This window comes from Natator depressus, chromosome 11 (assembly GCF_965152275.1).
Source record: "Natator depressus isolate rNatDep1 chromosome 11, rNatDep2.hap1, whole genome shotgun sequence".
NCBI classification, from domain to species: domain Eukaryota; kingdom Metazoa; phylum Chordata; order Testudines; family Cheloniidae; genus Natator; species Natator depressus.
In genome coordinates, this window is record NC_134244.1 from 73,521,365 (window position 1) to 73,592,435 (window position 71,071).

A 71,071-nucleotide genomic window follows, 5' to 3' on the forward strand; every position below is an offset into this window, starting at 1 on the left:
GCAGAGTGCCACAGGGCAGCCTGGGAATGGCAAGGTCCATGTTTCCCCTCACAGTGAAAAGAGAACCTGGTCCGTACTTGTTTGATCCCACCCCCAAAATAAATCAGGCGATACAATACCCTCCTTGTAGAAAGGGAAATTTTAAAAAATGATTTATTTACAATCAGGGAAACTGAGACCTAATTCACCTGGACAATGAGCTTTGCCTGTTTGTGTGAATTTTAGTGGCTATGCCTCAGCTGGTCCTCTCAACATCATTGTTGCCTGGGGGTTTCAGAACCCGCAGCGATGGTAACTTCACTGTTTCACTCCAGGCAGTGTCGGGAATAAATCAATGGGAACACAGTGATTCCGTCTGATAAATGATTAATACAAGTACGTATGCGCTTTCTAAAACTGCAGTTTATTACATTTAAGCCCACACAGACCTAAGGAATAGATTTAGAACATCCCGGGTATTTTCCTAAAATGTGAGACAGTATTGGGTAATTAATGGTAGGTCAGCGGTGGCCAAACACTTCCCTCCTGGGGGAAAAGGTGTCAGAAAAACATCTCTCTTAGGAAAAAGAAAAGGACTAACTCTAAGGTGTCACAAGTCCTCCTTTTCTTTTTGCGAATACAGACGAACACGGCTGTTCCTCTGGAACATCTCTCTGAGGATGGCTGCAGAGGACTGCTCCAAAGAACATTCTATATCTAACCCTTTTTATAATTAACTTCTACAAAACACATAGGTCATAGTGACCCCTACTACGTCATCACTTTTCCTAACCATTTTAGTCATAATAAACTTCTATATCAAAGGTGCCCAAACTCCAAGCTTTCTGTCCACTTGTTTACTTTCAGTCTCAAATGTTGACTTGTCTTTTCCCTCCTCCCATTCTGATTAGCAGAAACTGCAGCTAGTTTTGATCTTGCCTCTAAAAGCCTGCTTTCAAATTAACCCTTCAATATATGGTGTTCTATTTCATTAATTCATGGTGACTGAGTGCAGATAATATGGCTGCAGTTAGCTTGATCACATACTGGGTTACACAAACACACCTCAAATCCAGGGGAACACCATGACCACAGAGAGTGAGACCGTCTGGCGTTAGCATCTAGCTGCTCTGTCACACACGCAGCAGAAACTGTGCCCACAGGCTGTGCTCGCTGGATCCTTGGAAAGCTCCAGGCAGACGGAGCAGGTCCGTTGAATTTGGAGAGGTTTTGCTGGATTCTCATCAGCCCCAATGCAGGGAAGAGAGGAGCTGAGTTTCATTTTCCTCTTTCCACAAACGGGCTGCACCTGAACCTTGCTCAGCAGCATTTGGGGATTTCTGTGTGAAGGAGGCAGAAAGGTCCCGATTCACAAAGGGGACCCAGACTCAGCACTTGCCACCCAGTGGAACCCAGAGCCTTGAGTTAGGCACCTAGGCTCCCTGTACAAGGGATGGGGAGAGTTAAGGGCCTAAGAATGGGATCAACAAAAGCCAGCGCTCCGAGTGGGAAGCTGCCTCAGCCAGACAGTTGGTTTCAGGGAGGTGTGGGATGGAATCTCTCACCATCAGTTTACAGCAGGGGTTCTCAAACTGGGGGTTGTGACCCCTCAGGGGGTCATGCAATTATTATCTGGGGGGTTGTGAGCTGTCAGCCTCCACCCAAAACCCTGCTTCACCTCCAGCATTTATTATAATGTTAAATATTTTTAAAAGTTTCAGAGTAACAGCCGTGTTAGTCTGTATTCGCAAAAAGAAAAGGAGGACTTGTGGCACCTTAGAGACTAACCAATTTATTTGAGCATAAGCTTTCGTGAGCTACAGCTCACTTCTTCGTATGCATAAAGTGGAAAATGCAGTGAGGATATTTTTATATACACAGACCATGAAAAAATGGGTGTTTAACACTACAAAAGGTTTTCTCTCCCCCCACCCCACTCTCCTGCTGGTAATAGCTTATCTAAAGTGATCACTCTCCTTACAATGTGTATGATAATCAAGGTGGGCCATTTCCAGCACAAATCCAGGGTTTAACAAGAACGTCTGAGGAACTGGGGGGAGAGGGGGTAAGAAAAAACAAGGGGAAATAGGTTACCTTGCATAATGACTTAGCCACTCCCAGTCTCTATTCAAGCCTAAGTTAACTGTATCCAATTTGCAAATGAATTCCAATTCAACAGTCTCTCGCTGGAGTCTGGTTTTGAAGTTTTTCTGTTGTAATATCGCAACTTTCATGTCTGTAATCGCGTGACCAGAGAGATTGAAGTGTTCTCCGACTGGTTTATGAATGTTCTAATTCTTGACATCTGATGTTATTAGGCCCTGTGATGGTGTCCCCTGAATAGATATGTGGAGCAAGAGGGAGGGATCACTTGGGTGGGGGGCCTGTCTCCCAGCAATAAACAGGTTTCCCTGAGCCCCCACCTACAGAAGCACCTCCCTCCACATCTCCTGAGAGAGAAATCAAACCTATGTGGGAGGGGTGTAAAGTTCTGTTCCGGACACCCAGAACTGTAAACCGAAGTGTTACCCCTCTGTTTTAGAAAGAATGAGCTTTACGGGAGATTAGACTGTGTCCGCTCCCTGCCACATCTTCCCGTTCAATTCACCAGCAAACTCCTCGAGACTCTGCCAGTCTTTACCATAGCTTGCAGGTAACAAATCAATGATCTCCACTTCCCGAGTTCCCCAGAGACATTTCTCTGCAGCGTCCAGTCGCTCTCACAGGACACTGGAAAACGTTATTAAGTTTTCTGTCTCTAAAGAGACACACAGCACACACCAGCCTGTGAGCTGAGCTGAGGACTCAGTCTACACTCCAGTATAACAGCACTGATATGTAGGAAAAATAAGACTGAGTTTATTAACAAAGAACAGCCATTTAAGTGATGCTAAGCAAGAGAAGAAGAGAACAGATTGGTTCCAAACAAAACTAAACAAAGCAGACTTTCTAGTGACTACAACTCAGTTTTAGCACGTTACAATCGTTACCTAAGAAGTTGACATCACTAGCCACCCAGGCCAGGGGACCCAGCTTCCACGGCTCGGAGGGGGCCGTTCTCTTTCTTCCCTAACTAACAGTATGTCCTGGAAGTCGACTGCATTTTTTCAGGAGCCAGGAAGACTTCCTGGGGGTGCGGACTCTGTCCCCAGCGTGCTCACTAAGCCCTTTCCTGCCGGCCGCATTGCTTCGTTTACCTTATCTGTAAATGTACTTTCGTTGTTCTCTGCCTGTCCCCAAGCCAGTCAGACGTTCCTCTGGCTAGGGCTGGCTGGCTTTACGCACTGCCTCCCAAACACATTCAGAACATATTTCCAGCACTCACGTATCACTCTTTTGTACACAGCCCACACAGATATCACACAATGATTTTGGGGGCCAGCCTATCACCAGTTTATATATGACACCGTCTGGATACCTATGAGGAGAACCGCGTGGGGGGGGGTAATGAGTGTGTCAGACCTGATTTGAGTTACTGTACAGTGGGTGCTCTGCCAGTTGGCATTGAAGGGCTCATGCAGCACCTCAGGAATATTTTGGCCCTGGCGTTGCTGTACAGCGCCGTCCACTGTCACTCCCTGCTCTCTGTCCCATTTTCTCTCTCTGCCAGATGTCTCCCTGCTCCCCTGGCAGCTGCCTTTTCACCATCAGTCCCAGAAACTGTTTTCCATCCAACGCCCCACTTATCCCCCCTCCCCCTCTATGCAGCTATCTCCTCTCCAGCAAACCCCCTGTCTTGGAATCTAGTCACGGCACAGATCTGCCCCGTCCTGGCTAGCGCTGGGTGGGTTTGCAATGGAACATGGTTCTGATCTATGTTCACCTTCCCCTGAGCCATGCAGGGCCCTGCAGGTGCCTCCCGGGCCAGCGCAGCTCAGGGCACAGACGAGACCAAGGTTAGTCCTGTCTACACTGCAGCGCCCGGCCGCGCTCTGAGGGTGTTGGCAGCCACCGTGCGCTCAATGGCTCCTGCAGGAACAAGAAACGGAGAGTGCAGACAGGGCCAATCCCTCCTCACGCATCCCTCCCTCCTCTGACTCCAGCCTTCCCCGCTCCTGGATCCCTCCCTTCTGCCAACTCTTACCCTGCCCAAGATCCTCCTGCTCCTCACACTGGGGTCTTCTCCCCTTTGTCATTTCTGCCATGGTTCTCTTCCTCCTTGTGGTCTCTCTCCCCTCCCCTCCCCTCTCCTCTCCCCTCCCCTCTCATTACATCCCCCAACCCCCTCCCCAGAGTCTCTCTCATGATCTGGGCTCTTCCCTTCCTGCTGCTGCAGCCCCCTCCCCACTCCACCCCACCCTTGGCCACAGCATCCACCCCTGACATTGCACCCCCACACCGCCCTCTGTCCCTGCACCCCCACAGCCCAGCAGCCTGCTCCCCGCACCCCCTTCTCTGCCCCCTCCTCTCCCCCAGCTCACAGGCCTGGGACTGGGAACTGAGGGAGGGGGCAGGCAGGTGATACCCTTTGTACCATCCCCATGGGAACAGGGCTGGGGGCTGGTCAGCGCTGGGAGGGGATAGTCTCTGCCACGGCTGTCACTCTCAGGGACAAAGATTCCCTTTGGCCTGAGCTGGGACAGGACAGATTATTAGGGGAGCAGTGTTTTTACCCTCCTCTTTGTAACCAACATAAAAATAAGGACGGAGCGTCCCGGAGAAGGTGTCAGTGAAAGGGAAGAGATGGGACCTGTCAGTCACACTGTAAAATGAGACCTCGCCTGCTTCATAGTCCAGGAAAACCCCCACCCGGCTGGGCCTGATGCCTGTGGGGAGGGGGATCTTGGGGGGGGAGGTGCAGGCCTCGTATTTTCCATCCCTCAGCCACACAGCCCAGTATCCATTCCCAGGAGTGAGTCTGACCTTCCCTGTCCTGATCACAGATTCCCTACAAACCCCCACAGTCCAGTTTATTTTGTCTCCCACCTCCACCTCCCAGTAAAACCTCCCGCCTGTGAATCCATTTGTGCCCAGGACAATCGGATAAGTATTGAATCTCTCAGGATTGTCAGGTCGATCCTGTCGTCTCTCATCGTATGTCACAGTTTTCTGATCCTCAGACAGGACGAGGCTGGGATGAGCCGTGTTTGGATCCAGAGTCACATCCACTGGGGAGAGAATCAGAGTCAGTGCTGGGGGCAGGGGCTGGTCACTGGGATCAAAGGGCAATTCACCCACGTGCCCATTAATCACTGTGATATGGGGTTCCTCACCCTTAAGGGGAGTCGGAGCTCAGCTAATGCCGGGGGACAGGGGCAGGGGGAGGGGGTGGGGAGCAGGAGTGGAAGGGAAGGAAGGGGGAGATCTCCAGGGGCAATAGGGGGGCATGAGGCAGACACCAAGGAATCAGAGGGGGACGAAAGGGTGGGGGCCAGGGATGGAGCAGGCACCAGGGAGGGCACGTACCGGGGTGCAGAGGGTGAAGGGAGGAGTGGGTGCCAGGGTGATGGGGAAGGGGAGGGGTGGGCACCAAAGGGGGGAGGGGAGGGGCAGGTGCCAGGGGGTCGGGTCAAGGGGAAGGACATGGGGGGAGGGGAGACAGGGACGGAGGGGAGTCGGGGGAGGGTGTGTTGAGGGGGCTGAGGGTGGGTTGCACGAGGGGAGCAGAGAGGAGTGGCAGGTGCCATGGGGCTGGGAGGAGGGAAGTAATGGGGGCAGAGGAGTGGCGGGGGTAGGACTGGCACAGGCAGAGGGGGAAGGGTTAGGGGAGCGGGAAGGGCAGGCTTGGGCGGTGGAGAACACCCCTGGCACAGCCGCTGCCACCAGGTGAGGGAGCCCCTCCCCACTTCCCCCCCTTCCGCTCCCGAGGTCCCTGCCGCCCACCACCTCCCTCCTCTCCTCCCCCCTCCCCATGAGCCCCCCCCGCCCCTCACTGTGTCCCTCCTCACCCCCCGCCCACTGCTCGCCATCCCGAGGACGAGATGCGGTGAGCGGTGGGCGGGGGTCTCACGGGGGCAGGGGGTGAGGTGGGATGCATCGAGTGACGGCCAAGTGGGGGAGGGAGGTGGGGAGAGAGGCCTGGGGCGAGTGGGGGTGGAGTGTGGGCAGGGCAGCGGGTGGAAGAGGTGAGACGGGGGGCTAGCCTCCCCCAAGGGAAGCTGCGCCCACTGCTCATGACGGCAGGTGCCGGGGGCAGAGGAAGGTGCTCAGGGCTGGGGCAGGAGGCAGACATGGGGGGGCAGCAAAGGAAGGGGAGGGGCAGGTACTGTGGGAGCTGCTGGGGCTCTGAGGCCACTCAAGCCGGTTCCCCGTTGTGCTGGTTGCTACACGGGCGGAGGGGGATCTTCACCTGGATCTGAATGACTGAGGGCACAGATCCCAGGGGCTGTCAACAGGACAGTCCACGGGCTCCGGGGTCACCTAGGGCGGCACAAAAGGAGCTCGGGGCCTAAGTCCCTGGTTTCAGCTCCACGGTGAGGCACAAACCTCCTGCTGACCCCAGAGCTGCCAAAACTCACTCGCAGTCGAAGTTTGTGCAGTAAAAGTTCCCTCGGTGCCTGTGTTTCTCCCTCCAGCCATGACCACGGCTGCCTCCCTCCAGGCGCGTGGACGCCTATTCCCCGGCCTGAGCCCCAGCGTGATCCACAGGCTGGGGGAAGATCGGGGTCCAGCCGTCCCAGCTAGTTTGGTAGGCGAGCTCAGGGACGCTCTCAGACCGGGTCCCTCAGGCGAGGCCACGCAGCAGCTGGCTGGGGAGGGCTTCCCTCATACATTTTAACCCAGGGGCCAGAGCATTCCCCTAGGATGGGGGGACTCCCAGTCCCTGCTCCCCTCGGGCAGAGGGGGAGCTTAAACTGAAACAGGGCTCCGCCAGTCTCAGGAGAGCGCTTTGACCACGAGGCGAGGCAGAGGTGGGGGGCTCCCGCACTCTCTCCTGCTGAGGATTTTCCATGGTGGATAAATAAAGGGCCATTGGTGCAGGGACGGACCCTGGCTTCCCCCCTCGCCGGGGGGTGCTCTAACCCCCCAGCTGTAGAGTCAGACGCATACTTGCGCTCTCTGACCCAATCACAGGTGCCGACTCCGTGGGTGCTCCGGGGCTAGAGCACCCTCAGAAACAAAACAGTGGGTGCCCATCAGCCACCCTCCAATCAGCTGTTTGGTGGGCCCAGCTGTTTGGCAGTGGGCGGGAGGTGCTGGTGTGGGGCAGAGCGGGGGCAGGAAGAGATGGAGCAAGGGCAGGGCCTTGGGGGAAGGGGCAGAGTGTGGGCAGGGCCTTGGGGTGGGGGTGGAGCACCCACCCAGAAAGAAGAAAGTCGGCACCTGTGCCCAATGATCTTTAATTATTCAGTCCGTCGTGGAACAGCTTCCAGAGAGAGGAGGTCTCAGAACAGACTAACTCATACCCCAGGGGTTAGGGCCCTACCCCGAGAGCTAGAAGGCCCCTGTTCAAATCCTTCCCTGCCTTGGGCAGAAGCGGGAATTGAAGCAGGGTCTCCCAGGTGATGGCTTTAACCAAGGGGCTACAAGTCATTGCCAGCTCCTCCACCCCGGCCGGTTTGTGTGGTGTGAGGAAGGCGTCCAATTCATTCCCACAAGATCTGCCGTAGGTGCTAAGCAGCCTGACTCCAAGAAAGGGGTTCCCTTTGTGGATCACTGAGCAGAGATAGGTGCCCATCTCCACGAGAGAGGCAGGGCTTAGCACACACCCCTTTCATCCGCATCTCCTACTGTCTAGCGTAGGCATCTCCTCACCTCATGTCTTGGCGTTTGTGAATCACAGTCTAAGGGCAGGTCTTCGCTTAAAATCCTGCACCGATGCAGCTGTGCCGCCGTAGCACTTTCACGGAGATGCTCTAAACTGAGAGGAAGGAGCTTTTCCCATCAGTTTAGTTCATCCAGCCCTGCCCCCCCCCGGCTCAGTGCATTAGGATACCCTGGCGTGCGAGGAGCCCGGGGCTCCCGGTGCTACAATGTGCGTGCACATCCTCTCGACTCTCTCATCCCTGCTGGAGCTGCCAGACTCTCCCAGCCTGCTCGAGTACACACACATGGTCAGGCTGCGAGCCAGGTGAAAACACGCACATAGCCACAGGTGTGAGGCAGAAAAGCTGCCGTATGGCACAATTTGTGGCAACTGGGTCAGGGGAGTGTCACAAGCTGGTTATAAAAACCTGTCTGCCCTTGCAGTGGGGACAGGGCCTGCCTCACCCCAGAGCCAGGGGGATGCTGAACAGCTCTTGTCTTGTCCTGTTACACGAGAAGAACATTGTGGGTAGAGATCCGTCTGAGCATGGAAATCCTGCCGTTGGGAAGAGAGAGCTGAGCCGTTCAGTGCCAGTGATGGGCAGATAAGAATGCCCATCCTGCAGAACCCAGGTACGGCCCTGGGAAGGGGACACTAGGGGACATATTTCATCACTAATCAGCCCTTTCCCAAAGGGAGTGTGTCCCTGTGCTCAGCAATAAATCTGCGTTTCGTCTGCCCCCAGTGACATTGCTATTTCCAGCCGACTGAATGTCACAGGGAAACACTCTGTGCAGGGAAAGGAGCAGAGAGCTCCCAGGGGAAGGTGGGTCTCACCATGGATACAATACCAGCGGTATGTACAGTACCTGTGTAGAGCCGGGCGCTTCTCCACCCTGCAACCAAGCACAGAGAGAGGGGTAAGAACGCCCCTGGACACAGACACACTGAGCAGGAGACAATGTCACCCAAGGGTCGTACTGGGGGGAATGGAACTTACTGAGCTCAGCCTGGAGTTTGTCTGAAAATAAAACAGAGAGAAATGAGTCAGTATCACATTACCTTGCAGAAGGGAAGTGAGTGAAAAAGACCTTAAAGCAAGGAAGCCTCCTGGGCAGCAAAGGAAAAGGAAAGGAAGAAATACAGTACAGTAACCGCATCTGGCCACCTGGTCAGGAGCAAGAGGTTGTTAGAGCTAAAGAGGGATCCTTCAGCAAATGAAAAGTATTAACCCTGTGAAGCCAGTAGAAAGCCACATTAAGTACACTGGGTGAAGCGAATGATAGGAATTAGGGGGTTAAAATGGAATTAGAAGAGGGAATAGCCAAAAATATAAAACAAATAAAGGGAACAATTGAGGAGGGTAATGACAATGCTGAGAGACTGATTTCTTTGCAACAGTTTTTACCACACTGAGTGTGGTGGGAAGAGACCAGCCCTGGAGCTGCTCTTTTCAAGAAATGAACATCAGGGCTTGAGGTGTGAAGCAGAGATAATAGAACAGACTGATTAATGAAAGAGCCAGACGTCACCAAGACCAGAGGAGATCCTTGCCAGGTTGCAAATGCCCAAGAGTTGTGAAATGACCTAAGAGCGCTATGGCGGAGCTGTTAACAATAATATGCATCTCATTAAAATCAGCTACTCTTCTGGAGAATCGGAATGTTGTAACCAGCTTTTCAAATTTTGGTAGGACTTGTCCTGAGAATGACAGCTCAGTGAGCCTTGGGGAAGGGGTTGGAATAGGGGCAGGGAGGAGGCAGAGTTGGGGTGGGGCCTTGGGGTAAGGGGTTGGCATGGGGGGTGGGGCTAGGGTGGGAAGAGGTGGGGTGGGGCGGGGCCGTATGGAAGGGGTGGAGTGGGGTCAGGGCCAGGGGTAGAGGGAGGTCGAGCACACAGGGGAAACGGGGAAGTCAGCGCCTATGGTGGTATTAGTTAAGTTTTTCCTCGGTGATGCCCTCATCAGGGACAAACATTGTCGTTCATGTCCCCAGCAGTGATCCTCACACATGGTGCTTGCCGTGCCTGTGTGAGGCCCACGTTAAAGAAGCGTTGCTCAGTCATGAAATGGACTCAAGTGGCTCGAGACCTTTGCCTAAAGCAGCACCTGCTTGACCAGGCTATGTGACCTGCTTTCGTTGTGAGGTCCTTGTCTGACTGGAAGTGGCCCTCGGGCTCTGAGAGCACTGCTGCTTCGCAGTCCAGAGCAGGTGCCTCTCTCAAGAAACGGGGGAGCTGTTCCCCATTGCATGCACCAAGGAAAGGATCTCATAAGACCAACTGAGACTCCAGGAGACTCTTTCACTTTGCACAGGGTTGGTGCTCGTGTGCAATATGGCATGGGTGCCTCTAACCTTTCCCTGGTACCATGTGGAGAGATTAGAGACCTGGTATTATGGGCTCTGGTTCCGGCCCCAGGGCATCTGTGGAGTCTGGCACCAAAGAGGATGATGGTGGCACTGACTGTCTCCGTGTCGGTGGCATTCCAGGCAGCCACAGACCTCCTTTGCCTTTCACCCCAACCTCTCCTTTGGCCCAGGGCTATGCCATCTATCGCCCCATTGGCTGAACAGGCTGTTGAATCAGGGCCAGTATCGAGGTTGGTGTGGGAGATCTCAACAGCTTTCACCGTCCTTGACTTCGGCACTGTCAACCAGTCCAGTACAACTGATGACTTTGGGACTGATACTGCTTCCAGCCTTGGCATACTCAGTGCAGGTGGAGCTGCTTCCATTATCAGCGCTGGTCCCTGCCTTGTTATGGGTCACAGATGAGTCAGGCCAGGTACTTGCTCCCTCTGGTCTGGCTCTGACTTTATTCCTGGAATCCCAAGGCTTCTCAGTTTCAAGGTTGGGATCTTCCTTCTCCTGGTCTCCATCGCCAAACCAGCATCGGGGACTGTTTACAGAGCATTATAGGCATCAGGACTGGTGCTTCTCTCATGGTCAAGATGGGGGTCTCGGGCCACAATGCCTTATCCTTACCAGAGGCCTCCATGGAATCTGTGGGACCTTCCTCGGTGATGGAGGTCATACTGCTTCGCTCAAGCAAAGGTGACATTGCTGGTCAGATCAGCAGTAGGAAATATAGGCCCACCACAGGTTCCAGCACTGGTGAGCTTTACCCATGGAGTATTTCGAGGCCTATCAGGACCTCTTGTCCCCTGCTTCACTGGGGATTCAGGCAGAGTTCCTTCAATGAATGTCCATCAGTTAGTGGATGCCCTGCAGCCATCTGCTCCTGGTAGCGTAGCCCTCCCGATCAATGATGCACCACTGGAGTCTGCAAAGTTTTTCTGGAGCCTGCTGACTTCCATACTGCCCACCACACTGCATTGATTCGGCCTTAACTGGAGTATTGTGTCCTGCTCTGGGCGCCACATTTCAGGAAAGATGTGGACAAATTGGAGAGAGTTCAGAGAAGAGCAACAAGGATGATTAGGGGTCTGGAAAACATGACCTATGAGGGAAGATTGAAAGAACTGAGTTTGTTTAGTCTGGAAAAGAGAAGACTGAGAGGGGACATGATAACAGTTTTCAAATGCCTAAAAGGTTGTTACAAGCAGGAGAGAGAAAAATTGGTCTCCTTAACCTCTGATGATAGGACAAGAATCAATGGACTTAAATTGCAGCCAGGAAGGTTTACGTTGGACATTAGGAAAAACTTCCTACCTGCCAGGGTGGTTAAGCATGGGAATAAATTGCCTAGGGAGGTTGTGGAGTCTCCATCACTGGAGATTTTTAAGAGCACGTTAGACAAACACCTGTCAGGGATGTTCTAGATGGTGCTGGTCCTGCCATGAGTGCAGGAGACTGGACTTAATGACCTCTCGAGGTCCCTTCCAGTTCTATGATTCTATGAAAGTGCACAGAAAGGGCTTCTTCTCTCACTTGGCATAAACTCCCTCGTCATGACTGCTGTGAATGATAGAGCCCAGCAGGGCAGGTTTAAGTCCATTCTGAAGGACAAATTCTCCAACAGGATGGATTAAATGGGCAGGAAGATTTACACTTGCTCCTCCCTGCAAATGGGAATTTATGCCAGCAGGCATTGGTGTCCAGTTATGACTTCGTAAATTGGACAGTGATGCCTAAGTTTGCAAACCAGCTGCATGTAGCCACTAGAGAGGAATTTCAGGAATCTGATTTTCGACAAAATCTACAGGGTTCTGACCAGAGTGCGGGCTGAGGGGCTCAGCCTACATAAGCAATGAAGTATGCAACCTTCTAGTTGAAAAAAAGCCACATAATTTTGCTCCATGATCTAAATTTTCACCGTGAGATTCTGTGCTCGGAACCTGCAGCATCGGTGCAGGGAAGAGCTAAGGTGACCGTGACGGGTTGAATCACAGAAACCCCCTGGGGGCTGCCAACTGATGTGCCAAGACTACGTCTGCCCCTGCTTACCCTGCCAGCTTGGGACTCCAGCACCCTGTCTTGTGGAGACAGACACGCCAGTCTGCTCCAACACAGACCCAGGGTCTGAGCCACATGCCCCAAAGCTGCAGGCTTATCTGAAAGCAACTTAAGAAGCGTTCCTCTCTTTAACACTCAGATGCCCAACTCCCAATGGGGTCCAAACCCCAAATAAATCCGTTTTACCCTGTATAAAGCTTACACAGGGTAAACTCAGAAATTGTTTGCCCTCTATAGCACTGATAGAGAGATATGCACAGCTGTTAGCCACCCCCCCCCCGCAGGTATTAATACATACTCTGGGTTAATTAATAAGTAAAAAGTGATTTTATTAAATATAGAAAGTAGGATTTAAGTGGTTCCAAGTAATAACAGACAGAAAAAAGTGAATTACCAAGCAAAATAAAATAAAACATGCAAATCTAAGCCTAGTACAGTAATAAAACTGAATACAGATAAAATCTCACCCTCCGAGATGTTTCAATAAGTTTATTTCACAGACTGGTCCCTTCCCAGTCTGGGCACAATCCTTTCCCCTGGTTCAGCCCTTGTTCCAGCCCAGGTGGTAGCGAGGGGATTTCTCATGATGGCCGCCCCCTGTGTTCTGTTCCACCCCCTTATATGGCGTTGGCATAAGGTGGGAATCTTTTGTCTCTCTGGGTCCCCACCCCCACTTCTAAATGGAAAAGCACCAAGTTTAAGATGGAGTCCGGTACCAGGTGACATGGTCACCTGTCACTGTGAGACCCCCCCAAGCCTTCATTGCTCCCAGCTTGGCTCACAGGAAGGCCTGCCTGCAAACAGAGCCATCCACCGTCAACTGTCCTGGTTGATGGGAGCCATCAAGATTCCAAACCACCATTAATGGCCCACACTTTGCATAATTACAATCGGCCCTCAGAGTTATATTTCCTGTTTCTAGTTTCAGATACAAGAGTGATACATTTATACAAATAGGATGACCACACTCAGTAGATTATAAGCTTTGGAATGATACCTTACAAGAGACCTTTTGCATGAAGCATATTCCAGTTACATTATATTCATACTCATTAGCATATTTTCATAAAATCATACAGCGTGCAACGTCACTGTGACTTTTAACATTCCTGGCATCCGCCGGATCCTGGGCTGCTCTGGTGCCAAAGCAGCCCCTGAGGTAAGTCAGGGCTAGTCCACATGGGTGCTGCAGTGATGTCATCTCCAGAGCACCGTCTTCTAGCATACGGTGACTTGCACGCACACCACCGTCATTTCTATCCTGGGGCTCCCTATGGTTTTTCATACGCCAAAGCACATAAAATAAATTTCCCCTTCTGCGGGGTTCTGATACATTATAAATTAATTCATTTATTTATTTTCTCCCCTCTTGTCACTTTACCTTTCTCTCTGTGTTGCCTCCAGAAGCAGTAACTGGCCAGGGCAATGAGAACCACCAGGAGAGCCAGGATCACCCCCAGAACCACAGTCCAGGCATCGACTCTTGGGAAAAACAGCTCTGCAAGAGAAAGTGTTATTGACTTGGGAACAAATACGTACATAAGAATATTAGAACAGCCAGACTGGGTCAAACAAATGTTCCGTGGAGCCCAGTATCCTGTCTTCTGACAGTGGCCAAAGCCAGATGCTGCAGAGGGAATGAACAGAACAGGGCAATAATCAAGTGATCCATCCCCTGTCACCCACACCCAGCTTCTGGCAGTCAGAGGTTTAAGGACACCCAGAGCAAGGGGCCACATCCCTGCCCATCTTGGCTAGTAGCCATTGGTGGACCCGTCCTCCATGAACACACCTGCTTCTTTTCTGAAACCAGTTATACTTTTGGCCTTCACTAGATGGCAATGAGCTCCACAGGTTGACTGTGCGTTGTGTGAAGAAATATTTCTTTTTGTTTGCTTTAAACCTGCTGCCTATTAATTTCATTCCTTGGTTCTTGTATTATGTGAAGGGGTAAGTAACACTTCCTTGTTCACTTTCTCCACACCCGTCACAATTTTATAGACCTCTGCCCTATCCCCCCTTAGCCGTCTCTTTCCCAAGCTGAAAAGTCCCAGTCATTTTAATTTCTCCTCAGAGTGAAGCTGTTCCAGGCCCTTAAACATTTTTGTTGCCATTCTCTGCACCTTTCCATTTCTAATATAGCTTTTCTGAGATGGGGCAACCAGAACTGCCTACGGTATTCAAGATATGAGCGTACCATGGGTTTATATAAATTTATTATGATATTTACTGTCTTATGATCTACCCCCTTTCTAATAGTTCCTAACATTCTGTTAGCTTTTATTAATACCACTGCACATTGAGTGGATGTTTTCAGAGAACTATCCACAATGAGTCCAAGATCTCTTTCTTGAGTAGAAACAGGTAAGTAAGGCCTGATCATTTTATATGTCTAGTTGGGATTATGTTTTCCAATGTGCATCACTTTGCATTTATCCACATCGAATTTCATCTGCCACTTTGTTCCCCAGTTTTTTGAGATCCCTTCATAATTCTTCACAGTCTGTTTTGGACTTAACTATCTTGAGTAATTTTGTATCATCTGCAAGTTTTACCATCTCATTGTTTACCTCTTTTTCAGACCTTTTATTAGTATGTTGAGCAACACTGGTCCCAGTACAGATTCCTGAAGGACATCACGATTTACCTCTCTTCTTTCTGAAAACTGACCATCTATTCCTACTCTTTGTGTCCTGTCTTTTAAGCAGGTACTGATCCATGAAAGCACCTTCCCTCTTATCCCATAGCAGCTTACTTTGCTTAAGAGCCTTTGGTGAGGGGCCTTGCCAAAGGCTTTCTGAAAGTCAAGGTACCCTGCACGTACTGGATCACCCTTCTCCACATGTTTGTTGACCCCCTTCAAAAAATTCTAATAGATTAATGCAGCATGATTTCCCTCTACAAATGCCACGTTGACTTTTCCCCCAACAAATCATGTTCACCTATGTGTCTGGTACTTCTGTTCTTTACCATAGTATCAACCAATTTGTCTGGTACTGAAGTTAGGCTGTAGCTGCCAGGCTCGGTTCTGGAGACTTTTTGTTTTTAAATAAGAATTCTCTTCATCACCCCCTTGAGAACTGCGATGTTCCAGCACAGAGAGAAGTCAGATACAAACCGAAATACTCTTGCCTGAAGCTTGCAGCGTAACACAATGTTTTGTTTTTTAGAATCCAGAATCTTAACACCCAAGAACCCAAAACAGAGAGGGGCTGCTCCCTAAGGCAGCAGGCACAACTTCCACCTTGCAGGGCCCTAGAGCTCAGTCTCTAGCCCAGGCCCAAAAGTCTACACTGCAATTTAACAGCCCCTTAGCCCAAGCTCCACAAGCCTGAGTCAGCTGGCATGGGCCAGCCATGGGTTTTGAATTGCCGTGTAGACATATCCAAAGAGAACTAAGCTTATTCAGATGTTTCCAAGAAGTGCTCAACATGTTGAAGGTCCAGGCCAATAAATAGGAGACACAATGATAAATACTTTCTGCCCATGTCTGTGGCATCTCAGTCCAGCCATGTGCGGCACGGCCGGGCACTGACCTGCTATGGAAATCGCTGACTCTCTCTCCTGGTCGAGTCGGGGGTTCCTGACACAGCAGGACACTTTATGGTTGGACTCTTCTGTTAGAACAATGGCAATCTCTGTTTGAAACAGGACACCGGCCTCTTGGGATATTTTTTCAGAGGCTGATGGTAAGAGCTTCCCCTGGAGATCTCTCCACTGAGCCTCAGGCTCTGGGTACCATCCAGATGATCGACACACCACCTGGATCTCTCCATCCTGATGTCCCTCTACAGAGATATCAGGATCGGAGCCCAAACCTACAGAAGAAATAAATAAATTTGTGATAACCCAGTAATGAGCCAAAAGCTTTATTACACTGTTATCAAAAGCCATTTCCTATCAAACTAATAATTGAATGTGAGTCCACGAGTGCAGCTGGTCACCTAATTTGGCCAGATTCCTATTTGATATAGAGTAGAATTAATGTTAATGTCAGTGCTGTTCTATGCACAAACTTTCTCCAGTTTAGTTAACCTGGTTTAGTTAATCAAGTGCAAATCCCTTAAATCAAGACTTAAACTAAATCAATATAAGCCATTTCCAAACTCGTTTCAGAGGGTCCACCTGGATGTTTGCCCTAGTTCAGCAGTTCTCAAATTTTAGCAACCTAAGGACCCCCATTTTGATTTCAAATTTTCAGCAAACCCCCTAGCCCAACCCGCTCAGCACCAGGCCCTGCTCTCACTCCACCCCTTCCCCCAAGACCCCATCCTCGCCCCACCTCTTCCTGCCCCTGCTCCACCCCTGCCCCTCCTCTTCCCCACCTCTTTCTATCCCCTCCCCTGAGCACACCCCGTCTCTACTCCTTCCTCTCCCTCCCAGGCCCTGCTGCACACCACTGAACAGCTGTTCCCCAGCACACAGGAAGCACTGGGAGGGAGGAGGCGGTGTTGAGGGAGGAAGGGAAGGAGTTGATCAGTGGGGTCCGTGCACCCCCTGGAGTACCTGGGGGTCCACGGACCCAGTTTGAAAAACTCTTCACTAGTTCATTGAAACCAGTGTATGTGTATGTGTAAACAAGCCTTAAATAATTCACTAATAAAAAACTTTATTATAGGGGAATTCAGGTTGCCTTGGCAGGGCCTTGTATCCTTCCAGAATGCTGAAATGGGTAGCAGAAAACTGATACCTCTCAGAGCCAGGAAATACACTCACCAAAACAGAAACACAAACCATGGGCGGCAGGGAAAGCTGAGCCTTCCCAAACAGCCAGGATGTGGCCCATCCACACTCCGCCCCTTCTCCCCGTCCGGCTTCTCACTCTGCAGGTGTCCGGCTCTTCCGGGGCTGCCAGCCTGCTGATGCTCTGGGGCCAGGGGGGCTGGGGCTGCTCTGCCCGGCTTCGGAGTCCTGGCACACCGGGGCCGGGAAGGCAGGGGCCTTGCTGCCCAACAGCCCAGTGCTTTGGGGCCAGGAGGGCTGCGGCCACGCTGTCTGGCCTCCCCACACTCCAGGGCCGCGTGGTGCTCCGTGGCCGGGAGGGCTGGTCCCTTGGGCCCTCCCAATGTACTGGTCGACAGCCTGGTGCTTTGGGGCCAGGAGGGCTGTGGCCACACTGCCCAGTGTAATGGCAAAAACAACAGCCAGCAAATTTTCCTACTCCAGCCCTCCCGGCCCCGGAGCACCAGGGGTAGGAAAATTTGCTGGTTGCTGTTTTTGCCATTACATTGGCACTCCAGCTTGGAAAGCCTGGAGCTGCACTGCCGGGCCTCCTGGTTCTCGGGGTCGGGGGGAGGAGGGGGCTAACCTGGGGCAGGGACCAGTGGCCACAATGGAAGGGGGCTGGGGGCACAGGGCAGGGGCCAAGCCCACAATGTGAGCCGGGCTCCATTGAGCACAGAGGGGATGAGGCCTCGGGTGGAAGGGGCAGGGCTGGGTCGGGGGAGAGATGGGGGCTGTCGCAAACACTTGATAAGGTCACACTGGGGATTTTTTATTACTGATGAGCTGAACTGAAATAAAATTATCTTAATTTGAAGCAAGTGTCTTGTGAATTCAAATGGATTTCTTTATTGCGGGGTCAGTCTGTGGGCAGAGAGGCCCTTAGGTTGCTTGGAAATTGCATACAGACCATCCGAGAAAGGGAAAACAACCGCCCAGGAGAGACAAAGAAGGGATGGGTGTCTGGTGCCATTTCCACTCGGGAGTCTTCACCAGAAAAGCACAGGCTAGCAGGGGTTCTCACAATAATTTTTTTGGTGGCCTAAGTGTGTGCAGCCACTCTGGTGGCCACTCTGAAAAATCCCTCTCCGACCTGCAGCCCTTAAGCAATAGCCCACCCTGAGGAAGGTGAGTCAGGAACTCACTGGCCAGCTGCAAAGTCCCAGCCTCCCCATGCCTTGGCCGGGCGGGAGCCGGGCAACTGCCCAGGGGAGTGCCTCAGTGACCAAACCCTGCTGACAAGAGCCTCCTCCCGTGCCATTCACACTGGCCCCACATGTCTCCAGAGGCACATGGAAATGACTAAAAACACACGTACGAGTGTGCCAGAGCTGTGGGCTATGATTGTTTGTCTTACAGAAGCAATTAGAGGTCCCAGCTGAGACTGGGTCCCCAGCGGGCTGGGCGTCATGCACACATCCTAGGAGACAGTCTGCGCTGAAGAGTTTACAGTCTCAACAGGCATGATGGAGAAAGGGTGAGCGAGGAAACAGAGGCACAGAGACTTGCCCAAATTCTTGCACAGCTCAGTAGCAAAGGAAAGACTGGAACCCTGTCCCTTGACGCTCAGTCGACGGCTCTATCCACCAGGTAACCCTGCCTCTCACGTATTGCTGGTCTAGCATATGTGCACCTGCTTCACATTCTCCAGTGAGGCTGGGTGAGCGGCCCCATAATTCTGCCAGCTCCTGAGCAGGGACAAGGGACTGGCTTTCCCGTTGATGAACACAGACCGTGCCTCTCGCCACAGACACTTCGCGGCAGGTCTGAAGGGTTGAATAAGAACCACTGGAAGGAGCTGTGCACAGTTGAACTGATGGGCAGGGAGGCTAAACTCTTCCACCACTTTCACTTGCAAAGGTAATTTTAGAAACATATTTGTAATCCCCTTGGGCTTAGAGAAGCCCCTTTAACACCTGCCTCAGGCAGAGGAAGGGCTGGGTGTTCCAGAGGGAGGAGGGTGGAGAGAGGGAGAGGACAGGGGCGTAGGCGCCGACTCCGTGGGTGCTGCGGGGCTGGAGCACCCATGGAGAAAAATTAGTGGGTGCACCCATGGGCAGCCAAGCCCCAGTGGCAGGCGGTGGGCTACAGGACCCTGTATATCAACCACGGTTACCCTGTGAGTGCCAGACATGAGGCCAGCCATTAGTGTGAGGAGGATCAGCTATTGTTTGGCCCCAGGGGTGCACAAGAGAGTTGTAATAAACACAACATATTCATATCACCCAACTTTTTAGGCGTGTTTGTGTATTTTATTAACCCCGTAAATGTAACCCATGAATGCTACCCCAGACTCCAAAGGGTCACAACACTCTTCGAGACAATCTGAGTATTTGCGTGGATTTTAGAGCCCTTAGAAAAAACAGTCAACTAGAATAAACCTTCACCAGAGCATAGCTACTGCCCCACTGTAATGAGATAAATCAGGTGTCATCTCACAATGAATCTTTGATCCACTTATGACCCTATTGAAGACATCAAAGTATCACAACAAGTTACTGACCTGCCACCTGTAGTTCCAATAAAGCGTCTTCATAAGCCACTCTAGACTGAAAAAAACACTTGTACTGTCCATCGTCGGAGGGTCGGATATCGCGTATTCTCAGGGAAACACTCCCATCGGTGATGTGGTCTTTTCAGAGCTCAGTCCTTCCTTGATATTCTGGCATCTGCTCCCCACACTGATCCTGCCCATCGTGGTACAGATGCACAACTGCAGAGTACGGGGACCTGAACCATCTCACCTCCATGCTCTGAGCATCCATCCTGGGGGAAAGGTGGCAGGGCAGGATGGCCTCCCCACCTAAGGAAGCGGTGATTGGATGGGCAGGTCCAGTTACTGTGAACTGTGCTGAGAAAAATGCAATGAAAATAGAAATTAAATTGACAGGGGGCTGAAGGTGGCATTAATTCAGCAGTAAGACAAAATAAAAGAGCGTCCTGCATTAGAAGTGAACACCCCGTCTCCATGCAGTGCCCTAGGCATGTCTATAAGTGCAGAGAGTCACATGCTTGGGGTACCTGCATCTTTGACTCCCTCTGGGGTCTGCTTAAGGATTGTCCCTTAGGTCTCAGGCCTCCAGCTGTCACCTCTCTCTGGGCAGGGACCCATGGCCCTCTCTCTCCACTGGGGTTTAAGGCTTGCAGGTTTTCCCACCAGGTCTGACCAAAGTCCACCACCTATGCTTTGCTTTCCATCCCAGGGCTATGAACAGTGTGTGCAAGCGGTTACCAGTAACCAAACAGGTTTTCCAAAGCAGGGAACATTTATGGACAAAAGCCCGAGAGAGAAAAGTTACCACAAACCAATCAAACATCTTACACTTATCGCAAAGCATTCTCATCTGGCACATGGGGACAGACTCTCCGTCAAACCTTTCTCTAAGGGTTTCTCTCAGTTTGTAGCCCAAGATCCCAGGCTTCTGGTTAGCTTAAATCAGCTTTTCATACCAAAAATCTTCATTCTCTTTGGTTTCTGGAACCTGCTCTGAACTAGTTTCACTGCCTGGGCTGGTACTTCTCTGGAGCTGTTATCTGTCCCACAAGAAATTACGCCCCATCATTTGTATATCCTGCAGGAGATGGGGTAATCCTCCCCCACAGAGTAGATTACAATCTGGAGCCCACAAAGATACATATAGAACGGATCGATACTGTGAAGTTCCACTCCGTATGCTTTATGAAAATAGGCTTATGAATCTGAAAATGACACAGCTGGAATGTGCTTTATGCAAAAGGTCTCTTGTAACATATCACTGACAAAGTTATAATGTGCTGCATTTGATTTTCCTATTTGTATGCATCTATCGTTCTTATAGAAATATGAGGTATGAACTTGTATTACTGGTGTAGTCAGACCAGGTGAGGGCCGTCAATGGGGCATCGGGAACTTGGTGACTGCCATTGACAGGACAATTGGCTGTAAATGGCCTGGTTTACCTTAAAGCCTTCCTGTGTATGGGTCAGGCAACCTGGGAGGAATGGAGACTGGGGTCTTACACAGACATGTGACCATGTCACCTGATACTGAAATCCATCTTGAAGCTGGTACTTTTCCAGAGTGGGGGTGGGATTCCAAACAAGGGTTTCCCCGCCTTAGGGAAATTCTATATAAGGCGGGGGAAGTAAACAATGAGGGTCTTCATCTGGCTTAAGAGATGGCCTCCCCAACCCAAGGAGATACCTGAAAGTATCTGGAAACAAAAGAACTGTGACTACAGGGGTGGGAGAGAACAGGCTGGACCCAGGTCAGAAAAGGCAACTGACCTGGGAAGCATTTTACTTGAAATAACATCGAGGGTGAGAAGTTATCATCTGTAACTGATTTCTTAGTGTATTAAGCTGAGCCATGCGTGTTTTGGTTTATCTTGCTTTATGATTTACTTTGTTCTGTCTGTTATTACTTAAAACCACTTAAATCCTACTTTTTATACTTAATAAAATCGCTTTTGTTTATTAATAAACCCAGTGCAAGTAATTGTTACCTGGGGGAAAAACAGTTGTGCACGTCTCTCTTTCAGTGATATAGAGGGTGAACATTTTATGAGTTTACCCTGTATAAGCTTTATACAGAGTAAAACGGATTTATTTGGGGTTCAGGCTCCCAGAAAGGCTGAACACTGGGCGCTGGGAAAGTCCCTGTTAACTGAGAAGCCCCACGGCTGAGTGAATCTCAGTTTCTGCGAACTGCAGAGGGGCGTGGCCCAACCTCTGAGTCTGGGCTGGAGCTCAATTGGAGCGTCTGGCTCAGCAAGACAAGAGTGGAGGGGCACCCGTTCTGGCAGGAGGGTTGTTCTCTGTGGTACCCCAGAGCATCAGGTGACAGTCTCCAGGGGGTCTCTGTGACCGAACCCATCACAGATACTATCTAGGGAGAGGGTGCAGAATAGACAGAATATTCATGATGTTAATTTGATAGTCCCCAAATATGGCATGTGGTTGCCATATCTGTCACCCAGAGTTCACAGGTGAATGTTATACACTGTCCCTATCATCGCTGAACAGGGCTGAACACTTCTCACAAGCACCTTGGGTATAATGGGTAATGGGGATGGGGGGCTGGTTCTCTGACACACCAAGGACTTTTCATGCTGCTCCAGTGCAGTGCCCTCCCTGACTGCTGTAAGGATGGTGTAAGGGCCAGCAGGATGTGAAAAGAGATCATTGCCACTGTTCAGGTAAAGTCAGAAGTCAGATAATGAAGAGGGAGAAGGAGGCAGATAGAAAAGTGCAGGGGGCAGAGAACCAGCCATTGTGGAACTGAACAGAAAGGGGGGGGTCTCTGGGCAGAGACTCAGCATCCAGAGCGACAAAGAGAGCTGCTTAAATTAGCAGAATGGAAACCACAGCAGGAGGGAACCAAAATGTCTGTGTAGCTGTGGGGGCAGCCCCGGGGGTGCCATGGGATACAATAAGACTTTCACTGAGGGCACAGAATGAAGAAGGCCTCACTCTCACCCCTAGACGGCTGTGCCTAGTGCAGTGTGAATGACTTGTGGGTTTTAATTTCATAACTGGGGAGTTGGGAAGTCATGATTTGTTTGTGGCTGAAGAGTCTGATCTGTGACTTACATGGTCCATCGGTGTAGTGTAGCGGAATTGTGTAGTGTCCCTTTAAATAGTTTGTGAGCCCAGTAACGGCGCTCACCATGTTCTATGTCTTAGAAGCCTCCAGTCAGAGCAGCAGCGTGTGTATAACTAGGCCTGACTAGATTGTGTATAGATAAACACCATCACTAGGACCCAGCTGTGCTCTGCGGTTTATGGTCGTTGTGTAAAGAGCAAAAGACCAGGGCTGGATTTAGGGGCAGGCGACCCAGCCAACCACCTGGAGTGCCAGGATTGGTGGGCGCCAGGCTCGGGGGGTGCCAGGCTTGGGGTCCTGTGTCTGTTAGTGACAAAAGGGAAAACAGAATGTTTGAAGTGAAATGTTTCAAGTATAGATGTTAGTACATTCCAGTTATTCCTACAATTAAAAATTTTCTTTGAGGAAACTTTTTTTTTTTTTGCTTATATAGGCATGAATAGATACAGATGTACAGATCCTAGCATGCCCATTTATTGTCTTATATGACAGGGATAAATCATGCATGCAAATCGTGCATCAAAGCCATGAAATGGGCTACAAATACAATAAAAGAAAAGTATTCAAAAATTTAACAAATGGAAGGGGGGGGCAATAAAGAAACGCTCCTCGCCGAGGGCACCATTTGGTCTAGGGCTGGCCCTGCAAAAAGCAGACGTGGTTTACGAGACAAGGCAGGGAAGCGAGGTGGATGGTGATGACCAGCAAGAGAACATCAGCAAACCCAGCGAGGAGCCCAGAGCTCCTACCTGACACCAGACTGTGAACCTGTAGAGCGAGGCAGAGAGCGACGTAGCCGGGCAGAGCGGAGCTCACTGTGGAGCCGGGAGAGAACGAGGGAACCTTCCCCATCATCGTAGCTGGGTCTGGGGAACAGGAGAAATAACCAACCAGATGGTGAGTGAGTGGGACGCGGTGACAGCGACACAGGGCAGTGGGGAGGAGGTAACAAGCACCAGAAGGGAAGGGATTTCCCCCACAGGTCTCGCCTGCCTGGCTCCGAGCAGGGTCAGATGTCACTGGGCCAGCAGCCGGTCCATACCACACTCACACCATGGCTGCAACTGTGGAGATGTCTGGTGTAATTTAGATTGCAATAGGACATCTACACTGAACACATCACCGGCCACCGACAGTGCCAAGAGGCATGAGCTGGAGCGACATGGTGCATCAACTATGAGAGAGGGACCGAGAGACTTTGTCCGTTGGACCATATGAACTGGAACCATAAACTCACTGAACGTTAAATCTCATCAAATGAGGGTCAATCCATCCTCATCATCGTATTCACTCACTATACTCCACACCTGAACATAGCCATTATATGAACAACATGCCCTCATATCTCAATGTCTGTCCTTTGACCCGTTAACCTTTTACCCCCAGTCGGGGATATTGCAGATTATGTATTCCTTAGCCACCCGATCTTAAACCGAACTTCGCAGCCCTTGATAATCTGTACGTTATTCCCTGATAACCTGAAACTTCTGTGCTTAAATTCTGTACTGTTCACTTTTTTAAAAAACATCATCTTAATAAAAATTTTAAATCTGTAAACTCTCCAGGGCAAGGATGGTTCCTCACTATTGGTGTGTCCAGGGCACAGCACAATGGGGCCCGCATCTTGGTTGGGCCATTTAGGAGTTACTGTAATATAAATAAATAAATAAGAAAGGAGGTATTAAGGAGAGCAAGTGAGTGCACGCAATGCCTCTGAGCGTGGTAGGAATGGCCCCTTATTGCTGTAGGAGAAAGCAGCGCCATCTCCCAGCCACACCTGTCTTGGGTGAGGGCATGGGCAGCAGGTATCACAGGCCAGGGGAGGCTCAGCCTCCCCAAACAGCCCAGCCTGCCCAGCCCAGCCCATGCTCTGCCCCCAGCCCCCACCTGCCTGCTTCCAGTTCCCTCTTTTCCGCTGGGACTTGGGCAGGGGCAGCCAGCATGTGGCTGGGACTGGGGGCAGCTGGGGCCGGTACAAGCACCGGCCTATGGCCAGGACTCAGGGTGGTGCTCCGGGGCAGGGGGTGGCTGGGGTGTCCTGGGACTGGGGGGCCAGTGGCTATGGTGGGGGGGCACCGGCAGGGAGGGGGGCGGGGACTTGGGCAGAATGGGAGAGGCCCAGGGCTAGGGTCCTGCAACGGGCAGGTCACGTGCTGCCCATAGGTGAGGGCTCTCGGAGGATCTCCCAAAGAGCAAATCAGCCCCCGGCCCCAGTGATTTTACATGTCAGTGACCCACCCAACATCTCCAGTGCTGGTGCAATGTCAGGGTTGAATTAGGATCAAGGTCACCACATCTCTGTGGCCCCTCAGCTCCGCAACGTTTAAACAATTCTAAAGTGAGATTCCCAGAGGCGGTCTGGTCTGTGCTCCTGTCTCTGAGAGCCGGTAACACGGCTTCGGTGCCTATGCCTGTCGGGTCCTTAGGCTTCCTAGGTGTGTCTGCAATCTGCGGGTACCGGGCGTAGGCGTGCCCAAGTGACTGCATACGCTGGGCATCACCTCTGGCTGGTTGGGGGCTCACGGGAGGGCTCGTGGATCTCTTTTTGGAGTCTTTTTCCTATGTTCACCCTCTGGAGGGAGAAGGCTGGGGCGCTGGCACGCATGGCCAAGGAGACTTGGGACCAGGTCAGCCGCCTCTTGGATGGCTTCCTCCATAAGGAGAAGTTTCAATTTTAGTTCCTGGTATTTTCAGGATCTGTGTGAAGGGGTGTACGACCCCTCGTTAGGCCACCAGGGACAGACCAGTCGCTGCAGGCCTCAGAAGGCCACGTCCCCTCAGCCTTGCTGCACCCGCTCCCAGTGGAAGCGACAGATAAAAGGAGGCGGCCCAGCCCAGCCTGGGCCGGCTGAGGAGGAGGAAGGACGTGTGTTGCAAGCTCCTGCAGAGAGGCCGGAGGCTCCCCAAGCAGTGGGAACCTGAGACCCGGACTGCACTGTGAGCGGCCAGGCAAGCGCAGAGGTTGACAGGGATGCTGAGCTGCGGCGAGCCGAGAGGTGTATGAGAAGCGCCCTGGGGTAGGAAGAGACCCAGGGAACGTAGTAGGAGCTGATGGTTCATCCCTTAACGTGCAATTCCCTGGCTTCATCGGGCCCTGGGTCGGCACCCGGTGGAGCTGGATGGGCCCGGGTGACCCTGCCACTCCCCCACTTCCCGCTAGGTTTGGCTACTGTTTGTTCTGCCCGGCCCAGAGGGCCAGAACCCCAACGGTGGTTGCCTCCTCCAGCCAGGATGCTCAGGGGCCACAGACTGTTTGTTTGTTTGTTTGTTTTGCCCCCCCGGGGGCGATGAACTGACTATTTGTTCTGCCCAGCCCAGAAGGTCAGGAACCCGAACTGTTACTGTCGGCCACGGGCAGGAGGCTCGGAGGCTACAGACTGCTTGTTCTACCCTGCCTGCGGGCTGATATTTGCTCAGCCCTGCCAGGGATCCTGAGACCCCACGGTTGCAATTATTTGATCCCACAGGGAGTCCAGACACGTGTGTGACGGCATGGGGGGCGGGTGGTACCTGGGCTTGGGGACGCTAGCCCCTGGCCTGGCCCATCCCTTCTGCCTCAGGCTCTTCCCCTCCCACCAGAGCCCAGAGCCCCACCCTGCACGGCCACCACCACCTCCCCCCACCCCCGGGCTGCCTGAGTGCCCCCAGCCCCGGAGAGCCAGGCGGGTGGCGCAGCCCTGCTCCCGCAGCCCCGGAGCACCAGGCAGTGGGGTGGGTGGCGTGGCCCCCCTACCCCAGTCCCAGAGCACGGGCAGTTGGGCAGGCAACATGGTCCCCCTCCTCCAGCCCCGGAGCACCAGGTGGGCACCTCCCCTTAGCCCCAGAGCACCCCCTCAGCCCCGGAGTGCCGGGTGGGAGGGCAGGCAGCATGCCCCCCCACCAGCACCAGAGCACAGGCCGGCCCCCACTAGCCCCAGCCTGGGGCCCTGGCCATGGGGGGAAGAGCCCCCCACAGCACAGCACCAGGAAGCAGGAAGAGGCCTGGGGGTGGAGCGTCAGTGGGGCCATGCAAGGCTGTTTGGGGAGGCTCAGCCTTTCCCGGCCTTCGATACCCACTACCTCTGTGTGAGGAAGTGTGCGACCTTCACACTGGATCTATGAGCGTGGCCCCCTTTAACAAACAGCCCCCGCCCATCACAATCTGACGTTCAGTTGGTGAGAGAAACCCACTAAAACGTGAGTCTACAATTCCCTGGTCCTCTTTGCTCCTAGACTTAGGGCTAGGTTCAGAAAGATTTAGGCGCTTTTCGTCAGTAAAACTTTCGTTGGCCCAGGGTGTGTTTTTTTCAAACTCTTGACCGACACAAAAGTTGTACTGATAAAAGTGAAGCGTAAACACAACCCTGGAATGTGACTCACAAAAGCCAGCACGCTACGCATGGACCTGCCTATGCTGACAATGGGAGGTGCCAGCCACAGCCAGGAACCCTCTTTGGAGATACCCGCATCTGCTGGGTTTGCAAGAAGCCAGGGGAAACGACATGTCCCTCCCACCTTTGTAGCCCCCTGGTTAGAGCACTCACCTGGGACGTGAGCGACCCAGGTGACAGCCCCCCTCTGCCTGAGGGTGAGAAGGGATTTGGACAGGGATCCGCTCTTTTCAGGAGCGTGCTCTGAGCACTAAGCTATGGGATACTGTGCTGTGAGGCCCCGTCAGTCTGTCCTAGTGAAGCTGTTGCCCTCTGGATCAATAATTAAAGCTGAATTGGAGCAGGGGGACTGGACTCTGGTCTCCCACCTTGTGGATGGGTACGCTAACCACCCTCCGATAGCGTCAGTCTCATGCGTGTGTTTTCTTGTGCTCTCTCCCTCTCCTTCAAAGAGTGATCTGGGCCAGAGCCTGAGAGAGGGAACATAAACATGAGTAGGACCCGCTTGCCGGGGGGTTACAGCACTGACCAGCGTCCAGGCCTGTGTCTCCAGCGCAGCTTTAACTGGAGAGACAGAGAACGCCTCACATCAGCATAGCCCCATGGTTCGAGCACCCTCCTGAGTCACCAGCTGCCCGGGGGGCCTCTTACCATAACCCAGCTGTGGCTCTGAGGCCCCAGCCCCGTCTGGAACCAGGTCGGGGGAAGAGCCGTGCAGACAGCTGTGGGGAGCTTCAGACCCTCCACCTGCCCTGGGCCGGGGGATGGAGGATGGGGATATGGGCTGGGGGCTGTTCTCAGGCCCGCCCAGCCTGGGCACACGGGGGGTCTGTGGCTCCCCAGCCCTGCTCCGGCTTCCAGCTTGGCTGGGGGGCAGGGCCTTGAGGGAAAGAAGGGGGGCAGGGGCGGGGCCATGGAGGGAGCAGGAGCTCCTGGCAACTTACAAATGTAGATTTTTTGTTTTGTTCCAGAACTGCACTCAAAAGGAAAACAGTGTAAACGTTTAGCACCTACAAGGCCACCGGACGTTGAGAAGAGGCGTTCGCATGGCACTTTTGTAGCCAGCATTGCATGGTAGTTATGTGCCAGGGATGCTAAACATTCGTATGCCCCTGCATGCCTTTGCCACCATTCCAGAGGACATGCTTCCATGCTGATGATACTCGTTAAAAAAAAGTAATGTGTGAATTAAATTGGTGACTCAGCTCCTTGGGGGAGAATTGTCTGTCTCCTGCTCTGTTTTTCCTGCACTCTGCCACAGATTTCATCTCCTAGCCATCTCGGATGATGACCCAACACGTGGTGTTCGTTTTAAGAACACTTTCACTGCAGATCTGACAAAAGGCCAAGAAGGACCAATGTGAGATTTCTAAAGATAGCCATAAGACTTGACCCAAGAGTTAAGAGTCTGAAATTGGACTCCAAAATTTGAGCGGGATGAGGTGTGGCGCATGCTTTCAGAAGTCTGAAAAGAGCAACACGCCAATGTGGAAACGACAAGATCCAAACCACCGAACAAGAAAATCAACCTTCCGCTGGTGACATCTCAATCTGTCATCAACACGGACGCATGACCTCTGGAATGGTGGTTGAAACGCGAAGGGACGTATGATTCTTCAGCACATCTGGGCTGTCAATATGCTGCGATGCCAGCTACAACAGTGCCCTGTGAATGCCTGGTCTCCCTTTTAGGTGACACTGTAAACGAGAAGTGGGCAACACGAGCTCCTGCAAATGTCAACAAACCTGTTTGTCTGAGCGACTGGCTGAACAAGTAGTAGGACTGAGAGGGCTTGTGGCCTTTCAAGTTTTTCATCGTTTTATTTTTGAATGCAGTTATTCCACTTCTGTTACGTGTGAAAAATGCAGATTTTTCTTCCCCATAATTACAGCACTTACTCCTAGACGACATTTGCTGACTGGCTTTAGCAAGAATCATGAAAAATGGGTCTTCTCACAGTTAGCACTGACTGTCAGCCCCTGCCATGTCGTGATACCGTTCAAAGCCCCATACACTGGTTTGAGGAAGGTATTTTAGTGCTTGTAGGCCTGGAATGTATTCAGCTGATTTTTAGAGCCCGTTAGACTTTTGGTATGTTTTTCAAAAGCATCTGTTTAAAATAATGTAGGTCTGGGATCGGGCACCTGACAACACAGATGAGGGCCTAGTGGGTTGTCCAAAACAGGTTAGGCACCAGGGGCTAGCTCCACAAAAATATTGAGGTGGGCTTGGCTGCTACTTTCACTTTAGCTACCTAAATCTGACACTGAGATGCTGCCGATCCTCAACCCCCCCACAGCTACGGCCTAAATGAAAGGGGACTGTTGCCCCCTTACTAACAGTCAGTGGGGGTGTTTTGGTTGGCTAGCTCCCAGTCCTAAAAGGGGGAAGGGTCGATGGGAAACCAGGACCCTGAGACTGATAGTCCCCAGGAACAATGGGGAGAGGCCAACGCTCCAGGTCAGCCTGAATGACAGGGCGGGCAGGCTAATGAGGGAGTCAAGAGGCCAGGGGGGTCCCGTCCTCCGTGTGAGCTGGATTTGCCTGGGTCAGACAGACAGAGTGGGGCCGAGCTAAGGAGAAAGCAGGGGCCCGAGCTGAGCTGGGGAGCGGAGCTGTGCCGATCCAGAGGGACCAGTAAAGCAGCCCAGAGAGAGCAGACCTGTCCTGGGAGCAACCAGAGCCCGAGGGGCCAGAGAAGCAGCCCAGGGAGCGGGAGGCAGAGCAGGAACCATGCAGAGACCGAGTGGTGGGGCTGGGGCGGGAGCCGTCCGGAGCTGGGTGCGGTGAGCAGCTGGGGAGAGCAAGGGGGACCCTGGGAAGCGGGCCCTGCACAGGGAGACGCCTCAGCCCAGAGGCTCTGCAGGCCAGGCTTGGATCGTAACCCTACTGGGCGGGGGCGACACTGGGCAGAAGGGTCCTGCCACTTAGCGCCTGAGAGCGTGTGGCCACCACCAGAGCGAGTGTCCAACCCGCAGCATCCCCGCAGCACGGCCAGGGCCAGAGAAGGGGCCTGGGACTTACAAGGAGCAGACTGTGAACTGCCCTGACGTTCCAGAGACGCTGTTTGTGATGTTCCCTGCCACAGAGCGGGGTGATGTGTTTCCTTTCACCTTTCCCATTTTTCCTTATTCTTTTTTAAATTAATTGTTGATTAAATAAGTTGCATTTGCTTTAAATTGTATGTACTGGTCAGTGGGTCAGGGAAGCGCCCAGTGCAGAGAGTACCCCAGAGTGGGGACACCCTAGCCCCTGTCCTAGGTGACCACCGCAGGGTTGGGGGTCGAGCCCCCCAGGACTCCTGGGCCCAGCCTTGTTGGGGTTACGAGGACTCTGCCAGACAGGAGAGTGGAAGGGGAGTCCTCGAGGGCAGGGAGCCCACTGGGTAAAGGCAGTGGGAGCGAGGACTCAGATCCTTTCGCTAGTCCACTTCACCGGGGTCGTGCAGAAGCCAGGAAATTTCCCCACAAGAGCGGGACTATTCCCCCGCTTACAGGAAGAAGGAGGTGCCTGAAAGTAGGACCCACAAAACCCAGCGTGCGAGGCATCTCCACACCGACGCTAACCAACAGGAAAGGCCGATGGGAGGGGTGTGCCCTGAGCCCCAGCCCTCTCTGGATCTCAGGTTACGAGGTCTGGCTTGGAGAGAGGTACCTCCCCTGGCTCCCGCCGGCCCAGCTTTCCCCCACCCCCTGCCCTGCCCTGCCCTGCCCCGGCCGTACCTGGTTCCAGCCCGGCCCTGCCGCGGGGTGGGACCAATACTGCTGCCAAGGCCATCCCGAGGGGGGTGCGGGCCCGGGGCAAACCCCCCTCTGCCCCAGGCCCGCCCCACTCCACCCCTTCCCCCAAGACCCTGCCTCCTTCCGCCCCTGAAGCAGCAAGATTAATCCCATACATTGGATTAATTGTGACTTATTTGCCAGATTTGAAAAGAGACCAAAAGGACCTGAGTCTCCTCGCTGTCGATAGCCCCCCGCTTGGCCAACCAGCACTGAGACGCTGAGGGGTGGGCGGCTGAGAGGTCTCACCAGAGGTCCCACAGGACGGCCCAGGTCACCATCAGAGCGGATCGCTCTCAGATCCAGAGCCACCTCTTTGTGAGGACCTCCCGCGATGAGAGCAACCCCCCCCCTTGCCCACCCTCCACACACACACCCCTCCTTGGTAGAGAGAGGGAAACAGGGAAAAAAGAAGCAAGAGAAGAGGAGAAAGGAGGGAGGAAAGAGGAAAAGGGAAACCAAAAAGGATAAACCCCAAGGTCCCCAATGTTTCCAAGCATCAAAGTGCTCGGTAGGAAATCAAATTCTGCCCCCTTAAGCCAGTGTTTTCTGTGCCGAGAATTCTGCCTGCAGCAGGTGCATCAGACCCAACAGGTTCCAAACCTCTCGCAGCCTCCGACCTTGTCCAAGGGAAGTTCGTTTTCTGGCACAATCACTGGTCGGAAAGGAGAGAACTCCACAGAGGCTCCTCCTCATGCTACGACGTGAATCCTAATTCTCTCCCCGTCCTCGAGGGGAGACCTGGCGAAGGAGACGTGCGGCTGCAAAGCCGGGGGGGTCTCAGCGACTGCCCTGGCCCTGCACCTCGGCCCTGCCCCGCTGAAGTCGGGGTCTCTCTGTGAGGTCACCCCCTCCCCACCACCTTTGCCCAATGGGCTGAGGTCCTGCAAAAGGCCTTTGTGATGTCACTGCCCCCCCATCCCTCCCCTCCCAGCTGATGTCCTGCCCCTGCCCAGCCTCTGTGGACCTTGGAGTTGTTGCCCCCGGATCTCCGCATTCAATGACTGGTGAGTCGGGGGATGGAGCCGGCTATAAATAAAATACCAGTTTTTCATAAATTAGTCGACTTAAGGCCAGAAGGGACCATTGGAGCATCTAATATGACGCCCTGCATCTCCCAGCCCTCCTGTGTATCACAAGAGCTGCTTTTTGATGAAAGCACCTTCCCGAAAGGCATCTAGTCTTCACTGGAAGACATCAAGAGATGGAGAATCCATCACTTCTCTTGGCAGTTTGTTCCAGTGATGAGTCGCCCTCCCTCTTACAAATCTCTGCCTTGTTCTAAGGAGAATTTTTCTGATTTCTACTTCCAGACATTTGTTCTTGTTTTGCCTTTCTTTGCAAGACTAAAGAGCCCTTTAAATACTTGGTGTTTTCTCTCAGCGAAGGCACTTGCAGGCTGCCATCAGCTCACCTCTCCATCTTTTTAAAAACTAAACAGACTGAGTTTTTCAATCCCTCCTTATAAGTCTTCTCCATCCCTCAATGTGGCTCTTTTCTGCACCCTCTCCAGTTTTTTTAACATTATTTTTGAAATGTGGACACCAGAACGGGATGCGGTATTCCAGTGTCAGTCTCACCACTGCTGAATCACCTCCCTTTCCATCCTCTCTTTATTCATGGATGGCATCACGGACTCACAGGACTTGTGCTCTCTCTCAGCCTCGTACAGTCCTTGGGAGGAACCCCCTTCAGTGTGACAGCCCTTCTCGGAGATCCACTCTCTCGAGGGTTAAGCCGTAGGCCCTTCCGCCTCCTGGAACCCCTCTTCTCTGAGCCTTGAGCATGCCTGTCTGCCGTGGGCCCCCTCAGGGAGTCCCCTCACTCTGGACCCCTGGGGCCTCTACTCCCAGAGGGAAGAACGCAACCCCGATCCCGAGACTGCCGTGACTCTCAGCCAGCGTAAAAGAGAGGGGTTTATTGAGCATCTGAACACAGCACAGGAAACTCTCAGGGCCTCAGGCCTAACCTCCCTCAGCACAGTCCATCTAGGTCTCTCCTGCACCCGTGTGGGCTCTGGCTGTTTTCTCTCCCCAGTCCAGAAGCCCCCTCTTTCCAGCTAAGCATCAGATATCACCTTCCCACAAGCCTGTGTCCTTTGTCTTCTGTCCCAGGTGAACAGGCTGCCTGGGTCTCCTCTATCTCAGCCTCTCCTCTCCTCCCTCTTTTCTTTCCCCCAGGCTGGAAGCAGTCACCGGGTCTTCTCTGCTCAGCCCATTGTCCTACTACTGGCCCGACCTGGCTGTGACTTCCAAGCTGGGCCTCCCGCTCACCAGTCGCTGGGGTATCCATTCTCCAGGCCTTTGCCTGAGGGCCCAACTGACAGGCGAGATCACCGCTGGTCCTCTGTAACAACAAACGACCTCTCCCACCAGTGCCACCTCGTTAAACAAACAGCACCCAGGGAAACTGAGTCCCACACGCGGCATGCAAACCATTGAAAAACCAAGAAAATCCCCCCGTCATCACCGATGGCTTTGGCCCTGTTCCCCACAGCATCGCACCGGGAGCGGATGTTGAGCGGCTCGCCCGGTATGACACCTAAATCCTTGACAGAGTCACGGCTTCCTGGAGTACAGTTCCCCCTCGGTGGCCTGCCTGCTCTGTCCTGCTGCCCGCTCCCACTGCGCCAAGAGGGGACCTGGTGACTGGAGCTGCTGTGGTTGTGTGAGAGCGCCGGGCTGAGAGACCAAAGGGCACCTCCGTTCTGGAAGAGAGGGGTCTGGCCGGTAGGCGCAATCGCCCCCGGTTTGGGGCACAGAAGGGGCTGTGGCTGGCAGCAGCTTGAAGCCCGTCCCCCAGCTGCGCTAGGCACTGTTTGAATGAATGCAACGTCCGTGTTACATACAGGCTCCGGGTGCTCGGTCGGAAGCACTGAACTGCCTCAGAGTTCTCTGTTTGCAAGGTCGGTGCCAGGAGATTAGAGAGACAAGGCGGGGAGGGGATCTCTTTCATTCTCCAACTTCTGCTGGGGAGAGACCAGCCTTCGAGCTCCGCAGAGCTCGTCCTCAGGCCCTGGTCTCTCTCCCCAACAGAAGTGGGTCCAATAAACCATATGACCTCCCTGGCCTGGTCTCTCGGTGTTTTCTGCTCCCACGGGCGTGGCTGGGAAGGGCCACAGGGCTCAGCAGGCTCAGGGAGAAACCTCAGCTCCACTGGAGACAGGAGGGGAACAAACCTCACAATCCGTGTGGTCACTGCAGGTCTGTGCAACTGCCCACTCCTCCCTCCGTGGCAGTCTGTGGGGGAGGTCTAGGGTGGCCAGAGGTCCCGATTTTAGAGGGACAGTCCCGATTTTTGGGTCTTTTTCTTATATAGTCTCCTATTACCTCCCACCCCCGTCCCGATTTTTCACACTTGCTGTCTGGTCACCCGAGGGAGGTCTGGCAGCCCCCTCCCCAGCCACAGTCCGTGCGTGCCCAGCAGTCTGTGCATGTCACAGCAGCCCCCTGCTCACTCCCACTTGGAGCCCAGATCGGGGAGGGCTGGGCCTCTGGTTTGTTTGATTCCTGAAGGGTTTTCTCGGCACTAACTTGGACCCCAAGTTTCTCCTAATTTGAGGAAATCCCTGTGAAAACTCACCTTTTCCGGGTGTCTGCTTCACACCCTCCGCCAGAGTCGTTCCCCATTCTTTCTCCAGTTCAGCTGGCAGCAGGTCTCGTGCGAGGGGCGGGGAGAGCTGAGATTTCAGGCTGCTGTGTTATGGCGGGATTGCTGCGATTAACTGGCTGAACGTGCTAATTCTGAGGACGAAACGGGGAAAGGGGCAGAGATCGAGAGTCAGGGAGTGAAATGGAGAAAATACAGGAAGCATTTCTAGCAAGGGTGAAGTGCAATGACCAGAATCCAGAATATTCTCTGCACCCCTTGTCTAACTCTGGGCCCGATTCTCTTCCGCATTGACGGCCCTTTCCCTGTCTCCGGCCGTGTCTGGAGGGCTTTATGCCCTGTCCAGCCCCTTCACACTGCCAGGAAGGGAGAGGTGTGATGGAATCTTAGCCCAAAGAAGAACCAGGCCCTGTGTCACCTTCATCCTGGGTTTCCGATGACCCCGAGAAGTTGGGGGGCCACCGGCGCCTAGAGCATGGCCCTGCCACAGAGGCCCCGCCCCTGGTCATCCTCTTCCCCCGAGGCCCCGCCCACCCACTGTTCACTCCTCTGGCCCCCGAGGTCCCCCTACCTGCCCCTCGCTCTTCTCCGCCTCTTCCCCCAAGACTCCACTCACCCCCTGCTTGCTTCTCTCTGCCCCTTTCCCTGAAGGGGGGCTACCGGGGGGCCATGGGGCCAGGCACCCGTCCCTTTTCTCTGTCTTCGGTGAGCGGGGGGCCGTGGGGTCCTTGGGGAAGGAGGTGGAGCAGGACAGGAAGAGGCACGAGAAGACAGGGCTGCGGGGGAAAAGGCCGAGGGGGGGTGGGGCGCAGGTTTTGGGGGAAGAGGCGGAGGGGGGATGGGAAGAGGCAGAGCAAGAGCAGGGCATCGGGCTAAGAGGCAGAGGGGAGCGGGGTGCAGGCGGGGCCCCCACTTCTCTGGAGCTTCGCTTCTGGCCCTCGAAAGATGACCACGGGCCCACGGGCCTCCGGAGTGGAGACCCGCCCCACATCCCCAGCATTTCCCCCCCGCATGGACGGCCTTTTGGGGGAGGCTCAGCCTCCCCTGGCCTCTGATACGGGCTGCCCGTGCTCAGCTCCTTCCACGCGCTGGAGAGGAGCAGCACCCAGGGGTGGGGCTGAGCCGGGGGGCACTGGGTGAGGGGCAGAGGCCTCGGGAGCTGAGAGCGCAGGGACACAGCATGAGGCACCATCCCAGGCATCCCCATGAAAGGAGCAGAACAGGGTTTCCTTGGGGTGGGGAGTGTATGGAGAGCGTCCCAGGGTCGGTGGAGATGTATTGCCCTGGTGAGCAAGTGTGGCTAAAACACAGGCCTCGCTGTGAGCAGGATTTGAACCTGCGCAGGGAAACCCGATTGGATTTCGAGTCCAACGCCTTAACCTCTCGGCCATCACAGCTGTGAGTGACGTGACCCCCTCAGGCCCGAGAAACTGGTAAATAATCACAGTGCCCAGGCCTGAAGTCATCAGAAACACAGAATTCAAACAGGAAACCTGGCTCCCAAAGCGCAGGGGGATTTGGGGTTCTCATTGCTTAGCCATGTGGTTAAACATGAAACCAACCCCTTCCTGTGGGGCCTGTAATTGTTTAAAGATAGGGACATGGAGACAGGGAGAGGTTCACTGACCTGCAACTGGACCGAGATCAACTCCCCTCAAACCAGCTCATTCCTCACCGGTTTCTGAATGGTCATCACGTCCTACAGACGTTTGCTCACTCCTGCCCTGGGCAGAAGAGAACCCCAGTGCCCTGGAGGTGACAGGCCCGGACTGTGTCCCCGGAGTCCCGGGGCATCGTCCCTGCCCTGAGGCTGTGGCTGCACTGGGGAGTTTCTGTTTTGGGTGGGCAGGGGCCAGTGAGGCTCAAGCCAGCTCCGACGTCGGGGTCTGGGGAGGGTATGCTACTTCCACCCCCTGACTCACCTCAGCAGGCCACCCGCCTGTCTGGACTTGGGGGGCCTACCACCAAAAATTATAACTCAAAGGTGGGGGGGCTCAGCTCAAAAAGTTTGAGGTGCAGGGAGAGGGACAGCTAGGGGCTGTGTCTGGGCAGAGGGTAGCTCAGGGTGCAGGGAGGAGGTAGCTAGGGGCTGTGTCTGGGCAGAGGGTAGCTCAGGGTGCAGGGAGGGGGGTAGCTAGGGGCTGTGTCTGGGCAGAGGGTAGCTCAGGGTGCAGGGAGGAGGTAGCTAGGGGCTGTGTCTGGGCAGAGGGTAGCTCAGGGTGCAGGGAGGAGGTAGCTAGGGGCTGTGTCTGGGCAGAGGGTAGCTCAGGGTACAGGGAGACTCCTAGGGGCTGTGCATAGGGGTGTGCAGGGGGGTAGCTCAGGGTGCAGGGAGGGGGGTAGCTAGGGGCTGTATCTGGGCAGAGGGTAGCTCAGGGTGCAGTGACGGGGGTAGCTAGGGGCTGTGTCTGGGCAGAGGGTAGCTCAGGGTGCAGGGAGGAGGTAGCTAGGGGCTGTGTCTGGGCAGAGGGTAGCTCAGGGTGCAGGGAGACTCCTAGGGGCTGTGCATGGGGGTGTGCAGGGGGGTAGCTCAGGGTGCAGGGAGGGGGGTAGCTAGGGGCTGTGTCTGGGCAGAGGGTAGCTCAGGGTGCAGGGAGGAGGTAGCTAGGGGCTGTGTCTGGGCAGAGGGTAGCTCAGGGTGCAGGGAGGAGGTAGCTAGGGTCTGTGTGCTCTCAGGGCTCCCCTGCGGTCCCTGTACCCTGAGGGCTCTGCCAGCCACAAAGCAGCCGGGTCCCCCCGCCCAGGCAGCTCTTACCAGCTGCATGAGCAAAGGGGAGCAGCTTCAACCCCCTGCAGCAGCAGGAGACGAGGCAACGCTGCGGCTGCCTGCTCCATGGCACCAGTCAGAGCAGCAGCTGTCCCACGCTGCCGGACTCTGACTTCCCACCTCCGACCTAGCAAGGGGGTGGAGAGAGGAGGTGGTGGAGGGGGGGTGTGGAGCTACCCCAGGACTGCCCTGCTCTTGCACTGTAGTTTGGGGGGGGGGGTGTAACACCCCTGTGTTCCCCCAACTCTGCCCATGGGCTCAGGGCTTCTGGCCCTTGGGGAGCACCGGGGCTCGGGGCTCCAGAATTCAGCCCTGCTGCTCCCGGCTTCAGCCCTGCGGGAGGTGCTGGGGTTCGGGCTTTGGATTTTAGCCACGGGGCCCTGCGGCCCCCCTGAAAGGGTTCATGGACCCCCAGTGGGCCACGAACCCCCTGTTGAGAACTGCTGGTCTAGAAAACATGATCTACGAGGAAAGGTTGAAAGAACTGGGTTTGTTTAGTCTGGAGAAGAGAAGACTGAGAGGGGACATGAGAACAGTTTTCAAGTACATAAAAGGTTGTTACAAGGAGGAGGGAGAAAAATTGTTCTTGTGAATCTCTGAGGACAGGACAAGAAGCAATGGGCTGAAATTGCAGCAAGGGAGGTTTAGGTTGGACGTTAGGAAAAACTTCCTGCCAGCATAGTTAAGCACTGGAACAAATTACCTAGGGAGGTTGTGGAATCTCTGTCATTGTAAGTTCTTAGCAGGATCGACAGTCACCGCTCAGGGATGGTCTAGATGAGGGGTAGTCAATTATTTTTTGTCAAGGTCCAAATTCTTCATCAATGTACAGTCAGGGGCCAGACTGCAGAGAAAATCATTTACAAAAATAATAATAACGATAATATGTAAATAAAAAGTTTCTGGGGTCTGTTCAAAAGCGTCTGGCAATCCGGATTTGGCCCGTGGTTCGCCTGTTGACAGCCCCTGGTCTAGATAATACAGGAGAATTACGGAGACCTCGGGAATGGAGGTTGTTCGTAACTTTGCCCAAGCCGTTATGGGCTGCTCCTCAGGGCGGAGTGCTCGGAACGGGGGCTCACACTCTGCAGCGGCTGCCCGGCAAGTTTCTGATTCTAGCCCCCTGACTGCAAGGGTGATGCGTGAGGCACTCGGGGGCGCTTTGGCACCAGTGGGTGCGCAGTGCAGGCTGGGGCCCTTTCAAACGCAGCCGCTCCTCCAGAGCGCGGCAGGCGGGCAGGAGTTCGGGCTCCAGCAGCTGACGCTCTCGGCCAGGTTCCAGCAGCAGCTCAGGGAGCTTCTTTCCTGGACTGAGACTAAGGTTGCAGGCTTGTCCCCCTCCCAGCCAGAGGCGGGAAACGGCCCCTGTGGCTAGTGCAGACCCCAGCACTCCTTCTCGGGAGCTCACAGCTGTGCCTGTGAACCTCAGCGTCTTCACCTGTACGTGGCTGGCCTTCCACGTGGCAAGTGGTGGGTGGGGTGGGGACAGGCAGCCCCGATGTGCCTAACTTGACGATGCAGTGCCGGCACAGCACGGTATTTGTTGGGTTTTTTTGTTTTTCGTCTCCGCTGCTGCCTGACTGCGTACTTCTGGGTCCACGTGGTGTCTGGTTGACGGGTCCGTCTGTAACTCTGGTGTTCGTATTTTTGAGGTTCTACTGTACTTAGTCCTGCCTTGAGTGCAGGGGACGGGACTAGGACGGTCCTTCCGGTTCTGTGATTCCATGGAAAGGACTAATGTGGGTTTTTTAATCTGACCTCCGGCATTACACCAACAATATGATTTTACCCAGTAATTCCCGGAGAATTCAAAGGATAAGAGATAAGGATAAGGATAAGAGAACACAAAGGATCCACTGATCAAGTTCCAGATCTCAGCTGTATAGTGGTGTGCAGTGAGCCCCTGTGCAGCTGAGCTCCTTGGCAGTAGGAAGTATGCATCCCCGTCAGTGCTCCTTAAATGCTACCCCACGCCTTTGCAGTCCAAGACTAGGTCTTTTAAGAAAGAATGCTCCACAGCCACCAAGAAGGGGCCAGGCTTTACCTGAGAGCTAGGTTCATACTGAAACCTGCCTCTGTCAGACATCTTTTACTTCCAAAATCTTCTACTGGACGATCTAGGCATATAAGCATCACTCCTGATCCCTTCCCAGAACCCCACCCCTGAATGCTACATGCACGTAAAGCAAATGTTGACAGATTATCTGTTTTGGTCAGGAGCCAGAAACATAGCTAATACTCTGACTCTGTGCAGCTCTCTCCAGAAAACCATGGCAAGAGAGTTTATTTGTAAATGGGAAGAAATAATCTGCATTTTTAAAGTTCTTTGGGACAGTGATAAAAGTCATTTTAGACATGCAAAGTATTATGAACTTGGCATTCTCACACTTAGATGCTTCTGTAGGCTGTACTCATTGCACACACTGAGGGCTCCTGGCTGCCCTCCATTCCCCTCCCCCCATGTGCCACCCTCCCATCCTCTCTATTTCACAGATTCCCTGCATCTGCTCACCCCTCTTTCATGTCACAGGCTCTGTCCCATGTTTCTTCATCTCCCCTAGGCTGGGGCTCTGTGTGCCCTCCGACCTTCCCCTACCACACAGAACTTCTGTATGCCTCCTCTCCCCAGGCCAGGGTCCCCTTTTCTCCCCACCATTATTTCTTTTCTTTCTGTCTGAGAGATAAGTCATTGGGGGTGTCACCATTTTAAAATTATTTTGGGAAGATGATTGTTCATCTTTGTAGTTGAGATTCCTCCAACATGGGAGTGACTGTTGAGTGTAGGACCTCTCTTCGTTCAGCCAGTTATTACTAGACAATGTTGCCTCCCCTAATTATCAAAGCTTTACTACTGAGTCACCTGTCTTTATTGGCAGTAACATTCTAATTAATATTTACTCCATTTTACTGTATGGTGATTGCCCAACCACTGTCTAACTCTTGCTTTGGTATAACTTGATTAAAGGGATGATCAACAATTTATTTCTGAATACTCCCTTGAGCCTGATCATGCAGTCCTTTTGGGAGAGGGATGTAGAGATCCAGCTTTATAAACCAGACTTCTCTGTCTTTTGTTCCTGTAACACTAGAAATAATTTTGTTTTTTAAACAGGAGAATAAACCATCCCTCATTCAGACTGGTCCTGAAGCAACCCTGCAGACCCACCTCCTTGTATTTGAGGCCGAGAAATCCAGAAAAGAAAACCGTGTTGTGTGTTTAGAAATGAGAAAGGAACTCTTCCCGAAGCCTACATACAAATGAACTTTTCAATTTGAGGAGACAGAATAAAAACTGGTCCCAGTTACCAGGGAAATCATGTCTTGTTTATACTAATCTGGAATATATATGGGGATGGGCACTACATAAAATCAAATTTTGCATACTACAAATCTGTAAAATGCAAAGGTGTGTTTAATAGAATTTTCTATATCGTTTCATTAATTTTTTTGGCTAAAGAAAAAATATTAAAAATCATCAGTATTTTTTTCTGCCTTGGTTTCCTTTAAAGGACATGAAGCTTATTCTTACAGTAGCACTTCACTTAACCCTGAAGTGCACTCTGACCTGAGAAACCAGCAGTTAGGAGGTACAATGGCAAAGGTTTTGACAGCATGGGAGTGAGTTTAAATCAGCATTTCTCGCATGCGGCCACCAGGGGCTTTTTGTGCAGGCCTAACAGCCTCCTGGGCAGCGGTGGAGAGGCCAAAGCATCAGCCTCTCCCCTTCCCTCCCTGTTGCTCCTGCATGAGCCACCATGCACCGCCTCTGGAGACAGGTGGGGCACAATGCTGCAGGAGCCAGGTGAGTTCTTGACTCACCTGTGGGGTGGGCAGGGCACCTTGGGGCTTGGGCTTCAGCCCTGGGTGAGAACCTGGCCGCAGGGCTTCAGCTGCACGGCTCGAGCCCCGGGCTCTGACCCAGGCTCCGGCCACGTGTCCTTGGCCCTGGGCGCTAACCCCTGGCTGTGCAGCAACAAGTGCTGGCTCCGGGCTCTGGCACCGACCCCCAGCCCTAACCCCGCTCCCTAACCCCAGCCCCAGCCCCAGCCCCAGGGTGGTGGGTGTTGATCCACAGCTCCAGCTGCGCAGCAGCAGCCACCAACCCTGGGCTCCAGCCGCTCACTCTGGACCCTGGGGGTGCTGCCTCCCAGCTCCAGCCATATGGCAGCAGGGCTCACCATTCTCCCCGACGCCTCCCCTAACCCCCATTTATCGCCCCCAGCCCCCACTGCCTTCCCTGGTTCCACCTCTATCCCCCCCATTGCCCCAGACCCCTGCTGCCTCCCTCTCCAAACCCGGGGCTTGCTGAGAAAAGCGAAACAAAGAAACATGCAAGTATCACTTTTCACAGCACACTTACTAGCTGCCTGGGAGGCTGTGAAAAGTGATACTTGTATGTTTGTTAATATCACTTTTCACAAACTCCCAGCTAGCTACTAAGGGTGCTGCGAAAAGCAATATTCAACATACAAATATAATTTTTCGTATTATTTTTGAGTCTGAAAAAACCCTACATAAATAAATTACAATGATTTGGACACGTGTATGTGCATATTTATTTGTTTTTCCTACAGTTAAGTATTTTAGGGAAAAGTGTCAGTGCGGCCACCAGCAAGAATTGGTGGTCACAGTCCGAGGCCACCAAAAAATGTGTTCTGAGAACCCCTGGTTTAAATGTACTAATAGGCAAAATCCAAACCAGCCATGTCTGCCTGAACCTTTTCAGGCAGGACTTCAGGTATCACGCAAAAGATCTTATTTTTCTTTGGTTCCATGTATACATTTGCTCAGATTTTACTTCTCCATTAAAAATGGAACCAATTCCCAGCTGCCTGTCAAGTGAGAGCCGGCTGAGTTTCCATGGTTCTCCCTGCACCCTTATGGGTCTGGTGCCAAGGGAGCACCACATAGGCCTGCAGTGAATCTCAACTGCCTCTAACTTGCCTAGCTCTTCTCAGCCATTTCTCTTGCTGTGAGCTGCCCTCCTTTTGAGCCCCACCAACTTCCTCACATGCAGGAACAGAAGCAGATTGCCATCTTGTGGCAACAGCTGAGGAAGGCGACTTTTCTGTCAGCACTAGAGTGGTCTATTGTATTGTGCTCTTCTTAAATAAGCAGGATACTGTGATTGTCCAGTGAGCGTGTCTCAGCTTTGTTACGTCAAGTGCTTTAAAAGGGGTGATGTGCTGCACTGTAGGGGCTGAGAAAGATCTCATGGGCTCCCCATCATCAATTCTGAGATTTGCACTGATTGGCATTAAGACTTTTGGGGTGATGGTTCTATGACTCAAACTCAGTGGCTTTGTTTGGTCTACCAGAGTCTGAGGTTGGTGATCTTCGGGGATGGTACAAGCCTTACCTAAGACATTTAAGCGAGTCAGAATGTGGAAGGAAGACGATAGAACGAATGATGTGCGAGTTCCTCCAAGTAACAGGGATAGCCGTCTGCCTCTGAACATAGCTCAATGTTTATTGTGCTTATCACGCTGGAATATGAATGGCTGCTCTGGGTGGCTGATAATCTATGAACACCATGTAGTAATTCCTGGATTTTTAAATTATTGTTTTAGCTGAACACATGTATAATGTTTGATCAAATACTGTTCAGGGAGAAAGGTATAAAAACATCCAAGTATTTGCTATGTTTAGAGTGGTCATGTTCTGTGGGATACCTTCTGGAAGAACAGTAGTGTGGTTAAGTAATTCGTGTCACATTCTGTGCTGCACCCCTGCACCGAAAAAAGGATTTTCTGCTGCTTACACTATTTGCAGCTTCATTGGGTGAAAATAAAGAAGCAACAGTGGCCAGGTCTGAGTGCCCCTCCTCTAACAAAAATCTTGAAATAGTTCACTGTAAAATTAAAAAACAACTGTGGCTTGTCTTAAGTAATGGTAAGGTGACGTTTAGAAGGAAGCCTACAGGTGCATCCTCACCTGTTCGTTGATCCAGCACAACTTCCTATACATTAGACTCTTACGACAGTCAGTAACGCTCTCTCTACCTCCACAATAGAGCTATTTAGAAAACGGGAGTTTGTATTCAGTTTGTATGAATGCTGTAATCTGGAAGGCCCAGATCCACAAAGGTATTTTGGTTCTTGACTTCCATTGGATTTCAGTGGAATTTAGGAGCCTAAATTTTACCTTTGTGGATCGGGGCCTAAGTAATTGCAGTTTGACAAACATGAAAGATGAATAATTTGTGCAAAATAAGAAGTAATTAACAAATGAGGACAATCAGAATCCTTGTCTGAGGACTCCTAAAGCCTCAAAATACTTTAATGTTCTTATGAAATAATTCACATCCACTATCATTTCTTTGCTTGTAGTAAAGATATTGTCCTTTTTAGTTGGCACACTGTTCTGATCGTTGTCTGTACAGTAATCTTTTGAGTAATTCAGTTCAGTTAGATGTTATCAGTCACCTGGAGTTTCTTCCTCAGAAGCTGTTATGGCTTTCAAGGCTCTTCTCTTCCTTAATCTTTCTGCATTTGTGATTGTCATAGGATGCAATGGGAAAAATCCAGAAAGACCTGAAAGAAAGATTATTTATGTTTATAGCTGGAGTTGCAATATGACTGTTCTAGACTCACAGATTCAAAGGCTAGAAGGGAGCGCTGTGATTATCTCGTCTGACATCCTATATAACACATGCTATAGATCTTCCCCAAAATAATTCTTAGCGTATATATTTCAGAAAAACATCCAATCTCAAGTTAAATTGTCAGTGATGGAGAATTCACGACAACCCTGGGTCAACTGTTCCAATAGTTAATGAGACTTTTAAGAAGTGAGAGTAATTGTCTCTCTCACCAACCCTCTAGTGGCTTGAAGTGCCTTTTACTGCTGTCTCGGCCAGCTCAGTGTCTCCATAAATGAGACCCGTTCCCATTTCCTCAAAAAGAACAGGAGTACTTGTGACACCTTAGAGACTAAGAAATGATAGCGCATCTTAATTAGCCTCTTACAGTTTGTATGGCAACTCCCACCTTTTCATGATTCTCTGTATGTGTATAGATCTTCTTACTATATGTTCCATTCTATTCATCTGATGAAGTGAGCTGTAGCCCACGAAAGCTTATGCTCAAATGAATTTGTTAGTCTCTAAGGTGCCACAAGTCCTCCCGTTCTTTTTCCGGATACAGACTAACAAGGCTGCTACTCTGAAACATCCCATTTCCTGTGGCCAAAAGAAGGGTGATTGCATATATACACAGTCTCAAGAATTCATGCAAAGAAATGAAGAAAGAGTCTTTGGTACTCCAAGTATGCGGAGGATCACCAAGGAAAACCTATTGTCTTTTAAGAGAAATAAGCAAATAGTTCAGATTGAAAAACACACTGAGTTACCTAGAAGTTTTTCAACCGGTTTTGTGACATGTGCTCCACAACCAATCCAGTGTTTGATTCTCTCGATGTTCAAGCCAACAAGCTTTTCATTGTGGCTATTTGGGAGTGGGTCATAGCAGCCCACTTGCTCCAAATACTTGCTGTCCCGTGCTCGCTTGTTATATGCGGCCACTATACGGAAGAAGGGTCTGTTGGCACAACCACCAAGAGCCAATCGGATAGCTACGTGTCCTCCATGATAATTTTTCATAAGGAGATGAGCTGAAGGGAAGATCAACAGGTGTCACAATAGATTTGACTATAAACAGATGTGTATAGACGTCGAGCCAAAAAATTCCAAAGGCCTTAGAGAAAAGCTTGGTTTCATTTAAAAATCAATAAAACTGCTGTAACCTTCCCTTACACAGCAACAGTAGATTATTCTTCATGATGGAATCGAAGTCTGTACCTTGCCAGGAGACTGAGGTCTTAAAGCAACTAATTTACAATAAAGATGACAGATTTGCTCTACCAACCCTTAAGAGAGTTCAGCGGTGAAGGCTGCACATTCTCCACTAACTGTGATTGATTTAGAGGGATGCAGAAACTGGGGTCTGCCAGTACAACATGGTGTGCACGCAACCCCTAACAAGCCCTGTCTGCACTTACCAAGGTGCACCATGATGACCCTTGAAAGCACCTGAAAGAGGAAAAAGACCATGAATGAATCCCCTGCCACTCCCAAACACAGAACAAGGGGCTAGCCCACTGCAGCTGTGCCGCTGTAAATGCTATAGGGTAGACATAGCCTTAATTGACAGAGATGAGACCCTGAAAGTTATACACCGGACCCTCGCTAGAACACGCGTCTAGATAACACAAATTCTGATAGAACGTGGTTGCGGATCCCAAATTTAGTAACGGTCATTAACTTTCATTGTAACGCGGTCCCCGCTGTAACGCAGTACCCGCTAAAATGCGGGATTTGGCATGGATCCCAAATCCCACATTCTCGTGAGGGTCCGGTGTAGTTTGAAAATCCTGAGGGAAACATGGGAGTTTAGTTGCAAGCCCTGCCCTGGCCCCTGTAGATTCTGTCTCTCATGACCCATTTGCCATGGCCATCCTGGGAATGGAAGTTTCAAAGCACCTGCCCCCACTCCCACTTTTATGCTTTGGGGTTTAGGTAACTTTCAACCTCTTAGGAGCACAGGCAAAATGAAAAGGATTTTTTTTTTCCCTGGTAGCCCTGCTAGGCATCAGCCTCACTGCCGCACCCTGCTTGCTTTTCTGTTTCAATAGCTTTGTTGCTAGGGCAATGCCAACAAGTGCCACATGAGTACATAAAATCACTTGTCATTTTAAGGTAAGAATTAGTTTCCCCATTACATTGGTGTTCTGAGGATTTGGTATTATTTTATATATGTACGTTAAGGCTGTCAATCACAGTTATCTCACACGATTAACTCAAAAAAATCAATCGCGATTAATCACACTTATAACAATAGAAGACCAATTGAAATTTATTAAATTTTTTTGATACATTTTCAATACTGATTTCAATTACAACACAGAATACAAAGTGCAGAGTGCTCACTTTATATTATTATTTTTTATTACAAATATATGCCCTGTAAAAATGATAAAACGCAAGTAGTAGTATTTTTCAATTCACCTCATACAAGTACTGAAGTGCAAACTCTTTATTGTGAAAGTGTAACAAATGCAGCTGGTTTTTTTTTTGGTTGCATAACTGCGCTCAAAAACAAAACAGTTTAAAACTTTAGCGCCTACCAGTCCACTCAGTCCTACTTCTTATTCTGCCAATCGCTAAGACAAAAGTTTGTTTACAACTGACGGGAGATACTGTTGCCTGCTTCTTATTTACAATGTCACCTGAAAGTGAGAACAGGCGTTCGCATGGCACTTTTGTAGCCGGCGTTGCAAGATATGCCAGAATGCTAAACATTCGTATGCCCCTTCATGCTTCGGCCACCATTCCAGAGGACATACTTCCATGCTGATGATGCTCGTTAAAAAAATAATACATCAATTAAATTTGTGACTGTACTCCTTGGGGGGAGAATTGTAGGTCTCCTGCTCTATTTTACCTGCATTCTGCATATGTTTCATGTTATTGCAGTCTTGGATGATGACCCAGCACATATTCGTTTTAAGAACACTTTCACAGCAGATTTGACAAAACGCAAAGAAAGTACCAATGTGAGATTTCTAAAAACAGCGACAGTGCTCGGCCCAAGGTTTAAGAATCTGAAGTGCCATCCAAAGTCTGAGAGGGACGAGATGTGGAGCACGCTTTTAGAAGTCTTAAAAGAGCAACACTCCGATGCGGAAACTACAGAACCCAAACCACCAAAAGAGAAAATCAGCCTTCTGCTGGAGGCATCCGACTCAGATGATGAAAATGAACACGTGTCATCGGTCCGCACTGCTTTGGATCTTTATCGAGCAGAACCCGTCATCAGCACGGAGGCATATCCTCTGGAATGGTGGTTGAAGCATGAAGGGACATATGAATCTTTAGCGCACCTGGCATGTAAATAACTTGCAACACTAGCTACAGCAGTGCCATGCGAACTCCTGCTCTCACTTTCAGGTGACACTGTAAACAAGAAGCGGCAGCATTATCTCCTGCAAATTGTAACTACCCTTGCTTGTCTGAGCGATTGGCTGACCAAGAAGTAGGACTGAGGGGACTTGTGGGCTCTAAAATTTTACACTGTTTTATTTTTGAATGTAGGGTTGCTGTTTTTTTACATAATTCTACATTTGTAAGTTCAACTTTTATGGGAAAGAGATTGCACTACAGTACGGGTATGAGGTGAGCTGAAAAACACAATGTTTTTGTTTTTACAGCGCAAATATTTGTAATCAAAAATAAATATAAAGTGAGGACTGTACACTTTGTATTGTGTTGTGATTGAAATTAATATATTTGAAGATGTAAGCATGCCACATATTTAAGTAAATGGTATTCTAGGGTTGTACAACCGCGCGCTTAATGGTGATTTTTTTTAATCGCTTGACAGCCCCAGTGTGTGTGTGTGGGCACACACTATGAAATTTACTGGATTGGGTTGCAGGAATTGTTATTCTTGGCTATTAACTAGTTCAGGGAATCCTCAAATCTTGCGCTAATTGCCCGCGGTTTAAGAAATAGCCGCGAACTCCCGGTTCACAGGACGCGTGTGTGTGTGTGTGGGGGGTGTCTCTGTCTCAGGGTCTCTGTGGGGGGGTCTCTGTCTCAGGGTCTCTGTGTCTGTGGGTGTGTGCGGGGGGGGGTCTCTGTGGGGGGGGTCTCTGTGGGTGTGGGGGGTCTCTCTGTGGGTCTCTGGGTGTGGGCGGGGGGGGGTCGGGAATTCAAAGCCGCTGGTTTTATGCTGCGGCCCCCCCGCCGGCCCCGGTTCCCCCCGGCCCCCCCGCCAGCTCAGGGCGCCCCGGAGCCCGGCCCCGCTCGCGGCTGCCTGCGCGGAGGGCGGCGCTGGAGGCCCGGCCGGGCTCCTCCCCCGGCTCCCGCGCACGCCGGCTGAACCGCCCCGGATCCGGCCTCACGGGCCGCCGCAGCGGGGTCGAGTCCCGCCGGCGTCAGACTCGCGAGCAGACCCGCGGCGGGGGGGGCGGAGCCGGGCCCTGCGGGTGACCCGCCATGTCCCATCGGGCATTGCGGGGCGCACGCCGCGGCCGCGGCCCGACCCGGCCGTCCCGCGCTCCGGGCGAGGCCGCTCGGCGCCGGGCTCCCTGGCTCCGCCCCCCCGCAGCCCCCCCCGCGAGCACCGGGCGCCCGCCGCCGGCCGCGGAGCGGACTCGCCTGGGTGGCCGCAGGCCCTGGGGTGCCGGGGGGACTTCCGGTCGCTGCCCCCGGGTCTGTGAACGCGCGGACCGGGGCCCGGACCCCGCCGGACCCCCCGGCCCGGGCCCGCCGGAGGCCGCGCGACGCCCGCGGGCGGGGGGGCGCGGCAGGTCTCCCGGGGCGGGCGGGCTGCCGGGGGCGGGCGGGCCCGTCCGTCGGGGCCGCGGGTCTCCCGCTCCGCCGGGCTGGGCCGGGAAAAGCCTCGGGCGTCGGGCCGCCCTGACGCCGGCCGGGCCCGTCCCGGGCGGGGCCGCGGCTCCCCGGCTCCCGGGCTGCCGGCCGGGGTCCCCTGCGCACCCCGCGGCGCGGCCTGAGGCGGCCGGGCCGGGGCCGGCCCGGGAGGCGATGCCGCGCCCCCGCCTGGGCCGCTGGCGCCCGCCGAGACGGGGCAGGGCGGCCCGCCCCAGGGAGCCGGCCGGGGCCCAGCCGCGGGCAGAGCCGGGTGGGTCGGAGGGGCGGGCTGCTGGCGGCGGGGAGCCGGCCCGGCTCGGGGGACAGCGGGCTCCGGGGCTGGCCCAGCCGGACCTGCCCGTCCCCGTGGTCACTGGGCCCTGGCCGCACCCTGCTCCGGACAGGCCGGGACCGGGGGAGCCGGTTACTTCTTATTCCGGTCCCGATTTCTTGGTCGGGGCATCGTCAAGGTCCAGACTTCAGAGAAAACAATAAACACCAATAACAATCCTGATCACAATAAAACAATAAAAAGATTTCAGGATCTGCTGGAAAGCAGCTGGTGGCCCAGATTTGGCCCAGGTCTGCCTGTTGACTGCCCCTGTAATAACCCCCCCTGCTCTCACAATGCTGGTTGAGAGTCACTCCAGGGGAAGGAAGTGGGGGTACATGGCTCCCTGGGGGCCTACAAGTCTCCCTTGGGTGTCCCACTCAGGTGGACTTGCTGACGTGAAGCAGGGGTGCTGAAGGCTCTGGGATTCAGAGTCAGGAGACGGTGAAGCCAGGTGACTTTCCTCACTGGAAAAAGTGTGACCTTAAGGGGGTTGCCACACTAAAGAGCTCCTCCCAGGGACTGTTCAAGAGCACCAGACCTATGGCAGGGAAACCGCCTGGCGAAGGGGATTTTCCAAAGGGCTGAAGCAGGTTTGGCAAGTCCATAGGAGTTAGGTGCTTTGGAGGTTCCCAGCAGACACCGAAATACCATTGAAAGTGTGGCCCAAGGTGCTTAAACACTAGGGCCCTGATGCTCAGCTGGTGTCAGTCAGGGAGGCTGAGAATCCCTGATAACGTCTCCTGTTAACCAGGAGCATCAGCCCCTGCGCTCAGATAGCCAGGGAGAGAGCAGGAGACAGCACTGGGCGCACAGATTCATGATTGAATTATCTGCTCTCCTGAAATCTTCCCCTTTGGGCTCTGCTCTGAGCAGCCAGGGAAGCTGGGACCCCAAGGGCTCTCCCAGGATCTGGGCCCCTCTGGGCTGGGCAGTCACAGTGCTCTGAATGGTTTCAGAGTAACAGCTGTGTTAGTCTGTATTCGCAGAAAGAAAAGGAGTACTTGTGGCACCTTAGAGACTAACCAATTTATTTGAGCATAAGCTTTCGTGAGTTACAGCTCACTTCATCGGATGCATGCTGTGGAAAGTGTAGAATATCTTTTTATATACACACAAAAAGCATGAAAAAATACCTCCTCCCACCCCACTCTCCTGCTGGTAATAGCTTATCTAAAGTGACCACTCTCCTTACAATGTGTATGATAATCAAGGTGGGCCATTTCCAGGACAAATCCAGGGTTTAACAAGAACGTCTGAGGGGAGGGGGGGGTTAGGAAAAAACAAGGGGAAATAGGCTACCTTGCATAATGACTAAGCCACTTCCAGTCTCTATTCAAGCCTAAGTTAATTGTATCCAATTTGCAAATGAATTCCAATTCAGGAGTTTCTCGCTGGAGTCTGGATTTGAAGTTTTTTTGTTGTAAAATAGCGACTTTCATGTCTGTAATCGCGTGGCCAGAGAGATTGAAGTGTTCTCCGACTGGTTTATGAATGTTATAATTCTTGACATCTGATTTGTGTCCCTTTATTCTTGTACATAGAGACTGTCCAGTTTGACCAATGTACATGGCAGAGGGGCATTGCTGGCACATGATGGCATATATCACATTGGTGGATGTGCAGGTGAACGAGCCTCTGATAGTGTGGCTCTGATCCACGAGTAATACGGGCACACACGAACTGATAATAACCCAACCTGCTGGGCCAAATCCCTCCCCCTGCCCTGCTCGAATACAATGAGAGAAACCCCCGGCAGCGCCCCTTACCCAGGAATCCCGTCACAGCCTCCTGGAGATTGTTCTCTCGAGGGAAGTCCTGGATTCTTTTTTCCAGCTCAGGGGACTCGGGCACCGGATGCGGAGACGTAGCCTTCTCATCCCTGCAGAGTCACGAGCGTGTTTATTCCTCCCATTCCTTTGCTCTAAGTTCCTGCCCCCCAGAGCCAGATGGGGAGTGGGTGGGAGCTGGGCCACAGGCAGGGCTAACGGGGCCGTGACCTCTGCTGCCCAGGGAATTTACTGCCTGCACAATCTGCCGGGGCCGGCCTGGAGACTGGGGGCCTCTCTCCATCCAGAGAGAAAACCCAGCCCAGGCAGGGCCAGCTCCCCTCACACCTGGCCCAGCCCCACGTTCCCTACAAGGGCCTGGAGGGGCTTCTCCCAGGGATGAGAGAGGGGCCCATTCTCCATGCCCAGCTTCTTCTCAGCTTCTCCTCTTAGCCTCCAAGGGGCCTGGTCACTCCCCATGGGGTGGGGGTTCTGGGACTGAGACACTGCCCCACGAGGGCCTGGGCTGGGACACTCAGCTCTTTCCCCACAGGCCCTTGGGGCCCCCTCACACGGGACAGGCTCTGGGCCATGACAGAGCTGGGGCCAGGTCCCAGCTGGGCCCTCGGGGTGACAGGCTCTCAGCCCCATTAATGATCCCCCAAGCCAGCCTGGTCCCAGGGAGCGTTCTCCAGCCCAGAGCTGTGGGGCACTCCCCTTCCCAGGGTGGGTCACACAGACACAGCGGCAGCAGCCCCAGGGCTATGGGGATGGAGGGGGGCTGGATCCAGAGGGTGAGACCGTCCCACGGTCGGGATGCTGGGTCTGCTGCCTGGGCTCTGAGCCCTGGTCTACACTAGGACTTTAGGTCTCATTTAGCAGCTTTAAATCGATGTAAACCTGCACCCGTCCACACGATGAAGCCCTTTATTTCGACTTAAAGGGCTCTTAAAATCGATTTCCTTACTCCACCCCTGAGAAGTGGATTAGCGCTTAAATCGGCCTTGCCGGGTTGAATTTGGGGTACTGTGGACACAATTCGACGGTATTGGCCTCCGGGAGCTATCCCAGAGTGCTCCATTGTGACTGCTCTGGACAGCACTCTCAACTCGGATGCACGAGTGTTTGCCGTTGCTCTGACGCAGGGAGGGGCGACTGACGACACGGCTCACAGGGTTGGCTTACAGGGAGCTAAAATCAACAAAGGGGGTGGCTTTACATCAAGGAGTATTTCAGGCAGGACTTCACGGAGGGTTCCAATAAGAAATGGTGCACCGAAGTTATTGTTCTTATTGGAACAAGGAGGTTAGTCTGGCCTCTGCTTGATACATGGCTAGATTTACCTCGCTGCACCTTCTCTGTGCGTGACTGCAGTGTGACCTAGAGGAATGAGTCCCCTAGACGGGGGGGGGGGGGGTGTGTGTGTGTGTTTGCAAATGAGTACAAAACAAATCTGGTCTATTTCTTGTTTTGATCCACTCCATCTATCTTTTACATCTTTGGCTGGCAGCAGACGGTGCAGAAGGACTGCAAGCCATCCACATCTCATGGCTGCTCGGCAGAAGATGGTGCAATAGGACTGCTAGCCATCCACATCTCATGGCTGCTCGGCAGAAGACGGTGCAATAGGACTGCTAGCAATCCGTATCGCCTGCCTGCTCACCATAAGATGGTTCAATAGGATTGACTGCAGGACTAAAGAGAATGACCGGATCAAGTCACTCCAAATTTAGTCCCTGCGCCCATGTCTGCCGAGGCGCTCCTGATCAACCTCACAGAGGCGACCAGGAGCACCTCGGACACGACGATGACAGCTACCAGTCCTATTGCACTGTCTGCTGCCCCAAGGCAATGGGTTGCTGCTGCTGTGTAGCAATGCAGTACCGCGTCTGCCAGCACCCAGGAGACGTACGGTGACGGTGAGCTGAGCGGGCTCCACGCTTGCCGTGGTCTGGCGTCTGCACAGGTAACTCAGGAAAAAAGGCGCGAAACGATTGTCTGCCGTTGCTTTCATGGAGGGAGGGAGGGAACGGGGGCCTGACGACATGTACCCAGAACCACCCGCGACAATGTTTTAGCCCCATCAGGCACTGGGATCTCAACCCAGAATTCCAATGGGCAGCGGAGACTGCGGGAACTGTGGGATAGCCACCCACAGTGCAACGCTCCGGAAGTCGACGCTAGCCTCGGTACTGTGGAAGCTCTCCGCCGAGTCAATGCACTTAATGCACTTAGAGCATTTTCTCTGGGGACACACACACTCGACTATATAAAACCGATTTCTAAAAAACCGACTTCCATAAATTCGACCTAATTTCGTAGTGTAGACATACCCTGAGTCTTTCCCAGCACAACGAGGCGTGGGGGCAGACGGAGCCCGGATGTATCTGCTCACGGCACTTCTGACACCCTAGAGGGGAAGGAGAGACAGAGCAGAGAGTCAGTGCCCATGGCCCAGCCGGCCCCCTGCCCCAGAGGGGTCACTCTGCTCCCCCAGCCCCGGCCCCACAGGCTGCTCCCCCAGCGGGGTGGAGCACTGAAGGGCTGTGCTAGTGGGCGCAGAGCCCCGTTCACACCAGATGTTCCGCAGGGACGGGACGGCCGGGTCCTCTGTGCTGAGCCCAGGGCTGGAACAGCCTTTCACCAGCCTCCCCCCACCTCCCCGACAGCCCAAACTCCTGTCTCTCTGCAGCCCTGGGCCCCTGGCCCTGCAGACGCCCCGGGCCGTGCTCCCTGCACTGAGTTACCCTGTCAGCCCGAGTGACTCAGGGGCCGTCTCCTCCCTGCACTGGGCTCTGGGCGCATCTGACACTGTCTCACCTGCAGCAATTCCAGCACCGGCTGCTGACGCTTCCCCTCCAGCTCTGTGATCAGGGCGCTGAGCCGGGAAATCTCCTCACCCAGGTGGGTGGCATTTTCCTCCCTCCTCCTCCCAATCGCCTCGTCCAGCTCTCCCAGCCGGGCCAGGAGGAGGCGCTCCTGTTCAGCCAGAAACTGGCGCAGCCCCTCGCACTTGGACACCACCAGCGGCCGCTCCACTTCCGTCTGCCTCTGGGGTGCACAGAGAGACGCAGGGGTAGGGCAGGGACACGGGGAGAGCGGGTGTCATGGGAAATGGGACAAAGCCTTGTCCGGGCTCCACAGAGCCTTTCATTCAATATCTTTGCCAGAGTCACTGTGGCTACACTAGAGCTTTTGCTAGTATAAAAATGTGACCCAAAATCACCAACCCCCAGCCCGTCCCCAGCACTGTCCCAGCACCAGAGTGAAGTGCAGACCAGGCCGTGGCAAATGGTGCTTCCCAAACTGCCCAGTGGCATCACTGGAACATCTGACACTCGAACCCTGGGATCAGCAAAAGTCTCCCCCGCTCCGCCCCGACCCCTGCCACATCTGTGTCTGTTCAGTGTTTTACTGGCCTCTCCCTCTGGCCCCCACTCCCAGTGCTAGAGAGACAGAACCAGAGGCTGCTCCCAGCTACCCTGGTGTAAACCCACTGGCCCCAGTGGGAACTAACACCAGGGTCCCAGAGGAGTCTGACCCTGACCCCACTGACTTCGGTGGGGTAACTCCTGATGTACACCAGGTACCTGAGAGCAGAGCTGCCCTGCACTGGTTACAATGACCCTGACCTGTCTCCCTGTAGCGACCCTGGAAACCCTTTAACCTTCTGAATGACCCAGACCCCAAGCAGCGCAGAGACCCCCTGCTGCTGTCGCTGACACCCCTGTGCAAAGCGGCCGGGCAGGGCAGGGCACCTACCAGGAGCCTCTCACTCTCCTTGTCCCAGTCAGATTTCAGGCCCAGGAGCTCTTCTGTCTCCTCCCACAGATGCTGCAGGCAGCTCAGGATTTGCTCCTGCAAACAGACAATGGCTCTGGGGGCTGGTTTGGGGTCACTGGTTTGTGCCCAGCGATAACTGAGCAGAGTGAGGCTGTGGGAGCAGGTCCCCCTTCTCCAACCCTCTGAAAAAGTGACCTCAGCTCCAAGGTAGCTCCCCGGCAGAGCTGCTGGGCCTGGCCCACTCTGCCCCAGCACCATCATCTCCAGGCGGTTTCCCTGCCATAGGTCTGGTGCTCTTGAACAGTCCCTGGGAGGAGCTCTTTAGTGTGGCAACCCCCTTAAGGTCACACTTTTTCCAATGAGGAAAGTCACCTGACTTCACCGCCTCCTGACTCTGAATCTCAGAGCCTTCAACACCCCTGCTTCACGTCAGCAAGTCCACCTGAGTTGGATACCCAAGGGAGACTTGTAGGCCCCCAGGGAGCCATGTACCCCCACTTCCTTACCCTGGAGTGACTCTCAACCAGCATTGTGAAAGCACGGGGGGTTATTACAGGGGCAGTCAACAGGCAGACCGCGAGCCAAATCTGGACCACCAGCTGCTTTCCAGCAGATCCTGAAATCTTTTTATTATTTTATTATGATCATGATTGTTATTATTTTTTATTATTTTCTCTGAAGTCTGGACCTTGACTATGCCTTGACCAAGAAATTTGGACCTTTATAAAAAATAATTGACTCTCCCTGTTTTTTGACATGTCTGGAACACAGCGCAGGCAGTGCTTAGTGAACACAGAGAACGGAAAGGTCCATCTGGGTCAGTCCCGGAGCCCTCTGTCCCCTCTGTCGTCCGAGCCCACAAGCTGCTCTCCTGCCTCCAGATGCCCACACTTAGAACCCCAGCCCAATCCTTTGTCCTCCCGCTGGGCACACTTGGCTGGCTTCCCATGGAGGGTGGGCCGTCCATGGTCATTTATTGTTTGGTGCCCAATGTCCAGGCAATTGGAATGGCCATTGTCTTCTGGGACACTTCATGGGCATGGGGCCCCAGGCAGCCAGCTGTCCCTCATGCCTGTATCTCTGGGTCTCTACAAGGAACACCTTTCCCCCTCCCCTCACCTACTTAACCATGGGTAAGGCTAAGATTTTGTCCGGGATATTTTTAGTAACAGTCACGGCAGGTCACGGGCAATAAAGAAAAATTCACAGAAGCCCGTGACCTGTCCATGGGGAGTTCAGCTGCGGGGTCCCCACACCGCTCACAGTGGCTGGGCAGCTGTGGGGGCTCGCTTGGAGCTACGAGCTGAAGTCACAGAGGTCTCTGGAAGTCACGGATTCCCCCACTGCAACTTGAGACCATTACTCCTTGTCCTGTCCTCTTCTACCACTGAGAATAGTCTAGAACCATCCTCTCTGGAACCACCTCTCAGGTAGTTGAAAGCAGCTATCAAATCCCCCCTCATTCTTCTCTTCTGCAGACTAAACAATCCCAGTTCCCTCAGCCTCTCCTCATAAGTCATGTGTTCCAGACCCCTAATCATTTTTCTTGCCCTTCGCTGGACTCTCTCCAATTTATCCACATCCTTCTTGTAGTGTGGGGCCCAAAACTGGACACAATACTCCAGATGAGGCCTCACCAATGTCAAATAGAGGGGAATGATCACGTCCCTCGATCTGCTCGCTATGCCCCTACTTATACATCCCAAAATGCCATTGGCCTTCTTGGCTACAAGGGCACACTGCTGACTCATATCCAGCTTCTCGTCCACTGTAACCCCTAGGTCCTTTTCCGCAGAACTGCTGCCTAGCCATTCGGTCCCTAGTCTGTAGCTGTGCATTGGGTTCTTCCGTCCTAAGTGCAGGACCCTGCATTTATCCTTATTGAACCTCATCAGGTTTCTTTTGGCCCAATCCTCCAATTTGTCCAGGTCCCTCTGTATCCTATCTCTGCCCTCCAACGTATCTACCACTCCTCCCAGTTTAGTATCATCCGCAAATTTGCTGAGAGTGCAATCCACACCATCCTCCAGATCATTTATGAAGATATTGAACAAAACCGGCCCCAGGACCGACCCCTGGGGCACTCCACTTGACACCGGCTGCCAACTAGACATGGAGCCATTGATCACTACCCGTTGAGCCCGACAATCTAGCCAACTTTCTACCCACCTTAAAGTACATTCATCCAGCCCATACTTCTTTAACTTGCTGACAAGAATACTGTGGGAGACAGTGTCAAAAGCTTTGCTAAAGTCAAGAAACAATACATCCACTGCTTTCCCTTCATCCACAGAACCAGTAATCTCATCATAAAAGGCGATTAGATTAGTCAGGCATGACCTTCCCTTGGTGAATCCATGCTGACTGTTCCTGATCACTTTACTCTCATGTAAGTGCTTCAGGATTGATTCTTTGAGGACCTGCTCCATGATTTTTCCGGGGACTGAGGTGAGGCTGACCGGCCTGTAGTTCCCAGGATCCTCCTTCTTCCCTTTTTTAAAGATTGGCACTACATTAGCCTTTTTCCAGTCATCCGGGACTTCCCCCGTTCGCCACGAGTTTTCAAAGATAATGGCCAATGGCTCTGCAATCACATCCGCCAATTCCTTCAGCACTCTCGGATGCAACTCGTCCGGCCCCATGGACTTGTGCACGTCCAGCTTTTCTAAATAGTCCCTAACCACCTCTTTCTCCACAGAGGGCTGGCCATCTACTCCCCATGTTGCGATGCCCAGCGCAGCAGTCTGGGAGCTGTCCTTGTTAGTGAAGACAGAAGCAAAAAAAGCATTGAGTACATTAGCTTTTTCCACATCCTCTGTCACTAGGTTGCCTCCTTACTAATCCCAGTTTACCAAACTATCCAGGCTGCTCCATACAACGGCCCCGTCACTAGCATTATTTACCACTCCTCCAAGCTGTGTTAGCCACAGACTTTATCAGCAGTGATTTTATACTTACTTCCAGATCGTTAATTAAAAAGTTGACAAGTGAGGGGGCTACAACCAATCCCTGTGGCGCCTCATTAACAGCTCCCCCATTCAGTGATGATGCCCCATTGACAGGTACAAGGTCAGACTTGGGGTCACAGAGCAGGGGGATTATTTTACTACTGTTTTATAATGCACCTAATTTATTTATTCACAGACTCCACCTACAGTGTCTGTCACTGTTGTATCTGGGCCCTTCTGGGACAATTCTAGTCTCATTTACACTGGATCCACTCCAAAGTGAATCCAGGCCATCCCTCCCAGCCTGCCCACGAATGCTGTCTGTGGAGATCTCTCGCAGGAAACAGCCTCACTCAGCCATGCTAGGGCTGGTGCCCTGATTTCTTGGCTTCTGTGGAAACACTCCCAATGGCCTTTCCCCTTCCCCTTCCCGCACATGCTGCCCCAGGCTGGGCAGATCCCATCTGTCTAGGGTTTGCCCCTGCTTCACCTGCCACCTTTCCACTCAGGGGACTCAGGGCACTTCAGTAATTCAACAAATGCCCTTGCTTTATTAGCACTGTGTCCAGGCCCTACTCAGGTATCAGGCCCCATTGTGCCAGGTGCTGCATACATACAGAACAAACAGACAGTCTCTGTCCCAAAGAGCTGCAATCTCCCTGCTTCCCTTCTCCCTGCAGGAAACCCTCTTTGCTACATCTTGGACCTGCTCCCACTGCTCTCTGGGTGACTGGCACTTTCACTAGCTCAGAGCCTTAGAACATTTTCTACGTGTTTCTGAGCCTCCGAACTATTTAATAAAATCACATCTCTGGGTGAGTTATGGCTTTGCTCCTCCCGCACCAAATGGGAGCGTCCTGAATGCAGCCAAACAGCTGTTTTGTGGTGGGCAGAAGGCCCTGGAAGGGTGCGGGAGGAGTTGGTCAGCGGGAGATGCTCTGGGGGGAGGGCAGAGCTTGGCTGCCGGTGGGTGCTAAGCACCCACTAATTTTTCCCCATGGGTGCTCCAGCCCCGGGACACCCATGCAGTCAGCGCAGATGATGCCCTCCCCCAAATCAAAAGTCCTCGAGAGTTTGGGTGCATCTCTCCATGTTGTAAATGTTACCAGCTTCTGTGTGTGCGTGTCTCTCTGGGTGGGTGGGGGGGGTCTGTGTGTGTTGATGCTTAAGCTGATTGTGAGGTCACGGATGCCAACAGCAAAGACTGTTCGGCCTCAGCATTCTTGCCCTGCCTTCAGTCTGCCAACTGGCTTGGTTGACAACGGCTGGTGACCCAAGGAGCTGCTGAGAGACGCGGACTATCCCTCTGTCAACAACTTCTTGCATCAGCTTTTTCCACAGGTTTTCGACAAAAGATGAGTTTTTACAGAAGGTAATTCCCAGATTCTTTTCCTGCTCCTTCGATCGCACATGACAGGTTGGTGCCTCCTTCCCCTAGGGCAGGGGTGGCCGACCTGGGGCTCCGGGGCCGCATGCGGCTCGTCAGAGGTTAATACGCGGCTCCTTGCACAGCGCTGACTCCGAGGCTGGAGCTACAGATGCCAACTTTCCAATACGCTGTGGGGTGCTCACTGCTCAACCCCCTGCTCTGCCCCAGGTCCTGCCACCTCTCCACCCCTTCCCCCAAGGCCCCTGCCCCTTCCCCCGAGCCTGCCATGCCCTCGCTCCTGCCCCTTCCCCACCAGAGCCTCCTGCGCACGGCAGAACAGCCGATTGCGGCGGGCGGGAGGAGTGGGGAGGGAGGGGGAGGCGCTGACGGGCGGGGCTGCCGGTGGGCGGGAGGTGCTGGGGGCTGGAGGGGGTGGTGGATGGGGGCTGCTGGCGTGTTACTGGGGCTCTTTGGCAATGTTCATTGGTCAGTTCTGGCTCTTCTCAGGCTCAACTTGGCCCCCCCGGGGCAGGGACAGGTGGGGCCAGCGTTGCAACAGTCAGGTCTCAGCGTTCCGTTTTGATTTGAATGTGGGCGTCTCTCCCTTCTCCGTCTGCTTCAGCCTTTCCCGGTCTTTGGAGGCAGATTTCGATGCTTTTATCTTTCAGCAGACTAGTATGGGTGAATTTCCATGGGTATAACCTAAAGGGAAGATAAAAAACTGGTCTAGAATTTAGATTGATAGCTCCATCAAGAGTATTTCCCTTGGAGTTGCCCCAATGCACTCCTTGCCTTCAAGTAGTGAATATAAACCCTTTGTCTCATGTCATGATTCTCTAACGTATGTGTATTGGGACAAGATCAGTCTCAGAATCTACATGATTGAAAGACACATAAATGAGCTCAGATATGCAGAAAAAATAAATCTGAAGCTATTGAAAGTGACACAGCTCCACTCCCATCCCCTGGCTGCCATCTTGGTAGTTCTCTCAGAAATAATCTCATGGAGAGAGACTTCAAAACTCTCGACAAATTGTACTATACCCCCACTGGGCTACATAAAATAGACGTGTCAAATCCCCCCTGCAATTCCTTTCCAGGAAAGGGGTTTAAATAAACTGCAGCCTAAATTTGTCATGGGTCTCGGTGTGATTTCTTTGTCATTGTTTGGGTGGCCTATTGTTCTGATTGGACGTTATAAATAGTATGGGAAATCCTTCAGTTAAAGTTTACTGGTTATTTTCCCCATGCGACTACAGTCCAGATTTTGAAATAGTTGAGAATAAGTCAACATATTTGCAGCTGCTAATCCATCCATCCAGACCCTCAAGCCTTCTAGATGACAATCCTTTGTTCCTTTTCCTGGCTTCTCTGGGAACAGAGGTGTCTTGGTTTTCGGCTTGGCCCTGTCTGTTCCCAGAGTCCCAACATTCTGTGCACAAAGGAGTGGGGTTAATAATGAAGCATTTTTGCAACTAGGCCCAGGCAATGAGCAAAGAAAACAGAAGTTGACCTTGGCTGTTTCCATGTCTGTCCATTGGCAGAGGAGGCGTGAGCTCCATGGGGTGAGAGTCAGGCTAGGAACTGGAGCCAGTGACTGGGCTAGGACGGGATTACAGATCTGGTGCGTGGAGGTTTCTTGTTATAGAGCAAAAGGGGAGAAGCTGTGACGTGCTGTGTCCAAGAAAGGCTGTGACAAAGGATCCTGGTGCCTCTCCCCAAGGAAACCTCAACGCATCTCCTCTTGGAAAGGAGTAGCAACTTTCATACTAGCCATTAAAGGCAACTTTAGGTTCATAAATTCACAGTTTCAAAGGCTCTAAGGCCAGCCCTGATCATCTAGTCTGACCTGCATAACACGAGCCCTTGGACTTCCCCAGAAGAATTCCTCTTTCACCATGGTCCCAAGTGTCTTCACCTGGGGCTGGGTCCAGTCATGGGGGTAGAGCTCAGCGATAGAGTGTTTGACTGCACATTAAATGGTCCTTGGTTCAACTCCAAGTGCCCCCTTTGAAATCTTTGTTAATAAGCAGCAAATTTCAAACAAATAAAAGGAAGTATTCTTTCCACACAACACACAGTTAATGTGTGGATCTCTTTGCCGGAGGATGTTGTGAAGGCCAAGATTATAAGAGGATTCAAAAATGAACGAGATAAATTCATGGAGGATAGGTCCATCAGTGGCTATTAGCCAAGATGGGAAGGGATGGTTTCCCTAGCCTCTGTTTGCCAGAAGCCAGGAGTGAGCAACAGGAATGGATCACTTGATGATTCTCTGTTCATTCCCTCTGGGGCACCTGCCACTGGCCACTGTCGGAAGACAGGCTACAGGGATAGATGGACCTTTCGTTTGACCCAGTGTGGCCAGTCTTTTGTTGCTTATGTTCTTGGTTGTATGAACCAGTCCTGGCTATTAGAGGAGCAGATGATTTCAAAAGACCACTCTCTTGGATCTGGGAATCCTGCACACACAAATTCCCTTCCTTTAGAGTAGGACAGAAAAACCCATTTCTTCCTTCTTTCTATTCCAGGCTTCGTTCCTTTTTTCAAAGACTCACCTCTCGGGAGCACAGAGAGAGCCATGTGAACACAGTGTTCGTCCAACCTGCAGCCATGGAGGCATGCTCTGCCATCAGCCAGCAAGAACAGGCCTTGCCAGAGAAGCCCACGAGAAGGAAATGCTCGTGGAAGATCCTATCAGGCATGAAAAGACTCTGTGTCTGTAGCCAATCTGACAACTCGATGGCAGATAGCGATGAGGAGAGAACGGTTTCCTCTCCAAGAAGGTGGACGTGCTTTTCCCTGAAGAAGGAGAAGAAGAAGAAGAAGAAGAAGAAAGCAGCCAAGAACCAGGTGGAGTCAGAGGAGGAGAAGCTGCAGGAGAAGCAAGACAAAGTTGAACTGGATCTTACAGGTGAGGAAACAAACCACATGGTTAGCAAGGAGCATGTGAGGAATACTCACACCAGTCACTCTACAAGCCTTATGGAAGCAGGGGAACGGTCCCACTATTGTGGGGAAGTTTCCTGGCTTCTGCACTACTCCGGTGAAATGGGCTAGAGGAAGGATCTGAGTCCTCGCTCCCACTCCCTTTCCCCAGAGGCCTCCCTGCCCTGGAGGACTCCCCTTCCACTCTCCTGTCTGGCAGAGTTCTCGTAACCCCAACAAGGCTGGGCCCAGGATTCCTGGGGGTCTCGACCCCCAACCTTGCTGTGGCCACCTAGGACAGGGGCTAGGGTGTCCCCACTCCGGGGTACTCTCTCTGCACTGGGAGCTTCCCTGACCCACTGATCATTACATACGATTTAAAGCAAATACAGTTTATTTAATCAGCAATTAATTTAAAAAAGAATAAGGAAAAATGGGAAAGATGAAAGGAAAACACATCACCCCGCTCTGTGGCAGGGAACATCACAAACCACGTCTCTGGAACGTCAGGGCAGTTCCGGCCCTGGCTGTGCTGCAGGGATGCTGCGGGTCGGACACTTGCTCTGGTGGTGACCACACACCTCCGGGCTTTGTGGGGTTGGACCCTCCTTCCCGCCGGGTTCAGATCCCCCTCCCAGTCTGGCCTGCAAGGACCCTTGGTGGGGGTGTCTCTCTGCGCTGGGCCCTTTGCCAGGGTCCCCCCTTGGCTGGCCCCAGTTGCTCTCCGCACCCAGCTCCAGACTGCTCCAGCCCCAGCCCCAGCCCCACTGTTCGAGCTCCGGCTCCACCCTGCCTCAGCTCTGATGCTGCTGCTCTGCCTCCAGCCCCGGGGCTGCTTCTCCGGCCCCGCTGGCTCTGTGGCTGCAGCCCTGCTCCCAGCCCAGGGTCTGCTCTCCCTGGGCTGTGTCTCTGCCCCGCTGGCTGGCCCGCCTCTGCTCCCCAGCTCAGCTCGCGCCCCTGCTCTCTCCTTAGCTCGGCTCCACGCTGCCTGAGCCAGGCAATTCCAGCTCGCGTGGAGGATGGGGACCTTTCTGACCCCCTGACTCCGTCATTAGCCTGCCCGCCCTGCCAATCAGGCTGACCTGGAGCGTTGGCCTCTCCCCATGGCCCCTGAGGTCTGTCAGTATCAGAGTCCTGGTTTCCCATCCACCCTTCCCCTTCCTTTCGGGACTGGGACCTAGCCAACCCAAAACCCCACTGAGTTTGAGTAAGGGGCCAACAGACCCCTTACACTTCCACATCAGGGCCATCTCATGGGACAGTGATGGGTACCTCAGACTCTGGAATCCATTTAGTGCCGGATCCTCTTGGAGAGGGTGGCAGAGGTCCATCGCTGAGGTGGGGAGAGCTGACAATGTCAGGTCACCCCCCTCTGGGGGTCTGGCCCTGTGGGGTGGGGAGTACTAACATTGCTCCAGGCTGTAAGGGGAACAGAGAGGCTGGACGTTGGAGGAAATCATTTCTTTTCTCCTGGATCGGGTCCCTTTCATCAGGAAAATGCTCCCGAGGTCTCAGCAGGTCACAGCTGGGAACCGTAGCAGAGCTGAGTCATTGCTTCTTGGGGGGTTAAATGCAAAATGAGGCCTCTGGCCCGTCACTGACGGGAAAGGTGGGCAAGGGGAGAGGAAGAGTAGAATAGAAAAGAAACTGGCCCCTAAGTAAGAGGAAGCCTCGTGTGGTAAAAGCCCCCAGCTAAGAGTCATGAGATTGGAGTTCTCTGCTCAGCTCTGCCAACAACCTTCAGTCTGAGCCGGGGCAATTCGCTTCAGGGCTCTGTGCCCAGCTTCCACCCTCTGGAAACCAGGGAGAAGACATGGAAAAGCAATGTGTTGAGAATGTTTCTTTCTGCTGCAGGGACGAAGAAGGAGCCGTCGGAGACGAAGGAGAAGTGGGAAATAGGGAGCCCAGAAGAGCAGGAAGAAGAGCGCGCTCCCGTCTCCTCATTAACGAGCATCTCCCCTATGACGATGGTAATGACGCTTTGTGACTGTGCTCATGGAAAGCATCCCTTGCTGTGTGTGTTTATATCTCCCGGAGCTGGGATCTCTGACAGGAGAATGACCTGCCCCTTGCTCAGGGGGCTGAAAAGGAACACTCTTGAAGTGTGATCAACTCCAGCCAGTCTTTACGAGTTTCTCTGGGTTGTGGAAGGAGGCCCAGTTTGACAAGGGGGTTTAGGCACCTAAAGAAGTCCAGAGGTGCTTCGTGGGATTGGCAGACGTGCCTGGCTCAGGTGCCTGATTCTGAGGCACTTCCCATGGCCCACAGGCACGGCTGAAAGTCAGACCAGGCCCATCCCTGCCCTTGTCGGGGTAACCCACGTATCTCCTGGCTGTGGGGTTCTGGCCCATCTCGTGGCACCAGGACCACTTCGAGACAGAACCGATGAGTCTGCTCTCCAGCCTGAGCTGACAGCCGCATGGGTTTTAACTCATGTGGAAGCGGCTCCTGCACTGAGATCCCAGGTTCGATCCCGCCTGCCAACATCTGGGCTCCGTCCGAGTTACAAAGGCACCTCGACGCCGTTGTGACTCTTGCTGTCAGTGACAGAGCACCCTGCAGCGCAGACAAAAGTCTGCAGTTCTGGGAGCTCCTGAGGTGCCGGGGGGCTGGAGTCTGTATGCGAGTCGGCCACTCCGGTGTGCTCTACGGCGTCCTCAGCTGCGGGCATCCAGGACAGACGGTGCTAATCCAGCGCCACGCAGCCCAGCTGCAGCAATCCCCAGGGTCTGCCCTGAGACACCAGGGCAAAGGCCTCCAGCAGCCCGGGCCCTGGGTTTAGGTGACCCTGGAACCGGGCCCCCTGGAGTAACATTGTGCCCAGTGAGTTCTGACCCACAGGGGCCTGGCCCCGGAGGCCCACGGTTTGGGCTTCTCCTCAGCCAGGCAGACTCGCTCCTTCAGTCTCAGCTACTTTCTCTCCTGCCGGCGATTCCTGCCTGTTTCCTGGCAGCGCCACACGCTGCGGGGTGGGGAAGGAAGAGGGCGTTTCCCTTTGGGCCCTATTCTCACTCCTTTCCTCGCAGACACTGTGGGCTGCCAGAGCTGCTGAGCCAATCTGCTCAGGCGCTCGGGGTGGGATGGGACATGGGGCAGGTTCTCCAGTGACCCCTCGGCGACACTCAAGGAGCAACTCGAATGGGCTTTGCAGGACATTGAGGCTTTCTCAGCAATAGCTGGGCGTCCTGGGAGGAGGGGCTGGAGAGGGAGGAAATGGGGTGGCCCTTGGGGTCCCCGCACTGCCCGAGAGGCTCCCGTCTCTTCTCAGGAGAGGGGGCCAGAGAGCGGACGAAAGGCTGAGGAAACGTTGGCACCTGGGGAGGCTTCTGAAGAAACGGGCTCAGCCGGAGTCTCCAGGCTCCCTCTGCGCTGGCAGCCTCCCCAGGGGACAGACTGTTCCAGGGCAGCTGCCCGAGGGAAATACTCAGTCCCCACAGGCTTTGTCCCTGTTCATTGCAGACCCTCGGGGAGCACCCTTCCTCAGCCCCGCTCCACGCCCTGCTGATGACAGCCGTGCAGGGTCTGACAACACCCACCCTGGAGAGATTTAGAGCCGCAGAGGAAGAGCTGAGGGCCATCGTATCTCTCCACGGAGACAAGATGGAGAGAGTAAGAGACGCCCGCAGTGGGGCAGGGGGATGCTGCGCAGAGAGGGGGACGGGAGAATCGCCTCTCCTAGGAAACCGTTCCTGGGACACACTAGCATGGTGCTTTGAAGGTTGGCTCAGCCCCTTGCCATTCAGCGCTTGGCTGCGGGGATCCGCGGTGTCAGGTTTTGAAAGTGTCCTCTGCCCGCTGGAGCCCTGACACTTCCCTGAGGACGCCCAGCCACACTGAAGGTGTGGGACAGCCCCAGCCCTGGCAAGGCAGCACTTACCTAGTCTGCTGACGAGCCTCCACATTAGGCCTGCCATCTCTAGGATGGGCTCTGGGGTCTGGAGCAGTGGTTCTCAACCTGCGGCCCCGTCAGCACAGAGCTGTGCCCCATGGGACATCCTCAGGGCCAAACAGGTAGGATTGGATGTGGCCCACAATGGAAACTAGGTTGAGACCCCTGGTCTGGAGGAACTGATTGTGCTAGAAAGAGCAACAGGAAGATGCAGAGACTGAGGAAAGGCTCCTGCAAGGAAGCCTTTGAGAGCAGGGCTGAGAGCAGTTTGCTATGGCAGGGAAGGCCCTGGGACATCAGGGGAGTTTGGGCTGTGCCCACTGTAAGGTTTTGGGGAAGGCTTTTGTGTGTGTTTCTGAGCTTTAAGGTGCTAAACCAGACCTCGGGAAGACTGGGGTTCCTGGACTTGTCAAAGCCTCTTTCTTCAGATTAGGGAGGAGCCAAGATGGGAAACTGAGGTCAGAGGCGGCTTGCAGGGCTGCCAGGAGAGGTTCCCTGGGAGGAGGCCACTCTGATTAATCCATCCCTCAACTTCCTGGCATTCTTCCAGGTTGGAGACGTTGTGGGAGGGATCTTAATCTGGCTCGACAACGTCTGCGATCCCAGAGCCAGAAAAGCAGCGCTGAGGGCCACGGCCTTGCTGGCTCGCTCCCACCCCCAGGACGTGGTTCTAACCTGTGTGGCTCACACGCTCTCATCGCACAGGTAGGGAGCTGCTCTGTTATCACCTCAGTCTGTTATTTCTCTTCCTGCTCCCACTGACAGGCCACAGGCCGGGAAGGGTCCGTGGGGCTCACACAGTTGGAGGGAGTTTCCTGCTGTGCAGAGAGCTGTCCATGCTTATAAGAGGAGATGCCCAGGCCCAGCTGCTGAGGAGCCAACCCCTCCTCCTGCACTGCCCGGGATGGAGACGTGCCAGTTTTCTGGAGAATTCCTGCATTGTCCTGATTTCTATGGGTCACCCACTTCCTCTCAGATCCATGACTATGTCAAAATAAATGACTTTGGGGCTCACTCAACATCCCTGGCTCATGAGGTCTGGCTGCTCCTTAGTGCATGAGAGAAGGCAGAGATTGAAAAGGCCCATGAGGCCCATCTGTCTATTCGCTGTGCAGGATTGTTACCTGTCGTCAGATCCCTAGTTATTCCGTGGCTGAGGAATTGGTGAAAAAATACACTCATTCTTCTGGAGCTGTGCAGCAGAGGTAAATCTCTGAAGACAGAAATTTCCAGCCCTTATTGTTGCAAAAAGAGAAAAAATCATCCACACATGACCAGAGCGTAAATGCAGTGCAGCCTGCCTGAGTCTGCAGACAGCCGGCAATAATAGCTCTGAGAGGGGTGAGTGCCTCTTTTCATCTCAATGTGTTGTAAACTCTGAGTCCTGCTGGTTATTGCTGGTCACTTTGCAGAGTCATCCATCTGAGGTGTTTTAAACACAATCCCCATGTTCCTAGGGGCCGTGAAACTCAACTTGGACCCTAGCCAGAGCTCAAAACTCCGGCTTTCCTCGGCATCTTCTGCAATGCAGTTCTGCATTGACCAGAGACAAATCTGTGTCACATGGGAGAGCAAATTGAAGAGCAGCATGAAAGAAATGGAATTTCTTGCCCAATTCAGTTACCAGAGGAATACAGTGTTGGTTTTCATATTTCTTTGAGTGTTTGATTTGTAAACCTTTTCTTGGATTCCTTGGAACAGCCACAGTGCTTTCCAGGGGCTGTGCTCACAAGCTGTAGAAACTCGGCAGCCTTGGCACAGAATTTCAGTCAAGCTTCCTGAAGACCTTGCTTCCAGGCCATTTGCTCTTGATTTGTCCAACCTAGCTCTCAGTGTCTCCAGGGCTTGACCACCATGTCCGACCTTCCTCACCAAACTTGAAAGTCAAATGACTGGAAGTCTTTTGGATCCGTCTGCAGTCTTCCTCTGCAGATGCCTGCGGGGACCAGCAGGACTTAGATCAGCAAGAATGGAGAGAAGAGAGGAGAGGGATTTCAATCGTAGTTTCCTTCCATCTCTGTCACGCTGGGCAGTACAATCTCCCCTTCCAAGCTCCTGAATCCTCTCCTATCAGGGCATGTTCTGATTCAGTGCCTGACCCCATCCACCACACTGCAGTAGGGTTGAGGTGCTTTGAGACACTTGGCCAAACGCTGGGTCTCAGTTACACCCCCAGATAGCCAGAGTAACTCCAATGAGTTCAGGCAAGTTCCTCCGGACTGACCCTAGCGTAACAGAGCAGAATTTTGAGGTCTGCAGTGCGTTGGTCACTCTGTGGTCAGTTCATGGTCACTGTTGGGAAGCAGTGGTGCTGGCTTCAGGAACAATAACCCATTAGGGGAAAGGAATAAATACAACGTTCTCTGAAGGGACTTGCCCAGCCTCAGTCTCCCCGCACCGATCGGTGTCTCCTCTGAGAGACGCCTTTCCTGCCTACATTGCAAGCCTCTCCCTGGGGAGGGCGAGAGGTGGCCAGGCAGGGAAGGTCTGACTTCTGTTTCTGACTCTGCAGATGTGCCCTTGAGCTGTGGAAGGCCTTGGGTGAAGAACCCCAGCTCACCAGGGAGGTGCTGCGGCAGCTGCTGGACAAGCTCCAGCAGAGACGCCGGGAGGAGAAGAGCGGCCATGTGTCTCTGGCTGTAAGTGAGATTTGAGAGGTCACTTTGCGAACCCGTCACTGCAGGGAGGTTGGTGCATCTTTGTGTGTGTGTGTGTGTGTGTGTGTGTGTGCGTGTGTGAGCTTCATCCCTTCTGAGCTTCAGGCCACAGCTCCACTACACAGTTCAGCTGACCTAACCTCCCTCGGCACACAGCCGCCACAGCAAGCCCATCCCTTGGGTGGGGCTGCACTTTGCTGCGTGTGTCAGCCAGGGCCGGGTCCGGGTGCCAGCAAAGGAAGCAGGGGCCTGGGGCAGCCAATAGAAAGTCGGGGCGGCACGTCCGGGTCTTCGGCGGTAATTCGGCAGCGGGTCCTTCATTCCCTCTCTTCCTCTTCAGCGCCACTTCGGGGGCAGCTCAATCGGGTTTTTCTTTTTTTTTTTTCCTTCTCCGCTTGGGGCAGCCAAAAAGCTGGAGCCAGCCCTGGTGCCAGCAGGGCACGTCCTCACCAGAAGCGCTTGTCGCGATTCCTCGGTCAGGGTGGGGCATTGCGGGAAGGCTCCTGAGGGTCAGTTGACATAAAGGACACGGTGTCTACACTGACACTGCATCGACCGAACTGCATTGACTTGGACTCTCTGCCCCTTGTGGAGGTGGAGTTATGAATTTGGCACCCAGGGGCAGTTCTGCCAATGGGAAGGAAATTCCATAGTTAGGGTGATGCTGGGTGAGTGGCCTTGTGTTGACCTAACTCTGTCGTGTAGACCAGACCTTCGTGTGTCCTGGCCACCTCCAATGAAACCAAAGAGGTGTAAATAAAGTTTCCCCCAGGTAAAAGTTATAGATCTTAAGTGGTTTATCTGCTGGTACCCTGGCTCAGTCGTCTTCTGCTTTAGATGGCCCTTTAGTGAGCAGGTGCAGTTCGGGCGTCTCTTGGAAGTATCCAGGTTTCTGGCTTTGTAAACTGTGGCTAGAAATCTTCCCAGCATGGGATCTTGAGATGTCCAGTACTTTTGACTGGGCCAGAAACACTGGGCCTATGAGAACGCATCTCCTCAGGATGGTTTCAGCCCGTCCAGTCACGGCTGGAAAGCCAAAGCACAGGGTCTGCACCATTAAGAGAAATAACGGGGAATAACGTCACCCAGACTCTTCTGATCTTTCCATAGGGTTCCATCCTGCTTCCGTTCCAGGAATGGGGGAAGGTTCAGGAGCTTCCAAATGTCTCCTCCCCTCTCAGGAGCCAATCCTCTTTTGTAACACGCTGGAGAGGAAAGGAGACATGACAAAAGGACAATCGCGAATGGCAATGGGGGCAGGGGACAGATTGGGATAGTTGAGTGAAATGCTTTCCCCCCTCCAGGCCATGAAGACCATTTACGAGGTCCTTTTCCTTTGGGGATACCGAGAAGCCATCCTGGAAATGTTTCCCCAGCTCCTCATCCTCTGCGTCAGGCAAGTGCAGTATGTGATGGATCTGCACTTGCCAGGGACCGACATGGCCAGCGAGACATCCAGCCCCGAGGAGGGATCCAGCTGCCTCAGCCCCCTAAGGTAATGACTGAAAGGAAAAGGAAGAACAGATTTGTTCTGTTAAACACTTGGGGTCTGTTCATGGCCATCAGTGGTTCGGGTGCTGTCGTTGGCCCAGGCTCAGTTGGGTGCAGGTCTCTCTTGAGGGAAAAGGGTTGAGAGCCGTGTGTTCTTGTGAGTCACACTCGCTCATCTGACGCCGTCCACAGGCCAGCTGCTTTCCCCACACACTCAGGCAGCAGTCAAGTTTGTGCAACCAACCACATGTGCCACCCGCCAGAGGGTCAGTGCTTTCATCACTGTCTGCTGAGCAAATCTGGGGGCCTCCGTCCCCAAATGTGGACAGAGCCACACCGGCAGCACCTGGGGCCAGGCCGTGCAGGATCTCAGCCCCACAGGCAGGCAGGAGGAAGAGGGACCCGTTCGACTGGCTCTGTGGGCACAGTGAGGGGCTTCTATCTACACGGGAAAACCAGAGCGCCGGAAGACACCTCAGGTGGTGTAAACTGACATCGCTTTGCTCGCTTACACCAACGAAGGACCCGACCCCACATGCCCACTTGAGTCCTGTTACCTGTCACGGTAAAGAATCAAGTATTCAGCCACAGTGAGTGATGACACCAATCATCTTAAGAAGCGACATTGTCACTAATTGGTTAGAAACTCAATGAAACGGCAGTGTAGACAGGGCCCATTGGGCAGGGAAGCACCGTGATATCACACTGGATCTATCCTCGGGGAGGCTAGCTACTGCTGACCACGCTGTGTGTCCCAGGACTTCTGCAGAGTTGCCATGCCTGGGGCTGATCTCGTTGCCTGACACTGGTATTTGTTTCTCTTTAGCACGTCAGTGGAGGCTGTGAAGACTCTTTTCTCCATGCCCGGCTACTGGAAGGAATTTGCCATCATCCAGTTTCAGCAGGGTTGGGACACGATAGCCTCCAGATATTACTACTCACAGGGTGTTGGCCTGATTGCAAGGTAAGAGCCCAAAGTTTCCTCCTCACTGGGTCTCTCTTGGGAATGGGATTTCCGTGTGAAATATTCCTGTTCCACTCTCCTTACAATGTGTATGATAATCAAGTTGGGCCATTTCCAGCACAAATCCAGGTTTTCTCACCCCCCCCCACAAGTCACAAATCAACCCCCAGGGAAAGGGGCGTCTCCAGGCCTCATTGAGCGCCATGCAGAGACCCCTGGGAAAGAAGATATACACTGTAAGGAGAGTGATCACTTTAGATAAGCTATTACCAGCAGGAGAGTGGGGTGGGAGGAGGTATTTTTTCATGCTTTGTGTGTATATAAAAAGATCTTCTACACTTTCCACACTATGCATCCGATGAAGTGAGCTGTAGCTCACGAAAGCTTATGCTCAAATAAATTGGTTAGTCTCTAAGGTGCCACAAGTACTCCTTTTCTTTAAGGGACTTTCTGTTCCATGTTCCAGAGCCATGATCGAGTGTGAGAACCCTCAGCTCCCTGCAGTTTTCAGAGAGGCAATCACCATCGTCCAGAGCGAGAGGGAGGAGGAGCAGAGAACGATCGCCATGGCTTTCTGTATTGAGGTGAGATTCATTAGTTGACAGGCACAAGGGAGCTTTCTGGAGAGCAGCTCAGGCCAGTAAGCTCTGGGGCACAT

At 53.0% G+C, this 71,071-nt stretch overlaps 1 non-coding gene and 1 pseudogene across 1 annotated transcript; both read right to left on the minus strand.

Moving 5' to 3' along the window:
- Positions 1–4,524: 4,524 nt before the first annotated feature.
- LOC141996215 (butyrophilin subfamily 1 member A1-like) lies at positions 4,525–34,144 on the minus strand (annotated as a pseudogene).
- Positions 34,145–35,461: 1,317 nt separating this feature from the next.
- TRNAS-CGA (transfer RNA serine (anticodon CGA)) lies at positions 35,462–35,543 on the minus strand. Its single transcript has one exon. It is a non-coding gene; the product is annotated as a tRNA-Ser (tRNA).
- Positions 35,544–71,071: the final 35,528 nt, after the last annotated feature.